Here is a 72,089-nt window from a genome sequence, read left to right on the forward strand (position 1 = left end):
GAACAAACCTATGTAAAGGGTTGTTTGGATTAGGGCTCTTTTGGGTGCAAGGAACAGAAACCTAGTAGAGCTAGACAAAAGTCAGAAATGCGCCCTAGCTGGCTTTGCTCAGTGGATAGAGCCTTGGCCTGTGGACTGAAGGGTCCCAGGTTCGATTCTGGTCAAGGGCAGATGCCCGGGTTGCGGGTTTGATCCCCAGTGAGGGGCGTGCAGGAGGTAACCAATCAATGATTCTCTCTCATCATTGATGTTTCTATCTCTCTGTCCCTCTCCCTTCCTCTCTGAAATCAATAAAAATATATTTAAAAAACAACAACAACAAAAAAAAAGTCAGAAATGCAAGGGCAGGAAGTCAAGTATGTAAGAGCTCATAAGCCTGGAGCTGCAAGAAAATTCTGGATGAGGCATGGACCTCTGCTCTAGAGCTTTGCCATTAACATGGCTCATCTACACTACATGTCTGCTTCTCTCTGCACATTTCCCCCATGCTCCTCACTCAACTCAGAATGTCAGCTTGCACTTCACCTGGTCCATAATGCCCACTTCTCATCAGCACCATGGTCTACTAGACCTGTTGGCTCAACTCTCCACAACTAACTGGCAACTTCCCTCTGGAGCTCTTATTTCACAATCCCAAAAGAGCGATCTGATTGGCCCACCTCATCTTTTCAAGTGGGTCATAAAACTCACCGGTTGTGGGGCTGGCCTTGGATCAGGTGCAATTGGCTGTACCCATAGTTAGGCCTCACTTGACCATTCGGCAGAAGCCGTAAGTAGAACAGATTACCCCAGAGCGGGTGTAAGGATGGCAGGCAAGAAGTGACATTTCTGATGCGTGCATGTGGCAGAAGGATTGGCACATAGTAGGTGTTCAACAAATGGTCATAATTATTAACAGTAACATTATTCCACCTCTTATAGGAAGTCTTCTCAGAGCTCTCAAGCTTCCCAAACTTTCCCCTCAGAACAGAACACATACTGCAGGAATCATCATCCAATTAAGAAATCAATGAAATTCCTTCATTCAAGACAGACTTTTAAGGCCTCATAATTATGAAGTACTATGCTGGGCACTGGCAAGAGAGATACACAAATGAATCAGGCCCTTATCCTGGCCTCAAGGATCTTCCAGGACAGTGCAAGAGAAAAGGGAACCTAAGGCATGAGATATTCAAAGATAGGGAGATCTGGGAGTTCAGAGAAGGGCAGGCTATTGTTTATCCATATGTATGCCTGTCTCCTGGATACCTCCCCTTAGATGTCCCAAAGGCACCTCCAACTAAACATATTTAAAACTGATCTCATCTGTCCCCTCCCAAACATGTTCCTCTTCTCTGATTCCTTGTCTCAGTGAGGCAAGTTCATCCACTCCAGTTGCCCAAGCTTGAAACCTGAGCTGCACCCGCTTACAATGTCAGCTGTTGCAGTTGCTAAAGTTGTCCCTGAACCTTTGGTGCGTGTTTGTCTTGCCCCAAAGGTCAGAACTAATAATAAACTTGAGCATTGCTGCAGGATGGAGACAGACAAGACCCGGAGTTCGCTAGGGTTGATTTCGGATTTGGCCTCTGGTGTCAATGGGTACCATACCTTTCAGGAAAGCGGGTGGACAAGAGCCTAAAATGTGTTTGTGCCATTCTCCCAGTAATTCTGCTCCTAAGTCAATAGCCACCCGCCTTCACTCAGAAACAAGAAAAACCTCTAAGCACAAAAGTATTCTTTGCAGGACTATTTTCTGATGGTCAAGCACAAGGAAGTCGTCTTAATATCCAAAAAGAGGGAAGGGTTAAGTGAATCGTGGCACAGCTGTCTGATGGAACATTCTACAACCATTACTGAGGGATGACGGCTGTGGAGATTCTATAGCAACAGGGAAAAATTATTATGCTGTAACTAAGGATACAGGGTTATGTGTACATTCCAATTGCAACAACGTAAAAACTGTGTGGGCTCAGGATCTGCTGGTGGACATTTATGTCTTATCTATGAAAAAAAAAAAAACCCTAAACTTTCTTTATGTAAACTGTGAACATCTCTGAGGTTTTTTTTTTGCTTTCTTTTTTTCATCTTTTCCGTCAATCAGTCAACCGTCTTAATAATGTGTCTTTTTTTGTACCAGGCCCTACGTTAGTTGCTGGGGATTCAAAGGTGAAATCGCCCACGGTCCTTTTTCACTTGTAGGTTAGGACAAAAGAGGAAAGAGGTACAAAAATAAACGGTTTCAAAATTTACGGGCCAGACTGTGGGTCCACTTGAGGACGTGTACAGGCACGGTCACCCCCTGGCGGCCACCTGACTACCTGCCCTGGGGTGGCGCTAACTTCTTTCTAGGCAGCGACCTCCATTCTAGGGGTCCCAAGCCCAGGCTAAGTTCCCAGCGCGTCCTAGACTCCTCGCTCTCCCCTCTTCTGGGACTCTCCATCTCTTAGTAGGCGCTTCAGTCCGGAATGGGCCCAGATCTATCCCACATTCTACACTCACCCAACCTCCTCCCTCCCCCCAAAGCCTCCTTCCCGCTCTGATCTGCAAGATTATGTCATTCTCACTGGTTCGCATGCGCCCCCACCACTGGCCAATTGGAGCGCCTCTGCAACAAGTGGGGCGGGGCTCCGGGCTCCGGAGTTCTCTCTTTTCCCTTTTCCAATGTTGTAAAAAGTGGCAACACACGACTCGTCAGAGACAAATGGAGGCAAACTCGTGGTTCTGAGATAGCAAAACCCAAGGAAAGCTTCGAACCCCAAAGCTCCGCTTTTGTCCCACCTACTCCCGAGCTAGACACCGCCCCTTTCTGACTCCGCCTCCCGCCTTCGAGCGTGGGAATTGAAGCCCCGCCCCGTATGCGTCTTATTCGTCCACGGATACACAGCGTGCACATACACCGGGGCGGGGCCAGCGGAAGGCTGATGCAATCTAGCCCAGCAGGAGGGTGTGTGTTGGATGAGACGGGGTCTGCGATGGGAGAGGGATATTTCAGCCTGCTTAATAATGCTAGTCACAGTGGAACCCTAATATATTAGTAAAAGTTTGTGCCCTTTTTTGGACAGGTGATTGACGGTGTCTAGTAAAATTGTTAAATGCATATATCCTATTGGCTCAGCCATCCCATTTCTATATATACACCCAGGACTCCTAGATCAGTGCATTAGAATCACCCAGGGGCTTAATCACAAGGAACAACAGCCTGTAATTATTGGAATGGAGAGTCTAGGGGGCTTGTTAAAAATTTGGTTGTTACAACCCACACACAGAGTTTCTCATTCAGTAGGTTTGGAATGGGGCCTGAGAGTTTGCGTTTCTAACAAGTTTGGGGTAATGCTGATGCTAATTGGTTGGGGGAATGCACACTTCCAGAACCTTTGATCTAGAGAGGGTAAAAAAAATTGCAAGGAAGCATGTATGAACAAGTATAAGCCTTGCTAGTTTGTTTGCAGTAATGAAAAATTTAAAACAACACTAGGAGGGTGATTTTATTAGTTAAAAAATGGGCTATAACTCATCCTAGTGGGTTTGGCTCAGTGGTTAGAGCATTGGCCCTAGGACTGAAGGGTTGTGGGTTCGATTCCTAGTCAAGGGTTGTGGGTTCGATTCCTGCTAACCTCTGTTAGCAGGTTCCATGCCCAGGGTTGTAGGTTTGATCCTGGCCCTGGTCAGGGAGGCAACGAATCCATGTGTCTCTCACCTCTTGTTTCTCTCTCTCCCCCACCTCCTCCCTCCCTTCTACTCTCTTTGAAAATCAATGGAGAAAATAACCTTGGGTGAGGACTTTTTTTTAATGCACTATATCTTTATAAACTGATATGGAAAGATATTGATGATGGTAGTGATGATAATGATTATAGCTAATATTTATTAAGCACTTACACTGCTCCAGGCACTGTGCAAAGGATTTTATACTCATATACTTCTGCAGCAACACTGGCTGGTATGTACCATGCCTAATTAACCCTATAGGTTCTGGCACCAAAGATCTTGTCAGTAAATGTGTGTGGCCTCATATAATCAGCCCCACCCCCAGTTTGATGGATGAGACAACAATACAGGCAAAAGAAGGCTCTAGACAGCTGTGGGCAAACTACGGCCCGCGGGCCGGATCCGGCCCGTTCGGCTGTTCTATCCGGCCCGCAGAGCCGAAAGAGCGGAGGGTTCTCTTGCTCTCCCCTCTGCTCCTTTACTTTGAATTTATATTAGTTCACACAAACACTCCATCCATGCTTTTGTTCCGGCCCTCCGGTCCAGTTTAAGAACCCATTGTGGCCCTCGAGTCAAAAAGTTTGCCCACCCCTGCTCTAGGACAAGCATGTCAAACTCAAAGGCTAACATGGGCCAAATAAACGAGGCATGCGGCCCGCAGGCCACGAGTTTGACATGCTTGCTCTAGGAGCTCAGAGGAATGTATCAGGCAGGATTTCAGGAGGAGATAGAACCTGAAAGGTATGTAAGAGTTTGCCAAATGAGAGGAAAAGGTCATCTCAGACTAAATGAGTTAGTGGCGAAACATCCCATTCCAGACTTTAGGACTTCAAAGGCCAAACAACATTTTAAAACATTGTGAGGTGACCTCAACTGCTGGTGAGAATGTGGAGTAACAGGAACTCTCAGTCATTACGTGTAGGAAGGCAAATGGTACAGCCACTTTGAAAGATAGTTTAGCTATTTCTTACAAAACTGGAGATGAGTGGAGGGGGGCAAAAAGGGAGGAATGTGAGACATCTGTAATACTCTCAACAATAAAATAAATTTTAAAAAACTACACAACCTTGGCCAGTAGCTCAGTGGTTGGAGCATTGGCCCATGGACCGAAGGGTCACGGGTTCAATTCCAGGTCAAGGGCACCTACCTCGGTTGCAGGTTCCCCAGCCCCAGTAGGGGCGAGTGCAGGAGGCAACCAATTGATCTCTCTCTTACCCTCCCTTCCACTCTCTCTAGAAACCAATGGAAAAAATAGCCTCAGGTCAGGATCAAAAACAACAACAACAAAAACTCAACATACTCTTACCATATGAGCCAGCAATCACATTCCTTGGTATTTACCCGAAGGAGCTGAAAACTCATGTTCACTGACAAAGATTCTTTGCTCAACGAAACTTCAGTCAGGCTCCCTGAACTCCCTCTCCAACAAGGCCCATCCATGTAATTCCTTGTAGAATCCAGTTTTAACAAGAATCCTGATGGGTCACTTTAGTGTTAATTCCCCACCCTTAATATCTGACCAACTCCTTATCCCCACTATCCCACAAGTGATAACTGAACACACTGGCCTGCCTTCAGTAAGAATCCTGTTGGGGCCGAAACCGGTTTGGCTCAGTGGATAGAGCGTCGGCCTGCTGACTGAAGGGTCCCGAGTTCGATTCCGGTCAAGGGCACGTACCTTGGTTGCGGGCACATCCCCAGTGGGAGGTGTGCAGGAGGCAGCTGATCGATGTTTCTCTCTCATCGATGTTTCTAGCTCTCTATCCCTCTCCCTTCCTCTCTGTGAAATATCAATAAAATATAAAAAAAAAAAAGAATCCTGTTGGGTCAGTTCACCCAGAATCCTCCCAGATTTGATGTTTCCTCTTAGTAATTTTCTATCCACCAATGCATCCCCCCCCCAACATGCTACTTAGCTATATATAAATCCCCACTTGTTCTGGTTGTATTCAGAATTGAGCCCAGTTCTCTACTGGAGTCTCTCTCTTCCCATATTGCAATAACTTATTGAATAAAATCTATCTTCACTGCTTTAACTTCTGTCTGGCTCTGGTTCTCATTAAGTTTTTGTTGCCACAACTCAGATCTGGATCACAACCACCGTCAGACCCTCAGGTGAGGCAACCACGCCTCCCATCTCCCACCACATTTTGTCTCCAGTCTGCTTGCTCATTTGGGTAGCCAGTGGTGAGTCTGACACCAACCAAAATCCAGTGTTCCAGATAAATGTCCACTGAAGCACAATGAGGATTTATTTTTACTCTTGAGATTCTGCATATACTAGTACTCTAGAAACCAGGTTTACAAAGTCAGTCAAGCAGAGGCCAGTTAGAGTCCTAAGTCTCTCTGTTTGTAACAAGCTGGGTTAGAATGCTAAGAAAGTAGCTGTTTCTAAGTAGCTGGGTTAGAGTCTATTTGTAAGAGGCTAGTCTCTGTAAGGAACAGAGCCTCAGTTAGAATCTCTGGATTCTCTGTAAGTATAAAGCTGCCATTACTCAATAACATGGGAGCTTTTCTATCGTTGACTATATGCGTCCCCATCAAGGCCCTAATACTGTCCATTCTTGCTCTCACTGGCAAAACTTCACTAAAAACTCTATTTTTATTGATTTTTAGAGAGAGAGGATAGAAGAGAAACATCAACTTGTTCTATTTATTTATGCATTCATTGAGTGGGGATTGAACCCACAACTCTCTAACCAACTGAGCTACTCAGCCAGAACTACTAAAAACTCTCTTGAGCTACATTGGCCCAAATTAGTCCACCTACAGGGAGTGCTAGAGCAAAAAGGAACAAAAATCTCAGATGCACAATGGTCTGCTCTATTCTTTTGGTATGAAAAAACCAAAAAGCTGCTAATAATTCAAACCTCATTCAAGCTATTGAGGTTCTTAAACAATGCCTTCAGAAAAATTCTTATGATCCAGTGAACCCCCTAACATCCTCCATAGCATCCTCATATTCTCCTCCAAGCTCTCTTTTGTTTTTTTATTTCAGAGAGGAAGGGAGAGGGACAGAGGGACAGAGGAAAGGAGGGAGGGAGGGAGGGAGGAAGGGAGGGAGGGAGGGAGGGAGGAAAGAGAGAGATAGGAACATCAATGATGAGAGAGAATCATTAATCGGCTGCCTCCTGCACGCCCCGCACTGGGGATTGAGCCTGCAATCCGGGCATGTGCCCTTGACCAGGACTCAAACCCTGATCTCCTAGTTCACAGGTCGATGCTGAACCATTGGCAACACATTCTATTCTTAACACCTCCTTGTTTCCTGCTATACTTCCTTGGAGTCACCAAACTTTGCCAGTGGTGGGTTTTGGTAATATACTTCATGATTTGCCTCTATCACAGCGCCTTAAAATTTCTACAGGACCTGCCAAAACCGGTTTGGCTCAGTGGATAGAGCGTCGGCCTGCGGACTGAAAGGTCCCAGGTTCGATTCCGGTCAAGGGCATGTAACTTGGTTGCGGGCACATCCCCAGTGGGAGGTGTGCAGGAGGCAGCTGATCGATGTTTCTCTCTCATCGATGTTTCTAGCTCTCTATCCCTCTCCCTTCCTTTCTGTGAAATATCAATAAAATATATTAAAAAAAAATTTCTACAGGACCTCTTAAAATGCAACACAGATTCCTTCTCAGTTTTACCACTTTCATAAACCTGTTAGGAAGGGATCTCCTCATAAATTGGGGCATTAAAATTCACTGTACCCCTGACGGACTCCTTCTACAAGCCTCTGACTCCTCCTTTTCACATCTATGTAATGTTGTCTGACTTCTCTGAGTTCCTGTACTCCCTTCAACCTAATTTCTATTTCACTGAAGATTTAAATCAACTATTAAATAGAATTCACTCTTGTTTATGGACAAAAAACTCCACAGATATTAGATGCATATGGGAGGCAGAACCCTTTAAGATAAAAGTAGATCCTTCCATGATTCTCCCCAGGATTCCTCAATATCATTAAAGCCAGAATGACTTGAAGGGCTCTGCTAAATAATTCGTTTCATAAAACAAAACCTTCTGGTCCCCACCACTAGTCCATGCAATAATCCCATCTTGACCATCTAAAAAGCAAAGTGGAAAGGAAATCAGGCCAAGACCCAGCAACAAAATTGTCAAATCCAGATTTCCCTTGGTGCCTAATCCTAATGCTATCCTGTCTGCTATCCCTTCCAACATCCAATATTTCACAGTCATCTCTTTGTATTTGACTTTTTTAATATTCCCCTTTTGTAGGTAATCTCAATACTTATTTGCCTACACCTGGGATAGCCAGCAACATACCTGGACTGTTATGCCCCAAGGATTTACCAAGGCATTTAGCTACTTCTTGTGCACCCCAAATGCCAATTTGAGGCAACTTAAAATTACCAGGAGAGCCCTGGCCAGTGTGGCTGAGTTGGTTGGGCATCGTCCCATGCACTGAAAGGTTGCCAGTTGGATTCCTGGGTTTCGGGCTCAATCCCCATTAAGGGGCATGCAGAAGGCAGCCAATCAATGTTTTGCTCCCACATGAAGTTTCTCTCTCTCTCTCTCTCTCTCTCTCTCCCCCCCTCCATCTCCCTTCCTCTTTCTAAAAAAAATTAATAAAAAATAATTTCCAAGAGACTCCACTTTAATCCAATATGTAGATGACTTCCTTCTATGTTGCGACAGTTAAGGCAATTTGAACACTGCATACCTTCTTAATGCACTAGCACGAAAGGGCCACAAGGTGGCTAGAGAGAAAATTCAATTATGTTCTCTGAGTCATGATATTTCAGCCACAAATAAAACTGTCTCCACAGACTGAGACTTTACTCTCAACATTTTCCTCTCCCTGACACAAAACAAGTGGGAGGTTTCAGGGTCTTGTGGGACATTGTAGGATACACTAGTAGATACCTAATTTCTCGGTGATTGCTTCACCTCTCTATGCCCTGACTAAGGAGACATCCCCAGACCAGTAGTCTGGAGCCCCCATCCAAAGAGGCTTTTGATTACCTAAGGGTTCTCTACTTTCATTTCCCACCCTTGAACATGCCAAATCCTCCCTCCCTTGTTCCTTATTTCTACATGAATGAAAAGATAATGTCCTTAAAGTGTTATCTCAGAAGCATAATGGACATCAAAGACCTCCAGGATGTTACAATTGGGTTTTAGACACTGTAGCTGAGGCATGTCCCCCTTGCCTGTGATCTGTTGCTGTAAATGCTAAACTTGTCCAGGCTACATCTGATTTAGTAGTAGGTCATCTGCTTAACATACATGTTTCTTGTGCTGTGCAGACCCTATTGCTTAATGAAAACACAGCACTTTTCTGTGTCTTGACTTACTTCATGAATACCACTCTCTCTCTTTTGCATCATCATATATCATTGTTAAAACCTTAACCTTGCCCCCTTTACCCATTGATGGGACTTCCCACAATTGTGTCATTAGTGCTAGATAATTCTCCTCTTAGGCTAGATTTGTAGAACAACCTCTCCCCCAAGTTAACCTCACTCTTTGTGTTGATGGCTCCTACCTCTGAAAGGAAGATAGGAGATTGCAGGATGGATATGCTGTCACTAATCAATATAAAGCTCTAGAATAGCAAGCCCTGTCAAAAGTTATACCACCCCAGGTAACCAAGTGCATTGCTATTGCTGGGACTTGCTTGCATAAGAGCAGAGGAAATGAAAGTTAACATTCATTGTGCCTTTCGGGTAGTACATGATTGTGGTATGTATGGAAACAGAGAAGATTCATGGCAGCAGCTGGTACCCCAGTCAAAAATGGACCCCAAATAGCAGAACTGCTAGAGGCATTGTTATTACTCCAGCATATCGTTATAGTTAAAACTGGAGGACAAATTACATAAAAATTTAGATGAGGACCAGGGAACTAAATTTGTTGATAAATATGCTAAATTAGCAGCCTGTTTCCCAGCCACCCAAGTAGTTTCCGAGCCTTGGACTATACCCCTTGATCAGAGGTCTACAGTTTTTATTGTCTCCATAGTTTTGCATTTCCTAGAATGTTATATAGTTGGAATCATACAGTATGTAGCCTTTTCAGATTGGCTTTTTTCACTTAGCAATATATATTTAAGGTTTTTCTGTCTTTTTATAGCTTGATAGCTCATTTTTTTTTATCATTGAATAATTTTCCATTTTTTGGATATAGTACAGGTTGTTTATCCATTCACCTACTAAAGGACATCTTGGTTGCTTCCAAGTTTTGGTAACTATTAATAAAGCTGCTATAAACATCCACTTACAAGTTTTTGTGTGATCATAGATTTTCAACTCCTTTGAGTAAATACCAAGGAGTGTGATTGCTGGATCATATGGTCAGAGTATGTTCAGTTTTGTAAGAAACCACCAAACTTTCTTCCAAAGTGGCTGTACCATTTTGCATTTCCACTAGCAATGAACAAGTATTTCTGCTCCACATCCTCACAAGTATTCAGTGTTTTCATTGTTCAAGGTTTTGGTCATCCTAATAGGTGTGAAGTGGTATCTCATCATTGTTTTAATTTGCATTTCCCTGATAACATATGATATGGAGCATCATTTCATGTTCTTATTTCAAAGATTTATTTACCTTCTTTGGTGAGGTGTCTGTCAAGGTCTTTGGACCATTTTTTAGTCAGGTAGTATATTTTCTTATTGGTGAGTTTTAAGAATTCATTGTATATGTTGGATAACAGTCCTTTATTAGATGTCTTTTGCAAATGTTTTCTCTCAGTCTATGGCTTGTCTTCTAATTCTCTTGACATTGTCTTTCACAGACCAGAAGATTTTAATTTTAATGAGGTCCATCTTATTATTTCTTTTATAGATCATTCCTTTAATGTTATATCTAAAAAGTTATTAGCATACCCAAGATCATCAAGGTTTTCTGTTATGTTATCTTCAAAATTTTTATTTTTATATTATACATTTAGGTCTATAATCAATATTGAGTTTATTTTTATGAAGGGTGTAAGGTCTGTATCTAGATTCATTTTTCTGTATGTGGATGTCCAGTTGTTCCATCATCATTAGTTGAAGAGAATATCTTTTGTTCCATTGTGTCAAATATCAATTAACTATATTTATGGAGGTCTATTTTGGGCTCTCCATTCTGTTCCATTGATCTACTTGTCTATTCTTTCTCACTGTCTTGAGTACTGTAGCTGTATAGTAGGTCTTGAAGTCAGATAATACCAATCCTCCAGTTTTTTTCTTCTCCTTCAGTGTCTTGGCTCCTTATATCAACTTCTGAATTACTTTGTTGATATCCACAAAGTAACTTACTTGGATTTTGACTGGGATTCCGTTGAATCTATAGATCAATATGGAACATCTTGAAACTATGGAGTCTTTCTATCCATGAATATGAACTATCTCTCCATTTATTTTGCTCTTCTTTGATTTCATTCATCAGAGTTTGTTTTCATCATAGAGATCTTGTACACATTTTGTTAGAATTATGCCTAAATATTTACTTTGGGGGGTAACAATGTAAATAATATTGTATTGAATTTTTGTATTAGGATTATATCCTGCAACCTTGCAATAATCACTTACTAGTTTCAGTTTTTTGTTAATTCTTTCAAATTTTCTGCATAGGTAATCATGTCATCTGTGAACAAAGACAGTTTTATTTCATCCTTCCCAATCTGTATACATTTCTTCCTTTTCTTTTCTTATTGTATTAGTAAGGACTTTCAGTATTATGTTTAAAAGGAGTGGTAAAAGAGAACATCCTTGCCTTGTAGCTGATCTTAATGGGAAAGCTTCAAGATTCTTAGCATTAACTAGCTGTAAATTTTTCATAGGTAGTCTTTATCAAGTTGAGAAAGACCCCCTATATTCCTGGTTTACTAAGTTTTTGTCATAAATCAGTGTTGAATTTTGTCAAATGCTTTTTCTGCACCTTTTGATACGATCATATGATATTTCTTTTTTAGGTAGTTGAAGTAATGGGTTTCATTTATTGATTTTCAAATGTTGAAACAGCTTTCATGATTGAGATAATTCCCACTTAGTCATGGTATATAATTCATTTTATACATTGTTGGATTTGATTTGCTAATATTTCATTGGGGATTTCTATATCTGATAACCTAATTTTAAAAATAAAATTTAGGTGACTTTAGCACCATGGTAGATTAAGAAGACTTCTCTTTGTATCGTCCTTTAAATTTACAAGTTGAACAAAGATAATCCAACAAAGGTTTGCTGTTCAACACATAAACATGAATGAGAGATACATGCATTGGTACATTTGAAGATAGGGATATCTGAATGAGTAGAAGAAGCAGGATGGGGGAAGGAAAGGGATGATGTCCAGATGCATTTCGGCATCTGGAGCAGCCCAAGCTAACAAGGTAGCAATTGGAGGCGTTAGCCTGTTGCCTTAACACTCTAGCTTGGTGGAAGGTAAGAAGGGCAAAATCAGCCTCTATGCCTAAGAAGCTGGCTCCCTTTCCTCGCCTACATTGCAGCAGAAACCTGTAGAAGCAGCATAGCTGCATCAAAAAGCATAACAGTACCAGCAAGCCATTATTAACAAGAAGGCAGTGTTACAGGCTCACAAACCTGACTTCCCCACACACCATATCCCCCTATCATGGTGGTGGTGACCCAAGATCAAGGCAACCCAGACACAGCAAGGACACCCACCCCAGGGTATGCAGCAATTTCAAAAACATCCCCACCACCATGACCCTAGGGCAGTGGTCGGCAAACTCATTAGTCAACAGAGCCAAATATCAACAGTACAACGACTGAAATTTCTTTTGAGCGCCCAATTTTTTAAACTTAAACTTCTTCTAATGCCACCTCTTCAAAATAGACTCGCCCAGGCCGTGGTATTTTGTGGAAGAGCCACACTCAAGAGCCGCATGTGGCTCGCGAGCTGCAGTTTGCTGACCACAGCCCTAGGGGGTGTAACCAGCATAAGACAAAATCTTGCATGATAGCACCATCTGCTGGAAAACAAGAGAAGGCCACCTCTTATCAACCCACTGATATAAGAGCAAAACTGTAAACAAGAAAAGAGTTCAGTACCTCAAATACACAAAGAAACAATCCATCAATGACCATGTATAACCAAGGTAACATGATAACCCAGAAAGGAAAAGTCTCCAGAAACCAAACTCAGAGTCATGAAAGACTGTGATTTAAATAACAGTGAATTCAAAATTTGAGTTATGAAGAAATGCAATGAGATATAAGAAAACTCTGAAAGACAGTTCAATGAGCTCAGGAATAAAATTAATGAACAAAAGGAATACTTTACAAAACATATTGAAACTATTTAAAAAAGAACCAAACATAAATTCTGGAGCTGAAGAACTCAACAAATAAGATAAAGAATACACTGTAGAGCATTGAAAATAGAGCAGACTGGATGGAAGAGAGAATTAGCAAGCTCAAAGATAGAAAACTAGAAATTATTCAAATAGAAGAAGAGAGAGCGCTAAGAACTTTTTTAAATGAAAGAATGCTATGGGAACTATCAACTCTATTACAAAGAGCAATACAAGAATAATGGGTATCCCAGAAGGAGAAAAGAGGGAGAAAGGTACAGAGAGTCTATTCATGGAAATAATTGATGAGAACTTCCCAAACCTAGGAAAGGAGCTGGACGTTCAAATATAAGAAGCTAACAGAACACCTAATTATCTCAAGGCAAAAAGACCTTCTCCAAGACACATCATATTAAAATTGTCAGATTTTATGATAAACAAGAATTCTCAAGTCATCAGGGCCAGGGGTTGGGGGGAGTAAGACAGCGAACTATAAAGAAAATATTATGATTATCATCAGATGTCTCAGTAAAAACCCTACAAGCCAGGAGAGAGTGGAATGACATGATTATCTATGTAGAAAGTTCAATTAAAACTACAAAAAAGCTAATAGAAATAAATTTATCAAGGTTTCAGGATATAATATTCATAAACAGAAATCAATTGTATTTTTATACACTAGCAGTGAATGATCAGAAATTGAAATTTTTAATGTTTTTATCTATTTTAGAGAGAGTGGAACAGAGAGGAAGAAAGAGAAACATCAATCAGTTGCCTCCCATATGCACCCCGACCACAGAGACCAAACCTGTAATCTGGGCATGTGCCCTAACCAGGAATCGAACCAGCGACCTTTTAGTGCATGGGACAACACTCAACCAACTGAGCCATACTGGCCAGGGCTAGACATTGAAAGTTTTAAAATACCATTTATAATAGCATTCACAATATAAAATATTTAAAGATAAATATGAAAAATGTGAAAGACCTTTATAAAATATTGCTGAGAAAATTAAAGAAGGCCTAAATAAGTGGAGAAATATATCTTGTTCATGAGTCAAATACTCAATATTGTTGATGTCAATTCTCCCCATGCACTGCTCTATAAATTCAATGCAATCTTAGTCAAAATCCCAACAAGCTCCTTCAGAGAAATAGACAAGCTGATTCTGAAATTCACTTGGAAATGCAAAAGACCCCCAAATAGGTGAAACAACTCTGAAAAAGAAGAAAATTGAAGGACTAAGACTATCTGGTTTCAAAAATTCTGATGTTACAATAATCAAAACATTGTGGTATACAGTCATGGGGATGTAAAGTATAGCATAGGCAATATAGTTAACAATATTATAATCCTATCTAATAAAAGAGTAATATGCAAATTAACCATCACTCTGCTACACCCACAAGCCACGCCCACAAGCCAATCAGGAGCGAATATGCAAATAAACCCAACCAAGATGGCTACAGCTACAGAGAGCAGGAGGGAGGCTAGGGTTGCCCACGGCAATGGAGGAAGCCAAGCTTTCTGCACACCTTGGCCGGCCCAGGCTTCTGCTTAAGGCTACAAAGTTTCAATTATAGAAGATACATAAACCCAAACAGAAATGGCTGCTGCCACAGAGCAAGCAGAAGGCCTGGCTCCGCTCCAGGCTACAAAGTTTCAATTATAAAAGATAAATAAACCCCAGATACCAGGGCCTCCGCTTGGGTCGCCAGGGGGCGTGGCCAGCCTGCAAACCACCACAGGCCCCTCGCCCAGGCCACCCCACACCCCAAGGGAACCTCCACCCTGATCTGGGACACCCTTCAGGGCAAACCAGCTGGCCCCCACCCATGCACCAGGCCTCTATCCTATCTAATAAAAGAGTAATATGCAGATTGACCATCACTCCAACACACAGATGGCTGACCCCATGTGGTCAAAGATCCTGCCCCCATGTGGACACAAGATGGCCACCACAAGATGGCCAGCAAGGGAGGGCAGTTGGGAGGGACCAGGCCTGTAAGGGAGGGCAGTTGGGGGCGATCAAGCCTGCAGGGGAGGGCAGTTAGGGGTGACCAAGCCGGCAGAGGAGGGAAGTTGGGGGCAACCAGGCCTGCAGGGAAAGGCAGTTGGGAGGGACCCAGGCCTGCAGGGGAGAGCAGTTGGGGGGAACCAGGCCTGCAGGGGAGGGCAGTTGGGGGGGACCCAGGCCTGCAGGGGAGAGCTGTTGGGGGGGACCAGGCCTGCAGGGGAGGGCAGTTAGGGGTGACCAGGCCTGCAGGGGAGGGCAGTTAGGGGTGACCAGGCCTGCAGGGGAGGGCAATTAGGGGCAATCAGGCTGGCAGGGGAGCAGTTAGGCATCAATCAGGCTGGCAGGGGAGTGGTTAGCGGGTGATCAGGCTGGCAGGCAGAAGCAGTTAGGGGCAATCAGGAAGGCAGGCAGGCGAGCAGTTGGGAGCCAGCAGTCCTGGATTGTGAGAGGGATGTCCAACTGCCCGTTTAAGCCCAATCCTGGTGGGTCCCAGATTGGAGAGGGTGCAGGCTGGGCTGAGGGACACACCCCCCGTGCACGAATTTTGTGCACAGGGCCTCTAGTAACTATATGTTGTGCCAGGCCAGTACTGGAAATATTAGGGGGAACACTTTGTAAAGTATGATTGTCTATTATACTGTATACCTGAAAGTAATACAAAATAGTATTGAATGTAAACTGTAATCAAAATAAAATAAAACATTGTGGTATTGGCATAAAGATAGACAAATACATCAATGGGACAGAACAAAGATTCCAGAAATAAACTCACACATATATTGACAACTGGTTTTTTACAAAAGCACAAAGGCAATGTACTAGAGCAGTGGTCGGCAAACATGTGGCTTGCAAGCCGCGGTTTGCCGCTCTGTTGACTAATGAGTTTGCCGACCACTGACCTAGACTCTTGATTCCAATAATTACAGGCTGTTGTTGTTCCTTGTTATTAAGCCCCTATCCCAGTGGTCGGCAAACTCATTAATCAACAGAGCACAGAGCAGCAAACCGCAGCTCGCAAGCCGCATGTGGCTCGCGAGCCGTAATTTGCCGACCACTGTACTAGAGAAAGGACAGCCTTCTCAACTCATACTACTAGAACAACTGGGTAACTAAATGCTAAAAAAAAAAATTGATCCATACCTTGTGCAATATACAAAAATTAACCCAAAGACCTAAATGTAAAGCCTAAAACTATAAAAACTCATAAAAGGAAACATAGAAAACCTTTGTACTCTTATGATAGGTAAAGATTCAATAGATAGGACACCAAAAGCATGATTCATAAAAGAATAAGATGATAAGTTAAACTTTATTAAAATTTTAAATATTTTTTCTCTTCAGAAGACACTATTAGATCAACAAATAGTGTTGTGAAAGCTGGATATCCATATGCAAAAGAATGAAGCTGAACCCTTACCTTACACCATATATAAAAATTAACCCCAAATAGATCACAGACCTAAATGTAAGAGCTAAAACTATGTATAAAACTCTTAGAAAAAAAAAACAGGGCAAAGCTTCATGACATTGAATTTGGCAATGATTTCTTGGATATGACAGAAAAAGTACAGATTACAAAAGAAAAAACTGGACTACATCAAAATCAAAAATTGTTCATTAAAGGACAAAATCAACTAAATGAAAAAAGCAACCCACAAATGGGAGAAAATGTTTACAAATCATGTATCTGATAAAGACTTACTAGTAATATGCAGAATATATGAAGAACTTCAACTAAACAACAAAAATCAAACAACCCAACTTAAAAATAGGCAAAAATACATTACTCGAGATTTGAAGATGGTGGCATAGGTAAAAGCCTGTACTCACTGCCTCCCACAACCACATAAAAATTACAACTAAAATACAGAACAACTATCATCCAGAACTGCTGAAAAGCTGGCTGAATGGAGGCCCTACAACTAGAGAAATAAAGAAGAAAGCACACTGAGACTGGTAGGAGGTGCAGAGGCACTGAACAGGCTGATCTGGCACCCATGTGGGCCACTTTTTTAAAAATATATATTTTTTTATTGATTTCAGAGAGGAAGGGAGAGGGAGAGAGAGATAGAAACATCCATGATGAGAGCAAATCATGGATCGGCTGCCTCCTGCATGCCCCCCACTGGGGATCGAGGAGGGAGATCATCTCTGTGGAGGCCGTCTGGAGGAGCGAGGGGTCCCAGCCCCACACCAGAAGCCCATCCCATGATCCCAGAGCTGGGAAGTCTCTACAGGAAGTAAGAACTACAGGCTGTAAAAACCAGTGCAGATTGGGGCTCAGTGACACAGAGGCTGCTGGAGACCCAGCTGTTCTTCTTAAAAGGCCAGCACACAAACTGAACTTACAAGGTTCCACTTCCTCTGAGCTCCAGCATTAGGGTGAGGCTCTGTGGAACACAGACATCAAGGCGAGGAGGAACTGGTTTATCTGGCATCAGGGCAGGAATAAGGGTGGGGCAGCTTTCTTCCAGACGGAGGTGCTTGCAGGGATCTCCCCAGTCACAGGGCTGACTGGCAGCCATTTCTGTTTGCTCCACCCTGGTGATTCCCTAAGACCCCACCTCATCCAATTTACAACCCCACCCAAGCTATGTGCAGCAGCTTTTGCATATGAATGGCCTGACCTTGCTCAAGCTAAAATCTCTCAAACAAGCTGCAGCTGGGTTAGGGAGCCCCAAACCTATCAATAAAAGGCCCAACACCTGGCACCTGCACCAACCGGCCTTGCTTCATAGCTGGGCTTCATATGGGCACTTCCAAACGTGATACAAAGAGGAGGAATCTGCAGATCTCTCTGTAGCTCCTGCTGGGTGGCCCCAGGCAGTGGCTGACTTTGCACCTCCCTGGAGACCCAAGAGCCAGTGTACCCAGTTGTCAATGTGAAACCATACCAGATTACAGCTCTTCACACCCATAAGTGACACACTCAAGGGGCAGACTCAGTGAGCAAAGCCCCACTGAAGCAAGTCCTGCTCCACAGGGGTGTCTCCTGCACAGCAGCTCTCCCACTGTAGTCACAGCTGGTCCTCACAGCCAATTGGCCTGGGCGTCAATTCCTCCCAGTGACACCAACATTAATCAAGGCTCAACTACAACAAGACTATGCACACAGCCCACAAAGGGGGGCACCTAGAGTATCCACCTCAGGTGACTGGGGAGGCTGAGCCACTGGGACCTATAAGACACCTACTACACAAGGCCACTCTACCAACTCAAGGAGACTTAGCAGCTCTACCCAACACATAGAAACAAACACAGGGAAGCAGCCAAAATGCAGAGACAAAGAAATATGTCACAAATGAAAGAAAAGGAAGAAAGCAAACTACTGGATATAGAGTTCAAAACCAGAGTTATAAGGTTACTCAAGAATCTTATAGAAACCTCCAAAAAGATGGAAAAGGACCAGTCAGAAATTAAGCACACACTGACTGAAATAAAGAATAATATACAGGGATTCAAAGTAGAGGATTCTGAGAAATCAACAATTTGAAATATGAGGAAGCAAAAAAACACCCAACCAGAAGAGCAAAAAGAAAAAAACAATAAAAAATATTAAGATAATGTAAGGAGCCTCTGGAACAACTTCAAGTGTACCAACATCACATTATGGGGGTGCTAGAAGAGAGAGAGCAAGATATTGAAAACCTATTTGAAGAAATAATGACAGAAAACTTCCCCCACCTGGGGAAAGAAATAGACTTACAAGTCCAGAAAGCACAGAGAACCCCAAACAAAAGGAATCCAAAGAGGACCACACTAAGACACATCATAATTAAAATGCCAAGAGCTAGAGATAAGAGAGAATCTTAAAAGCAGCAAGAGAAAAACAGTTAGTTACCTACAAGGGAGCACCCATACGATTGTCAGCTGATTTCTCAACAGAAACTATGCAGGCCAGACAGGAGTGGCAAGAAATATTCAAAGTGATGAATAGCAAGAACCTACAACCAAGATTACTCTACCCAGAAAAGCTATCATTCAGAATTGAAGGGCAGATAAAGAGCTTCATAGACAAGAAAAAGCTAAAGGAGTTCATCATCACCAAACCAGTATTATATGAAATGTTGAAGGATATTTGTTAAGAGGAAGAAGAAAAAGATAAAAAATATGAACAACAAAAGGGCAACAAATACATACCTATCAACAATTGAATCTAAAACTCAAAATAAATGAATAAGAAATCTAATGAACAGAATAAACTGGTGAATAAAATAGAATCAGAGGCATGGAAATGGAACAGACTGACAATTCTCAGAGGGAAGGGGGGGTGGGGGGCCAGGAAGAGATTAAACAAAGATCTTATATGTATTACCAATGGACAAAGACACTAGGGTGGCAAAGGCCTGGGGTGGGGCAGGAACTGGGTGAAGGGGGACAATGGAGGAGAAAAAGAAGGACATCTGTAATAATCTCAACAATAAAGGTTTTTTTAAAAAGACATTACTCAAAGATATACAGGTGACAAATAAGCACATGAAAATATGCTCAATCTCTAGTGAGAAGGGAAATGCAAATCAAAACCACAATGAGCCCCGGCCCGTTGCTCAGTGTTTAGAGCATTGGCCCGTGGACCAAAGGGTCTCAGGTTCAATTCTCAGTCAAGGCCATGAACCTCGGTTGCAGATTCCATCTCCAGCCCTGGTCTGGACGTGAGCAGGAGGCAACCAATTGATGTGTCTCTCTCACATTGATGTTTCTCTCTCTCTCTCTCTCTCTCTCTCTCTCTCTCCCTCCCTCCCTCCTCCATCCCTTCCACTCTGTTTAAAAATCAATGGAAAAAATATCCTTGGGTGCCCGGTCAGCATGGCTCTGTTGTTGAGCATTAACCTATGAACCAGGAAGTCATGGTTTGATTTCCGGTCAGGGTACATGACAGGGTTTCAGGCTCCATCCCCAGTGTAGGGTGAGCAGGAGAAAGCCTAACAGTGATTCTTTTTCATCATTGATGTTCCTATCTCTCTCTCCCTTTCTCTCTGAAATCAATAAAAAAAAATTTTTAATATCCTTGGGTGAGAATTTTAAAACACACAATGACATAACACTGCATCCTACTAGAATAGCTCATGTCAAAAATCTGACAATGCCAAGAGCTGCAAAAGATGTGGAGCAAGTGGAATGTTCACATACAGATGGGAATGCCAAATGGTAGAGCTCCTTTAAGAAACAGTTTAGCAGTTTCTGAGAATGTTAAACATATACTTACCGCCCTAGCTGGTTTGGCTCAGTGGATAGAGCGTCAGCCTGTGGACTGAAGGGTCCCAGGTTCGATTCCAGCCAGGGGCACATGCCTGGGTTGCGGGCTCGGTCCCCAGTGGGGGGCGTGCAGGAGGCAGCTGATCAATGATTCTCTCTCATCATTGATGTTTCTATCTCTCTCTCCCTCTCCCTTCCTCTCTGAAAATCAATAAAATATATTTTAAAAAAACAACAACAAACATATACTTACCATATAGCCCAGCAATCCAACTGCACGTATTTACTCTAGAGCAGAGGTGGGCAAACTTTTTGACTTGAGGGCCACAATGGGTTCTTAAACTGGACCGGAGGGCCGGAACAAAAGCATGGATGGAGTGTTTGTGTGAACTAATATAAATTCAAAGTAAAGGAGCGGAGGGGAGAGCAAGAGAACCCTCTGCTCTTTCGGCTCCGCGGGCCGGATAGAACAGCCGAACGGGCCGGATCCGGCCCGCGGGCCATAGTTTGCCCACGGCTGCTCTAGAGAGATGAAAACACAAAAGATTCGCATGCAGATGTTTGTAGCAGCTTTATTTGTAATCATTCAAAACTGGAAGCAATCCAATGTGACTTCCACTGAAGAATGGATATACAAACAGTGGTACATCCATACAATAAAGTACAACTCAGAAACGTGGATGAACCTCAAATGTATTATGCTTAGTGAAAAAAAAGCCAGTATCAGAAGGCTATAGCCAGCCGTGGGCAAACTACGGCCCGCGGGCCGGATCCGGCCCGTTCAGCTGTTCTATCCGGCAAACTACGGCCCGCGGGCCGGATCCGGCCCGTTCAGCTGTTCTATCCGGCCCGCGGAGCCGAAAGAGCAGAGGGTTCTCTTGCTCTCCCCTCCGCTCCTTTACTTTGAATTTATATTAGTTCACACAAACACTCCATCCATGCTTTTGTTCCGGCCCTCCGGTCCAGTTTAAGAACCCACTGTGGCCCTCGAGTCAAAAAGTTTGCCCACCCCTGCTCTAGACTGTATAATTCCACTTACATGATATTCTCCACAAGACAAAACTGTAAGGGCAAAGAACAAATCAGGGCTGCCAGGAGTTAGGGGCAGGGAGGCTTTTACTATAAAGCAGCAGGAATGAATGTGGCGGTGGTCAGAGGGTAGTGGAACTGTTCTATACCTTGTGTTGTCAAAACTTATAGACCTGTACACCAGAGCGAATTTTATTCTATGTAAAATTTTTAAAATAAAAATGTAAAACCTATAGATAAAATCAGCCTACATGCTGTATGATTCTTTTTACATGACACTCATGCTAAAGCAAAAGTATAGGGACAGAAAACAGATAAGTGGTTCCCAGGATCTGAGGGTGAGAGTGGGGGTTGACTACAAAGGGGCCTGAAAGTGTTGGGGGTGATGTAACTATTGCATATCTCAATTGTGATGCTAGTTCACTACTGTGTACATTGTTCAAACTCACAGAACTTATAAAGAGTCAACTTCTCAATATTTTTAAATTTTATTTTTCTATTACAATTGACATACAATACTAGATTAGTTTCAGGTATATAACATCATGATTAGACATTTATACAACTTATGAAGTGATCACCCTTATAAGCCTCGTGCCCATCTGACACCATACATAAGTTATCACATTATTATTGACTATATCCCGTGCTGTACTTTACATCCCCGTGACTATTTTTATACTGGCAATTCATTTATTGAATGTAAATTATATATATATATATATTCTAAAGGTAAAGGGGGGGGGGAGTCAAGAAATGGCTTTTTTTTTAAAAACTTGATATGCTGTAGAGAATCAGGAGTCCCGTATTCTTACCTCGACAATGATTATAGTTCTGATTTGGGACAATTTCTGTTCCCATGCTGTTTCTTAGTCAAGCTACCGCCTATTTCTAGTACTTAGTAACCAGCATCTCCTAGGAGTACTAGAAAATATTTTAAATGCTAAATTATGAAATGCCATATGGTTGTAAAATGGCCTTAGCTGTCCTGACACCCCAATTTTTCATTGTAACATACATCTACCAGGAGAGTTTGATAACAGTGTGAAATAAGCTGTACCTCATCCAAGACAGTGTGAAATAAGCTGTACCTCATCCAAGACTCAGGGAAATGATAGAAGGACCCTATTTTTTTAAAACCAAAAAAGAATATATTTAAAGGGTTGAGATCAGAGGCTGGCACACAGCAGGTGCTTAATGGATGCTGAGGCAGAACAATGCAGAGAACATGGCCTGCTGCAGGTTATCACACCTGGGTTCCAATGGGCACTACCACTTAATGTCTTGTGTGTCCTGACAACTACATGAACCTGTTTATTTTTCCTACATGGGGAGACTAATCCCTTCCTGGCAGAGTAGTATTGAGGGTTGATGGAGGTGAACAGGTTTCCAGGGTTTGGGGGTTTGTGCTCAAGCAGTACATAATTCTCTGCCCTGGCTGCTCCAGGACTCAGGAGCGGCCCGCGCTTCCCTGTTAATCAGCCTGCTCGCCAATCCTTCCTATGGTCCCTAGGATTTGAATAGGTAAATTTTGGGGTGACAGCATGAGAGGCAAGGCTAAGATATGGCTCTGGGTCCAGAGATGGTGTGGAAGTTTGAGGGGGGGGCGGGGCGGGGCAAAGACTGAAGCAATGTAACGCCCATTCCCTTCAAGTGTCCAGTCTCGGGTAGATGGCTGGGAACTGAAGTCATGTGCTTAACCCAACACACGGAGTAAAGATGGTGTTTCTGCTGCCATCATCCACCAAGTCCCTGTATGAGGGCCCCTGATACTGCTGGGGCTTCTCTGTCCTTGTCTGTCCCCAAAGGAGGTGGCTTATTATATTTCAATGGGGTATAATGACTTTGGACACCAGAAAAGGAGTTGGATGGTGCACCCCCGATTGACACCTGTCTTAAGGATGCAGCCTGTGAATAAATGGTACTAGAACCCTTTTGAATCACAGAATTCAAATGCTGGTGCTGGATGAGCCATGGTCATACAAGGGCGGAGCTCACCCAGAATGCTTCAGTCCAAGGGATTCCTCCAACTCAGTCTGCCCAGAAATGCCCTAAGGTGAGGTTTGCCCCTAACACACCTGCCTTCCCAACAGGTGCCTTGTTTTCCCTTTGTGTGAACAAGGTGGCACTTACGCTTCAGCACCAGCCAGGCTTGTGTGTTGTCTCCTTCCTCTGTCCGATCCCCAGAGCCTTCCAGACACAGAAGGCTCATTGCTGTTCACTCTACTCCCACTGCAACCCAGGTGAGGATCTGTGGATTTGGGTGAAAGATGCGTGGCCTGCAGCCCATTGCAGGAAATGTCTTGCAGCCAAGTTCTGTTGTGGACTGGTAAAGAAATCATCACCATCCAGGGACCACCAGGTCTACCAGCAGCCTAGCCTCTAGTTGCATGATTAGCTGTCCAAGAGAATTTGGTGAGGGGTTGGTCCCCCTCCATCCTCAAGCAGCCCAACTATAGGGTGGGGGATAAACTGTTAGCATCAGATGTCATGATTATTTACTTCTCTTGTCAACTATGATGGGGGTTAAATAAAGGGCATTGGGCTGGCCAGTTCCAGCCACTTGGGATCCTTTATCTTCCCTGGAGAATGGAGGGAACAATGTGGGGGAGGTATGGTGGAGGGATTCTTTTCATGTGCGTGTGCTTCAGGGAGAAGCAAACCATTTTTTTTCATCTGTATCCCCCATCGCACTGGAACTGGTACTTGGAGAGTGGAGAGGATGAGATCAGCTGGTCAGTCACCAGCACTGTCATCAGTGTTGCCAGAGAGGTCGAGGGCAGACATCATGGAATCGGACAGCTTACTGGCGAGTTTATCTGCAGATGGAGAAATACAGGCAGTCATTTGGTGGCTGGCTTGCCAACAGGAGGCCTGCAGGAGCTAGCCTACATTGACATTGGTCTGCACCAAACTCCAAAACTGGCTCACTTACCCCCTAACACTACACAAAACACCTGGAGAGCCGCTAGCAGCCATTGCTCAACCTCTGAGGCAGACCCATTTGTCTACGTGTGAAATGATCACTCCAACACATCTTCCATCTTAGAATGCCAGACTCACTGGGCTCTAAGCATTTTTATTCCTTCCCAGTATCAAAATATCAATTTCCTTTTACTGTGTTGAACTTAATAGCACTCTGTCATCACCCTCAAAGTTCTCACAGCAAAGGGACACTAGGTACACTGAGCATGAATTCTCACCTCCCGTCCTCGTCACACCCTATTGTTCCTCTGGGAAGCCTTCTCTAACCACCCCTACCCCAGTACCACCTCCAGACTGGGTGTCTTCATAGTGATCACTCTGTGTTGCCAATGTCTGTTTTCTTGTTTCCTCCTCACTCCCCAATAAGACCAGGATTTCCAGGGCAATCCATCTCTGGATTCCCAGGACTCAGTGTGGAACCAGGCCAAGAGTGAATGGGTAGGAACACAGTCTAGTTCAAAGAACGGAGCTTATGGGGTCAATCAAGCCTAGGTTTTCATTTTGGCGCCATTAAATACTAGTTGTCTTGCCTTGAGTGTGTCACTTAATGTCTCTGGAGCTCAGTTTCCTCACTTACCAAATGTGGGTAAGACTTTTACAATGGGGTTAGTGAAGGTTGGCATAGCATGAAGACAAAAATGGGCCAGCCACACAACAGTCCAGCACTAAAATGAAGAAGTTCTTTTGTGAGTTGACATGGAAATATCTCTAATATGTATTAAATGGAAAATGAAGTATTTGTATAGAAAAAGAGAATAAAGAATATATAGACGTTTGCCTGTGTACCAATCTCAGGAACGAGATACAAGGAATTAACTGGGCCTGGCTGGTGTAGCTCAGGAGTTGAGCGTGGACCTGTGTAACAAGAGGTCACCAGCTCAATTACAATCAGAGCACAGGCCTGGGTTATGGGCTTGATCCCCAATAGGGGGCATGCAGGAGGCAACCAATCAATGTCTCTCTCTTTGATGTTTCTGTATCATTGATGTTTCTATCTCTCTTTCTCCCTGTCCTTTCCTCTCTCTCTAAAATCAATAAAACATTTTTTTTAAATTAACTGGTGGCTGCTAGGAGGAGGCCTGGCTGACTAGGGGATTGGTAAGAGAGAGACATTTTATCATATATCCTTTTATGCCTTTTGGATTTTGAGTACAATGCCTATTGATAAAGTAACCGTTATATATAGCCTATAAGCTTCCTAATACATAGATAGCACCTGATAAATGGTGGTTATTTGATACACAAACTAGGCCAGTGTTCTCCAAGTGTGGTCCCCAGACAAGTACTAAAAGCATCTTGGAAGCACTAAGAATCACAATTCTCAGTCGCCATGGCCGACCTATTCAATTAGTAACTCTAGAGACGGGTCCCCAGAAATCTGTGTTTTAACAAGCCCCCCTGGCAGTTCTAATATGAGCTAGAGTTTGAGAACCACTGTGCCTATAGGTGAGCCTCCTAACCCATCTCTGCCCCTAACCCTTGCGTAGGGCTGGATACTTGGGGGTGCTCACTTAGGAGCCCCTAATCAAGGCTCCAGGTGAGCCCTTTTTGGTCACAGGGGGATGGTCAGGTGTCCCCACCTGTACGCTTCTGCATCTTCTTCTTATTCTTCAGAGCGCATGCCAGAGCCTGGCCCTGCTGCAGGGGGTCTGTCTCCATGATCTTCTGTACCATTGGGCGACGGTCCACTGGGCAGATGTTCCTGGGGTAGGAGTCCGCATTGCGCTTAGCCCACGCCTTCTGATGACCATTCGAATTCATGCAGTATCCAGTGAACTCTCCATTCTGGTGAGACAGAGGACAGCAGTGAGTTCTGGACCCCCAAAGTGCCTGCAAAGACTTCTGCAGAAGAGGCAGGGTAAGAACAAGGAGCCCAGAGCCACGCAGAACTAAGCTCCAAGTCTGGCTCTACCACTGACTAGCAGGTGCTTAGTTAACCTCTCAGCCACAGCCTGATCACCTGTCAAATGGGGGTGGATAATGAGTAGCTTGCATGGCTTTCATAAGGAGAAAATGAAAAGGTAGAGGTACTTGATCAGTGACAATTGTATTACAATGATTCTTTGCTCAAGTGACCCTTCAAGGTCTTAGTCAATGTAACAAATATTTCCTGATACCTATTTTGTGCCCAGCTGTGTAGGGACATGCTGGAGAAATGAGCCATACAGTCCCTTCTTTAGGAAACAATCAGACTAAAAAGGTTACAACCAACCATACAAGACAGAGTGTGGTAAGTGCCCACCAGAGACACAGTGTAAATGACAGAGGTTGAGGGAATGGTGGTGGTCAACACACTTCTGATAGGAGTCATTCCAGACTGAACACTGGAAAAGCACAGAGTATAACTGGGCACCCAAAAGGGTGTCTGTTGGCTTGAATTGAAGATACATGTGGCGGGGGTGGCTGGAGGGGGGTTAGTGGGTGAAAAAGGGAACATATGTAATAGTTTCAACAATAAAGAATTATTTCATAATAAACTAAAGCAAAAGAAGATACATGTGGGTAGTAAAAGCTAATGACAGAAAGCTCACTGTGTGTCAGACAGGTACCATTCTAAGCATACATATTATGTGTATGTGTACAACAGATATATGTACATGTATACATGTACACACACCTATTAACCCATTTAATCCTTACAACAATGCTAGGAAAAACAAGGGCATGTATGACTACCTGCTACACTACAATGGGGAAAAGGCCAGGCTACCAAGCACACTGTGTAACTCTGGGGTTGTGGGAGTGGGGGACACCATTCACAGTACAGCACACCTAAATGGCATCTCCCAGAGTCAGGCAATAGAGTGGCCCTGCTCAGGGTCCTGAGCCTGAGTCTGGAGGTTATAGTAAAGAATGGGGACCTACTATAGGTCCCTGAGGGAAAATGGTATGCTATGGGGCTTATGGGCTCAGTGGGAAACATTATCAGGGGATGGCCTTAAACACACAACTTCATACTAATTTTCCTGTAAGCACCAGGGGAACCTTTGAAACTAAGTGAGGATGGGAATGGTGTGAAATCCTGCCACTGCCCTAGTGCAGGCCTCATCATCTCTTAAGAGTCCAGGTGACAGCTTCCTTCCTGGACTCCCTGCCTCCACCCTAGGCCCTTGCTTTCTAATCTGATTTTTACCCCACCTGCCAGAGTAATGTTCTAATATACAAACCTGACCATGGTGCTTAAGAAACCCTTCCAGATATTATGTAGCTATAAAAAATAAAGGGCAGCTCTTGGCCCTGGCTGGTATGGTTCAGTTGGTTGGAGTATAGTCCCGTACAACTAAAGGTGGCGGGTTCCATTCCGGTCAGGGCACATACCTGAGGGTTCAATCCCCGGTTGGTCATGGTGCATATGGGAGGCAAATGATTGATGTTTCTCTGTCACATCGATGTCTCTCTCTCACTCTCTCTTCCTCCCTCCCTCTCCCTCTTCATATACCCCTCCTTCTCTTCCTCTCTCCTCCCCTTCCTCCCTCTAAAAAAGTCAATAAAAACATATCCTCAGGTGAGGATTAAAAATAAATAAATGATAGCTCTATGAAGTAATCATGTGGGACAATCTACAAGATGAATTTGTAAGTGAAATAAGCAAAGTGGAAAGCAGTATGAATAACATACTACTATATGAATTAAAACAGATCTCTGTACCTGTTTGTATGTATATACGTGTGTGTATGAAGCTGAAATAGCTCTGAAAGGACACTCAAATCTGCTAATGGCGACTGCCTCCAAGGAGGGGACAGAGTGGCTGGGAGATAGAAGCAGGAGAGAGATTTACTTGTCCCTGTAGACCCTTTAGTTCCTTTTAAATTTTATACCATGTACATGCATTACCTAGTCAAAAAAAGTAAATAAGAAAAAAGATTTTTAAAAAATATATTTTATTTATTAATTTCAGAGAGGAAGGGAGAGGGAGAGAGAGAAACAAACATCAATGATGTGCCCTAGCTGGTTTGGCTCAGTGGATAGAGCGTCAGCCTATGGACTGAAGGGTCCCGAGTTCGATTCTGGTCAGGGCACATGCGTGGGTTGCGGGCTCAATCCCCAGTGGGGGGCGTGCAGGAGGCAGCCAATCGATGATTCTCTCTCACCGATGTTTCTATCTCTCCCTCTCACTTCCTCTCTGCAATCAATCTACACTAATAAAAGAGAAATATGCAAATTGACTGTACCTCCGCGGCAACCACCATCCAATCAGGAGTATGCAAATTAACCCAACAAAGATGGAGGGTTAACTTGCATATGCAGGCACCGAGCGCCAAGTGGCCTGGGTCTCAGGGACAGACACCAAGCAGCCTCCTGGGACCATTGCTGGCCCAGGGAGGCAAGGTGGCCCTGCCCGCAGCTGCCTGCAGCCGCCTGGGGCCATCGCTGGGCCTGGGAGGTGAGGGCAGCCACGCCAAGCCAAGCCCGCAGCCTCCCGGGACCATCACCGGGCCCGGGAGGCGAGGGCAGCCAAGCCAAGCCGAGGGCGGCCGTGCCAAGCCAAGCCCGCAGCCTCCCGGGACCATCGTCGGGCCCGGGAGGCAAGGGCGGCCGAGCCAAGCCAAGCCCGCAGCCTCCAGGGACCATCGCCAGGCCCAGGAGGCAAGCACAGGCCGTGGCCCAGCACAGGCCCGGAGTAAAACGTTGACAGCAAGTCCTTTCAGTATAATTGGGGCATTAGAGGCCCACAGAATGATCATTTCCTTTTCTATGAAACACATAACTCTGACACACTATTTACAATTAAGTAAGTTCCACGTATTTTGACATTTTACAGCCCTGGAAAGTTACACATAATGATCAGCAAAGTGAGAAGATGAAAAGAATTTTTAGGCTTTTAAAGATGTAACTAATTTCTGTCTAGAAGACACACCAATTCAAAAAGTGATGGTTTTATTGTCCTATAGGACATTAGCCAGATTGTATCTAATTTAGCAGTTTTACTTCAGGCTTTCATCTTTGGAAATCACATTTGGAACTGCATTATCATCCTGCCAGTCCCTTCACTGAGTTAAACAGAACTTTTGCATCTGCTATTATGTATTTGAATAAGAATTTTGTATTTAACACATGCAAAATTTTGTTTTGACACAATAAAATAAAAGATCATTTGATTCTTCCCTGGAACACAGAAAAGCACAAACTTGAATCATTGGTATGGCTTAGGCTAATTTTCCAAATATTGTTAATAAAATTCATGTAGGGATCTTCACAGAGCCAAGAATTCTCTCTTTCAGGCCTACATATTCAGTATCTCCAAGGAGGAGGCCTGTTATTCTGTGTTTTGTTTTGTTTTGTTTTTTAATACTCACCAGAGGATATTTTTTCACTGCTTTTTAGAGAGAGGACTGGATAGAGAGGGGAGGGAGCGGGAGCGGGAGTGGGAGCGGGAGAGGGAGGGGGAGAGGGAGAGGGAGATGGACAGGGAGAGGGAGAGGGTGAGGGAGAGGGAGAGCCTCGGGCTGCCGACCGCAGGGTCCAGGTTTGATTCTGGTCAAGGGCATGTACCTAGGTTACAGGCTCCTCCCTGGCCGGGGCCCAGGTCAGGGCTCATGCAGGAGGCAACCAATCGAAGTGTCCCTCTCACATTGATGTTTCTGTCTTTCCCTCTCTCTTCCACATTCTTTAAAAATCAATGGAAAAAATATCCTCAGGTGAGGATAAAAAAAAAAAGAAATAAAGAAATGTCATATCCTATGAAAGAGACATCTTGAAAATGCCTAAAGAAAGTTGTCTTTTTTTTGTGGTGAAGGGACTGGAGTCCATGTTGATGAAAACACCTTGGCAGCTGTGATGGCCGGCAGTGGCAGTAGCAGGGTGATGGGGGCGGCACCTTCCCCTGATCAGCCAGATTGCCTCCTGCAGAGGGAGGCCTACTGACGGCTTAGGCCCGCAGGGAGCGGGCCTAAGCCATCAGTAGGACATCCCTTGAGGGCTCCCAGACTGTGAGAGGGGGCAGGGTGGGCTGAGGGACCAACCCCCCAGTGCACGAATTTCGTGCACCAGGCCTCTAGTAAAAATATATTTTTTTAAAAAAGAAACATCAATGATGAGAGAGAATCATTGATAGGTTGCGTCCTGCACACCCCACAAAGGGGATCGAGCCCGCAACCCAGGCATGTGCCCTTGACCACAATCGAACCTGGGACCCTTTAGTCCACAGGCCAACACTCTACCCACTGAGCCAAATCAGCCAGGGCAGAAAAAAGATTTTAAATAAACAAAATGGAGGAAAACAAAACTCCTTGACCATAAAAAAATAACCAACTTTTAAGAACAACCCACATCTCCCCACCATTATAGGCAGACGTCATGGGGGCCAGGCAAAAGGGACTGACCACTTACCAGAGTCATGGGTAGAGGAGAGGGCTGCCATAAAGAAAAGGGACAGGTACCTTATACACGGTGGTTTTATTTTCCAAGGCATCTACTATTTTCATCATCGGAGAATGGAGCCATTTGATCTCCGTTTGAAGCGGGTCCATGTCACCCAAGAGCTGATCAGATTCTCCATTGGCCAAGCCTTTAACACAAGCAACAGCACTGTCAGGGCCCTGGCTCCTCCCTGCTGCTAGCCTCCTGGTCAGGCCTCAGTGGATAAGATATGTGGACACCGCCCAGGGGAGTTGGGAGGGAAGGCTCTTTCATTCCTACTGGGAGGCCCCAGGACAAAAGATTAAAGGCATGGGTTTTGCAGTAGGGCACTCGCCTGCCTGAAGCTGGCCTCCCCTGCAAAGCACAAATGTGCCCATTGCCTGGGCCCACATCACCCTCACACCTGCTTCTAAACTTCCCTTCCATCCCCTTCCCTGAGCCTATAATCCCTATTCACTCTTCAAGATCCAACACGAGGGCCAACTCCTGTAGTAGAAAACTCTCACTGGGAACCTCCCCCGCTTCTCAATTTCCCAGACCTCCATCTTTGTCCAGTGCATTCTCAGTGACGGAGCCCCTGTTGCCCTCACATGCAGCTAGGGCCAAGCATCATCCTAAGAATGAAAGCGGGAATTTCTCCCAACTGCCCATGTGATACAAGAGGAAAGTAACCTTCAGAAAGGGGGCTGACTTGCCCGAAGCCACCTGGGAAATAAACTCTAAAGCAGGCAAGTTCTCTTATCCTCATTTGGAATCCAAGGACACCAAAAGGTCCAGAGGACTACTGGTCCTCAAGAAAAACAGAGAACTAGAAGGCAGGCCAGCCGGGGCTTTCTCCACTACCCAGAGTGTCCATAGACTGATCCAGAGAGCACTGGGTACCTTTCTAGGGTAGGGTAGAGAAGGGAGGAGGAGCCATAAGCCAGGGCTGCAGATGGTAGTATCTGAAAAAAGCAAACTTCCTTCCAGAGTTTTGGGAAACCACGTGGCTCCATAACAGCTCACAGTTACCAAAAAAGTACTATAGCCCAGCTGGTGTGGCTCAGTGGTTGAGCATCGACCTATGGACCAGGAGGTCACGGTTTGATGCCCAGGTTGCGGGCTCCATCCCCAGTAGGGGGTGTGCAGGAGGCAGCCAATCGATGATTCTCTCTCATCAATCACTGATGTTTCTCTCTCTCCCTCTCCCATCCTAAAATCAAAAAAACATATACAAAAAAGAGAAAGCACTATATACATGCCAGTCACGGTTCTCAGTGTTTTTATGTATTAAATAACAGGTGGATGCTATAGTCCGTCTTATGAATGATGTCAATGAGACATGGAGAAGTTAAGGAACATGTGCAACATCACACAGCTAACAAGAAACAAAATTTGGATTTGAATCCAGGTGGTCCCTTCTTTTAACCACTCTGAGGTAGGAGAGTCTTCGACCACAGCAGAGGCGAGCTGCTTTGAATGCCACCTCTGCCTCCCACTGACTATGCATCATTCAGCAAATATCACCCTTCTGTGACTCAGATGCCTCACCCACCAATGGAGGTGAGAATGAAAATCTAGGAATGGACATGCAGTGGTTGAGGCGAAGCCTAGGGCGTGAGAGGAGGGGTTTTTGAGAGAAGCGTCTCCATCCACGCCAGGTCCCAAGAGACGGAGAAAGGAAGCTTACGTTTCCTGAACACCTCACGGTGTACAGTACTTTGCTGATTTTCTTCCTGTCTACCAAGAGTCACAACCAGCCCCATGGCCCAGATGAGAACTCTCCACCTTGTGGGTGAAAAGCATTAAACTTCAGCTGGTTAACTAATTTTCTCAGAGCCAGAGCAGGGCCAGGGAAGGGGGAGGTCAAACATGGAATTTGTTGTCAGGTCCCTGTGGCTCCACTAGGGCAAGACCAAGTGGGGGCAGGCCGGTCCCCTTGCCCTCACTTACATTCCATGGTGTCTTCGTTGGCCTGCTCCGTGTCCTCAATGTCGAAGACTTCGGTCATCTCCTTAACAATCTCAGCACTAAGATGGGTGGGCAGAGTGTGTGTGGCGGGTGGAAGTGTGTAGAAGCTGATCTTCCCACTACATTGGGAGGTTGGAGGAAATTGGTGGTGATGTCACCGACAGAACAATTGACTAATCACAGAAAGAACGAGTTCCTGAGTCAGAAACACTGAGGGACAATGAGCAAACCCAGCCGGTGGCTTCTGAACAAGACGTGGAGTTGCTAGACAATCACTGACCCAGGGTCCTACAGCCCAGTCCCCTTTGTGGAGCCTCACCCTGACCCCTACGCGCTCCTCACCTCACCCAGTCAGACAGGACTGCTTTGGCTGCCTCCTCCTGATTATAGATGCCTCCCTTCTTCTTTTTACCCAAGCGCTGGGCCACCGCCATCAGAAAGTGCTCAGTGGTCTGGAAACCAGAGACGCCGTAATAGTTGGAAATCTGGTGACGAGAGGAAGAGGAGAAATCAGAAAAGAGAATGAAGGGTCCTTGGAATAGGGTAGGGCATGATCAAGAGCCCTGCGCACCTCCTCCAGGTTGCAGCGTTGCAGGATGGTCTCCACCGGGGTCACGGGGTCCGCCAGCTTCTGCACGTGGATGCAGTTGCGCAGGATGGTGCCCACCTCCGAGTTGGGTCCTGGGACAATGCCTGGGGCATCCAGCAGCCTGATGAACTTGTCCAGGTGGACCTCCTGCATGAACCTAGGCAGGAGAGGAGAGGAGAAGATGCAGGACACTGATGAGGCCAGATGTGTAAGGCATCCTGTAGGCTCCAGGCACACAGCTGAGAGAAGGGGTGAGGGGCAGATGGCGCACAGATGAAGCTGGAGAGATGTAGGGCCAGGGATTTGGGGTCCTACAGAGCTGGGACTGATCTAGTCTAGCCTCTGCCATTGGGGACTGAGCTGCAGGACCGTGGTCAGCTTTTGACTCCCTGAGCCTCAGATGCTTCATCTAGGAAGCTAAGCTGCTTCTTCATAGCCCAATCCTGCAGGGCTGGTAGGAGGCTTCAAGGAGCTAACAGGGGTGAGAGGAGACACCCAGCTGGGAGCCTAGACCACACCTAGGGTGTACCAGGTAAATGCAGGCTGTTCACGAGACTCCCATGCCCAGGGAAGAATCAGAGGCTGCTCTGAGATAAGTAAAGAGGCAGGGGCTGAAGGAGTGAGAGTAGAGGGAATGGTGAGTCAGTGGAAGTGGGAGAGCAGGCAGCTGCTTACTTGGTGATCCCAGGAACGGCTCCCACACTGCAAGCACGGCTGCGTTTCAGACTGTTGATCAGGCTGCTCTTCCCAACATTTGGAAGGCCTACAAAAGAGCAGCAGGTGGCTCAGGGCAGGAGGGGCCCTTAGAAACATTTGGGCCACACTGTATGGGGGAGGCCCAGGTACGGACAGTGACCAGGCCACGAGGAAGCCAAAATCAAGAGCCTGGCCTTTTGCTTTCCCACCCCCAGGCCCTGACCAATTCCCTGCATGGCCTTTTCACCCCTGCCCTCCATTTGTAAGCACACTGGGTACATATGCCCCTCTCTCTAGATGTGACAGTCACCTCCCACCTACAACCAGCCTGGGAAAGGTGCTCAATGCAAGGCCTCTGCGACATGATCCAACAGAGAGGGACATCGGGAAGCGTCCATAAAACAGACAACCGTCTGTCCTGGTGTGTAACTAACCGGGATGGGGGACTCATCTCCAGGTGTCCCTCTCTCTGAGCAGCTGTCTGCTTGTGTTTTTCTGGTTGGGCTTCTATGAGCACCTCTGGGTTTGTGGATATCTTTGTATTTCTCCCTCCCTGCGTCTCTCATTATTACCATTTTCCTTCTGTGTCCTGGATGTTACGTATCTACTGCTCTTTTTTCAAAAACTATATTTTTATTGATTTCAGAGAGGAAGGGAGAGGGAGATAGAAACTTCAATGATGAGAGATAATCATTGATTGACTGCCTCCTGCACGCCCCCCACTGGGGATGGAGCCTGCAATCAGGCATATGCCCTGAGCAGGAATCAAACCGTGACCTCCTGGTTCATAGGTTATCGCTCAACCACTGAGCCACACTGAACCGACTATGTCTACTGCTCTTTCACAGATGCGCCTGTGTGTGTGTGTGCACACTCACATGCATGTATATGTATGTTGATTGTTCTCATTCTAAATATTACTGCTTTTGCCATGTTTTTACTTTCCTCAGTCTTTCTATCACATCTGTATCTAAGCATCTTTCTTTGCCAGTTTGTCTCACTGTCTCTCATTCTAACCATTGTTCTTTCTTTTTTTCACCCCCGCCCCAATTCTGCCTCTTTGTAATTCCATCTATGTCAACTCAGCTCACGTTCCTTCCCCCAGTGGGCCACTCTGTACATGTTTCACTGTGTCCCCTTTTCTCTCTCCCAGTCTGTGTCTCCCAAACTACCTCTCTCCTTCCCCGTCTCTACCCCTCTATGCATATACACTGAGTGGCCAGATTATTATGATCTCTAAACGCATATCTGGCCACTCAGAGAGAGAGAGAGAGAGAGAGAGAGAGAGAGAGAGAGAGAGAGAGAGAGTGTGTGTGTGTATGTTCCTCTGTGTCTCCATATTTTGTTCCTGCTTGTTTCTATGTGTCTCTCTAAATGTGTCTCTCTAGCCCTGTGTTAGTTTCTCTCATTCTTTCTTTGGGTATGTATATGGGTCTGCCTTTCCATATACATGAGTGCCTCTAGTCCTCCTGTTTCTCTCTGCAGGACTCCGTGCATGTCTGTCTCTATGCCCATTTGGTATTTCTTTCTGATCACATATCAGTCTCTCCGCATGCCTCTATCATTTAAATGTCGCCCCTCTCCACTGACCACCAACCCCACCCCTTGGCTTTCCAGTTCCTTTTCTGTCTATTCAGGTATGTGTATCTCTACCCTTTTCTCAGTGTCCAGCTCTCTCTGACAATGTCTTTCTCTGCTGGCTTCACTTCCTCTCCCTGCTGCTCCACCTCTGCCTCTCTCAATTCCCCTATTCCATACCCACCATCCTCCCCTCGGTGCTCTGGGATCCAGACAGGCCCAGGTTTGAGCCTGAGCTCTGCCTTGTCTCATACAGAGCTGAGACCCTCAAGTCTCCTTCCCATCTCTGGGCCTCAGTGTTCTTATCTGTGAAAGGGAGATGTTCACCACTCGTTCCCACAGCTCTGGTAGGGTAAGATGGTACCAACTCCAAGCCTAGCCCTATGCATTTGGTCCATGGTTCTAAAATGCAGCACATGGCCTGGCTGCGTGGCTCAGTGACTGAGCATCGCAACCCATGGACCAAGAGGTCCTGGATTCGATTCCCAATCAGAGCACATACCTGCACTGCCGCTTGATTCCCAGTAGGGGGCGTGCAGGAAGCAGCCAACCTATGTTTCTCGTGGATGTTTCTATCTCTGTATCCCTCTCCATTCCTCTCTCTCTAAAATCAATAAAAACATATTTAAAAAATAAAATGCTGCCGAAACCGGTTTGGCTCAGTGGATAGAGCGTCGGCCTGCGGACTGAAGGGTCCCGGGTTCGATTCCGGTCAAGGGCATGTACCTTGGTTGCGGGCACATCCTCAGTGGGAGGTGTGCAGGAGGCAGCTGATCGATGTTTCTCTCTCATCGATGTTTCTAGCTCTCTATCCCTCTCCCTTCCTCTCTGTGAAATATCAATAAAATATATTTAAAAATAATAATAAAAAAAAATAAAATGCTGCCCTGACCAGTTTGGCTCAGTGGATAGAGCGTCAGCCTGCGGACTGAAGGGTCCCAGGTTCGATTCCGGTCAAGGGCATGTACCTTGGTTGCGGGCACATCCCCAGTGGGGGGTGTGCAGGAGGCAGCTGATCGATGTTTCTCTCTCTCATCGATGTTTCTAACTCTCTGTCCCTCTCCCTTCCTCTCTGTAAAAAAAGCAATAAAATATATTTTAAAAAATAAAATAAAATAAAATGCAGCGCATGGTGATGATTCTGAGTATGTGTTCCCACCAATCCAAATTACAAAGCACAAAACCCTTCCCCCAAAAAAGGTGACACAAAGTTCCCAGGATCCTTTCCCGGCAATGAAGCCCCCAAGAGCCTGAGCCCTGTGACCGCTCCCCAGGCGCCTTACCCACAACGCCCACACGGATATGGGTGCGCACTTCACCGAGGCGGCAATAGTTCCCCAGAACCCTCATGAGGTTTTCAGCTCCAAAGCAGGCTTTGCTCTTCAGCAGTGACTCAGAGGCCTGCTCCACAGGCACACTGCAGCGGTTCTAGAAAATGAGGGATCGTACAGCAGAGGCATCAGGAGGGAGATGTGATTTGAGCCCCGAGTTTCAAATTTCAGGGCCTGCCTGTGATCAAGGAGATCCTCAGGCCAAAGTGGGAGACTTCTCACACAGGCTCCAAACCTGCCGTTTCTCTGCCCCCCTTGGAGACCCGCGGTTCTGGTTTTCCACTGTCTTTGAATCTCCGGTCTTCTTTGTCCCTGTCTCTGCCTACACACATCTCCTGCGTCCCTCAGCAGGGACAGTATGGCATTCTAGCCTCGAGACAGGCCAGACTGGACTTTCAACTCTTCCTCTCACAGGTGTGTGCCTAGCAAATCCTGCTTCCCTTCTCGGGACCTTGGTGCCCTCGTGTGCACAACAGGGATGCCTGCCATCCCTGCCTGCAAAGGGGAAAGGTAATGACTGGCCCACACACAACCCACCTTCCCTTGATTCCTCACACAGAACAAGGCCATTCCAGCCTCTCTTTTTTTAAAATATGCTTTTATTGATTTTTAGAAAGAGAGGAAGGGAAAAGGATGGAGAGATGGAAATAAAGACGAGAGAGAAACACCATTGATCGGCTGCCTCCTACACACCACTCACTGGGGACTGAGCCTGCAACCCAGGCATGTACCCTGACTGGGAATCGACTCTCAACCTCTTGGCTCATGGGTCAATGCTGAACCAACTGAGCCACACCGGCCGGGCCAGCCTCTATCTCTTTACTCCTGATGCCACCTACTCTACCCAGAATACCCTTCCATCTCTTCCTCTTTCCTTACTTACCCACCACACTATTGCAAAATAGAAATTAACCTAACTATCCATCAACAAGAAGCAGATTAATGAGATGTATCTTTAAAGTGAAAAACAAACGAAAGAAAGCTGATAGCAAAGGATTCTTACCACATTTCTGCCATCAAAAAGGTCAAAAAATTTTTAATGAAATTATCGTGTCTTCCAGATTAGCAAAGATGAAAACGTTTAATGATATCAAACGTTGGCAAAGGTGGAGGGAAATAGGCCCTGTCACACATTCATTACCCCAATGGCAGGAAGATAAATGGTACAGCCACTTGGTGGGGGGGGGGGGGAGGTGTGCAATTTGTCTGTGTCTAGGAAAAGAAAAAATGCATAAAGCCTATGACACAGCTACTCTACCTCTCAATACCTAACCTACACAAGCATGTGCAAGGGGGTGTGTTGAAGTACTGCTTAACCTCTCAATACCTAAGCTATACAAACATGTGCAAGGGTGTGTGTTGAAGTACTGGTTAGAACAATAAAAAATTGGAAACTAATTTTACTTAGCATCAGAAGATAGATCTCAGTAAAAAGATATCCAAGAGGGGAAAAAAAGCAAGCCACAGAATAAGACATGATACCCACAAACACCATTTTCTCTTTATATATACACTTCTCTGTGTATATATAAAGTACAGAAAAACATCTGGATCCTTCCATACTTACAATGATGGTTATTTGTGGTTATAAGTGGATAAAGGAGACTGGAATTAAGGTATTGGTGAAAGGGTAATTAAGCTTTATAAGCAATTGTTTTTAATTTTTTCTACTTTATTTTTTAATAAATAAGTTTTATGCTGGTGCAAAATTGAAAAGAATGTCCCCTGCACCAGTTTCTCTCCCTAGAAGCAACCAATGTTTCTGTATACTTTAATATTTTACGGTGAAAATGTATTTCTGTGTTAATGATCTAATTAGAACAGTGGTTCTCAACCTTTCTAATGCCGCGACCCTTTAATACAGTTCCTCATGTTGTGGTGACCCCCAACCATAAAATTATTTTCGTTGCTACTTCATAACTGTAATTTTGCTACTGTTGTGAATCGTAATGTAAATATCTGTGTTTTCCGATGGTCTTAGGCGACCCTGCTAGCGGTTCTCAACCTGTGGGTAAATTACAGTTATGAAGTAGCAAAATTACAGTTATGAAGTAGCAACGAAAATAATTTTATGGTTGGGGGTCACCACAACATGAGGAACTGTATTAAAGGGTTGCAGCATCAGAAAGGTTGAGAACCACTGAATTAGAAAGTAGTGTGATGTTTTAAAGAGAAAAACAAACAAAGGCATGTATTTTAGAATGGAACAATTCTCTAACTATATTTTCCAATATATATTACCCCTTACATCTGGGAAAAATGCTTCCTAAAGAGCAATAATATAGGAAGAAATGAAATGAATATTAAGTCATCCAGTAAAGCAAAAAGCTCAAAGCTGAAAGCCTAGTTCAATTACCAGAGAGTTGGAGACCCAGTCCAAGTCATCCCTGGCCCAGGCTATCCTGAAAGAGTCTAGAAGCCCCTTGCCCCCGCTTACCAGGTTTTTGACCTGATGCTGGGTGCTGGCCTTGAAAGCCACAGTTGGCAGCTCATTCCGAAGGTAATCCAGCCACTTTTCTATAATCTCCTTGGGGACCAGGTCTGGGGGAAACAGGAACAGATAGAACAAGTAAGGAGAACATAACTTCGACAGCTCACTCCGAAGATGCATCTACCCATACCCAGGGTTAGGCCCACCTCCTGACAGATAGTTCCCTGGCCCTGCCAGTCCCTATACTCCCTAAGTTAGAGTTAGAAAGGACACCGTATTCTAGGGGAGCAGTTGGCCCTCCCTGAGGGGACCTCTATTCCCTCAGGGAGAATGGGAAAGCTAGCTCTTTGGTCCCAGGTGCCCTTCTTCTAAGCCAAGGTGCCCAGGGTGCCAGAGGTCTCCCAAAGATTATATTTCCAATCCCCTCTCTGGATCATTCTAATTTGGACCAGATGTCAAGAATAACGTGGACAAAAAATGGCTACCATTTGTGAGGTACTGACCACACATATACCAAGCACTTTATTATTCATTCTCACAACAACCCTGTGAGTTGGGACAATCACAGCCCATTTTAAAGCTAGAGAAATGGAAGCTCTTAGGTGATATGACTTGTCCAAGATCCCAGACGAAACAGCACAACTGAGATGAGAGCCAGACCCGAGTGACTCCCGAGTCCATGTGCTATTGTGCCCTAGTCTCTGGGTTCCAGCTTGGAGAAGACACTCTTTAGGGATGGCCAGTCACAGATAAGGCTTCAAATAGCAAGAATGGAGGAATCAAAGTCAGCCAGGCTTGCACACCATTCCCAGCTTCTGCTGCACTGTGTCTGTCTTTAGACCAGGGGTGGGGAACCTTTTTTCTGCCAAGAGCCATTTGGATATTTGCAACATCATTCACGGGCCATACGAAATTATCAACTTAAAAATTAGCCTGCTGTATTTGGTCAAACATTTAATTAACTCACCCCTAATGCCTTGACTGGGTCAGACCAAATGATTTCTTGGGCCTTATACGGCCCGCAGGCCAGACGTTCCCCACCCCTGCTTTAGACAAAGGATTTCACCTCTCAGATTCCTGGCTAGAAAGATTGGAACAAGAATTCCTACATTGCACAACTGTTAGGAATACCACTGAGTTGCTGCATCTCAGGATCTGGTCAGAGCTGGTCTTTCAAGAAGGCCTGTCCCCTGCCATGCCTCACCCAATGCTTCTCAATACCCACCAATCTTGTTCAAGACCAGGACCAGCTTCTTGTTGCCCTCTGCCCGCAGGACAGTCTCCTCCATCTGGAAGCAGCGGCAGCCCAACGGGTCCCTGGCATCCAGAACTTCCAGAATCACGTCAGAGTATTCCACTACCTGCAGGGCAGAAGGCGAGGATGGAGGCAGGCAGAGGACTGGGTAGCAATCGCAGAGGGCCGTGAATGAAAAGGCCTCCATCTCAGTCAGGGAAAACAGAAATGGAGAGGAGATGGGACTGGATTGATACCCTCCCTGAAGGGCCTAAAAGAGTCCCCATACCTTACGGAACTCCTTGTAATAGGCCTTCCTTGTGGCTTCATCATCCAGCTGAGGAAACATATTTAACTCCTGCAAAGCTTCCTCCTAAAGGAAAAAAGAATAGAATGGTCCATGGGAGGAAACAGAGCGAGAGAGAGCCAGGGCATTGGAGACCATGGGAGCCACATGAGTCCCAGCCACCAAAGCTGGGAAGTGGAAGAACAGACGGGCCCACACGGTACCTATGTGTGCCTATGTGTATGTGTGTGTTCTAGCACCAGAGAGAGGCCTGAGTGGGCACCTGGGTGTGTAAAAATTAGCCTGCTATATTTAGTCAAACATTTAAGTAACTCACACCTTGGCAGGGCCAGACCAAATGATTTCGCGGGCCTTTTATGGCCTGCGGGCCAGAAGTTCCCACCCCTGCCTTAGTCCTCCCAACCGCCCCTCCCTGTCTTTGGATTCCAGCTTGGGAGAAAGGACCTATCCAGGGTTGTCCAGTCACACACAAGGCTCAAAATGGCTCTTTACCTCCCTCTCACCCTCCCTCCCTCTGTCCTCACTGTTTTCCCATCCTTTCTCCACAGACTACCTACTTCCCTTTCAACCATCTCACACCCTTTCTCTCCCTTTCACAGAGCAATGGCAAAAGATGCTCTTGAGCAAACCAGCCCCAGTACTACCCAGGGGCAAAACTGCTCTCTTACCTTGGACTCAAACTCCTCCTGGCGTCGCTGGACATCCTGACAGTAGCTCTCCATGGTCCTGCGTCTGTGTCTCTCTTGCTCCCGGGCAGCCTGCTGCTTCTCCCTCATCTCCTCAATCTAACAAGGGAACACACAACAGGACCTCAGCTGACTAGATCTGCAGCCTGAGGGAGGGACAGGAGACGGAGAGGAACAGGGAACGGGTGATAGCGGGAGGAAACAGTGTGGCATGGCAGAGGTGGAAGGAGCAAGGATACAGGGTGAAAGCAGATATTACAGCAGGATATAAGGGGTTTGAGAGAAAGAAAAAAAAACAGAGCACTGCAGGAAGGGAAAGCGGGGAAGAGAACAATAACAGAAGGACAAGGAGGCCCAGCCAGTGTGGCTCAGTAGTTGACCGTCAACCTGTGAACCAGGAGGTCACAGTTCATTCCCGGTCAGGGCACATGCCCAGTTTGTGGGCTCGATCCCCAGTGTGGGGCCTGCAGGAGGCAGCCGATCAATGATTCTCTCTCATCATTGATGTTTCTATCTCTCCCCCCCCCTCCCTCTCTCTCTCTCTCTCTCTCTTTCTCCCTTCCTCTCTGAAATCAATAAATATACACTGAGTGGCCAGATTATTATGATCTCTGAACGCATAATAATCTGGCCACTCAGTGTATATCCTATATAATAAAAGGCTAATATGCAAATTGTCCCCTCGACCAAGAGTTTGACCAGCAGGCAGGCCAGCCAACCGCTCATGTCCCCTCCCCCTGGCCAGGCTGGCCGGACCCCACCCATGCACGAATCCATGCACCGGGCCTCTAATATACATATATGTACACTGAGTGGCCAGATTATTATGCGTTCAGAGATCATAATAATCTGGCCACTCAGTGTATAAGGGCATGGGAAGCTGAGAGAGAATGTGTTCCTGGCAGAGGGAACCCCTTAAGAACAGAGGGAGAAGGGGACAAAGTTGTGGGATGCCCCACCATTTAGAGAGCAGGGAGAGACTGGCAGAGAGAAAGGAGGACATCTAGGAGAGTAAGATGACAAAAAAGTCAAAGTGAGAGTACTTCAAGAAAAGCAGGTCTCAAATGCAGAGAATTCAGATCAAATTAGATGAAAACTCTCCATCAGAGAATGCACTGGTGAGGCTGGTAAAGATTTCAGTGGAGCCGTGGGAACACAAGCCAGACAGCAATGGACTGGGAGGTGAGCAAATGGAGACACTAAGTCAAATATCAAAGCAACACCCTCCCTTCCACCTTCCATAACAGTCTCTACAACGCTAACCATTGTGGCCTTTGCCCTTCCATTCACCACTCTGAGGACCTGGCAGTCCAGGCAAGCCCCCTCTCCCCCATGGTACAGGGCTTACCCTCTTCTTCTTTAATTCAGCCTCCCGGTTGGTATGATCATTGGAGTGAACAAACTGGGGAGTGGAGACCAACTTGAAGGCTGCTTTCTTCCCATTCTGCTTTATAGGATGGTCACCACACGAGAGGAAAAAAAAAAAATCAAACAGAGCTAATGAACCTATGGAAATCACCCTCCAAGGAGGGGTTAGAGCTTCTTAAAAGTGTTGTTGCCAAGGGAAAGGGAGAAGAAAAAAAAAGGGCTTGCCCCAAAGGTATGCCCATCTTGCTAAAGAGAGACCCTCCCTCCACTAGCCAGGCAGGAACTGACTGAAGAACCCCAGGAAAGGGAGGTGCAACTCGGAAGGTTTCCCAAGTAAAGGCAAAGGGAAAAGCTAAGTAGTTCTCAAAGTGTGGTCCTTAGAGCAGCAGCATTAACACTTGGCAACTTGTTAGAAATACAAATTCTCAGAAGCCACGACAGACCCATGAATCAGAAACTCAGGGGTGGGGGCCCAGTAATCTGTGTTTTAACCAGCCCTCCAGAGTTACCTAAGCTGGTTAAACATGTCCAAAGTGTGAGAACTTTGCCTGGCTGGTTTGGCTCAGTGCCCAGACTGGCACCCCAACCCCGGCAAATTCCTAGGGTTTCCTTTGTCCCTCAAAAGTACACATAGCCCGGCCAGCGTGGCTCAGTGGTTGAGCATCGACCTAGGAACCAGGAGGTCAGTTTGGTTCCCAGTCAGGGCACATGCCGGGGTTGCAGGCTCCATCCTCAGTAGGAGGTGTGCTGGAAGCAACTGGTCAATGATTCTCTCTCATCACTGATGTTTCTATCTCTCTGTTTCCCTCTCCCTTCTTCTCTGATATCAATAAAAACATTTTTTAAAAATAGAGTGTGAGAACTTAAACCATCTGCTATAATCTGACAACCACTGCTTTGGCCCAAGTCTGACTTGTCCATATCTTTCCTAGCAGGGCCAGGAGATCCAGGAGCCATTATGTTTCGGCGTTTCTCCTACCCATGAGTGACAGGGACTGGGACTCAGACAGACTCAAGTCCCAGCTGCACTACCCCGAACCTAGGAACTTTCTCACTGAGCTCAGTTTCTTCATCTAAAAAATGGGACCATGGCAATCCCTACCAAGGTAAATCAAGCACTAAGCAGCGTGTGGCTTGTGGTGTAAACTTAATAAATGCTGCTGATTCTCTGCTGCAGCCACCCAGAGAGAGAAGGGAAGCCCTTAAGAACAGAGGGAGAAGAGGACAAAGTCATGGGAGTCCGATGTGTTACTCTATGCAGGGGTCCTCAAACTTTTTAAACAGGGGGCCAGTTCACTGTCCCTCAGACCGTTGGAGGGCTGGACTATAGTTTAAAAAAAAACTATGAACAAATTCCTATGCGCACTGCGGGCCCGGGACGAGTCGGCTGCTAAGAAGGACAGGTAGCGGCACCCAACGGGCTGGATAAATGTCCTCGGCGGGCCGCATGTGGCCCGCGGGCCGTAGTTTGAGGACGCCTGATCTAGAGTCACCCACCATCTCTACTGGGTTTTATGGGTCTCTTCTAGGGCAGGTAACCTGTTCCTAGCCTTACCCCAACAGTGGGCACATCTTACCTGAGGGTTGGGCCAACTTACCTTCTTGCAGCCTTTGGAACCTTTACCTGGCTTCTTATTTTCTACAAAAAAAAAAAAAAAAAAAAAAAAAAAAAAAAAAAAGAGGCATCACTCACCGATACAACATTTTTTGAAACCTTAATTAAGATCCGGCCGCAATGAGACCTAAGGACGCCTCTGACACCATGTTTGTCTAGGGGGGGTGGGCAAACTTTTTGACTTGAGGGCCACAATGGCTTCTTAAACTGGACTGGAGGGCCGGAACAAAAGCATGGATGGAATGTTTGTGTGAACTAATATAAATTCAAAGTAAAGGAGCGGAGGGGATAGCAAGAGAACCGATAGAACAGCCGGATCCGGCTGGCTAGGCCCAGAACAAGACAGACAGGGAGATGACATCAACATTGTTAGAAAAACTATCGAATATAATGCTCAGGGCATCATTTCAATGCAAACTGAAACAATTGTTAAAGAATCCTGTGAAGAGAGTGAGCTGAATATCTCCTTGTAACTCCTCTCTCTCCCCCAACTTCTGGCAGGAGGAAACTCAAAAAAAAATTTTTTTAGTTAATCCTCACCTGAGGATACTTTTCCATTGATTTTTAGAGAGAGTGGAAGAGAGAGAGATAGACGGAGAGAGGAAAAAACATTGATGTGAGAGAGACACATCGATTAGTTGCCTCCCACACATACCTCGACCAGGGCCGGGGATCCAGCCTGCAATGGTGGTACATGCCCTTGACCGGAATTGAACCCTTCAGTCTGCCTGCCAATGCTCTAACTCAGTGGTTCTCAACCTTTCTAATGCTGCGACCCTTTAATACAGTTCATGTTGTGGTGACCCCCAACCATAAAATTATTTTCGTTGCTACTTCGTAACTGTAATTTTGCTACTATAAATGAATAGTAATGTAAATATCTGTGTTTTCTGATGGTCTTAGGTGACCCTGCTAGCGGTTCTCAACCTGTGGGTCGCTGTAGAGCCTAAGACCATCGGAAAACACAGATACTTACATTACGATTCATTAACAGTAGCAAAATAATTTTATGATTGGGGGTCACCACAACATGAGGAACTGGATTAAAGGGTCGAGGCATTAGAAAGGTTGAGAACTGCCCTAACCGGTTTGGCTCAGTGGATAGAGTGTCAGCCTGTGGACTGAAGGGTCCCAGGTTCGATTCCGGTCAAGGGCATGTACCTTGGTTTCGGGCACATCCCCAGTAGGAGGTGTGCAGGAGGCAGCTGGTTGATGTTTCTCTCTCATCGATGTTTCTAGCTCTCTGTCCCTCTCCCTTCCTCTCTGTAAAAAATCAATAAAATATATATTAAAAAAAGAAAGGTTGAGAACCACTGCTAACTGCTGAGCAAAACTGGCTAGGGCTCAACAATATCAGCACCAGGCTGAGGTGGGGGGGCTGGCAGCATGGGAAGGTGATCTGAGAAGTCCCAGCTGGTTAAGCTAGGATAGATGCCCTCGGCACATGAAGAGAGAACTGCCCCTTCCTGCCAACCCTGCTCAGGCCATTGCCTCCAAAGGGACTTTCCCTATTCAGCTAAAGTGCAGCCCCCCCTTGGATACAAGGAGAAGAGAGCTCACCTGCCTCAATCCCACCTTAACAAAGCCCAGGGATTTTTTTTTTATATTTTATTGATTTATTTTATAGAGAGGAAGGGATAGGGATAGAGAGTTAGAAACATCGATGAGAGAGAAACATCGATCAGCTGCCTCCTGCACACCTCCCACTGGGGATGTGCCCGCAACCAAGGTACATGCCCTTGACCGGAATCGAACCCGGGACCCTTCAGTCCGCAGGCTGACGCTCTATCCACTGAGCCAAACCGATCAGGGCAAAGCCCAGGGATTTAAGAGGCCTCTCCACAGTCAATGAGAAGTCCCACCTGCCATCCCATTAACAGCTGAGCTCTTAGGGAAGAATGACTTTCCTTAATTCTCACCACCTGCAAGAGGGCTAAAGGAATTCCTAGAGGGGGTGATTCTGGAAGTTCAGGGCACAAATATAGGAGCAGCTTGAGATTACCACCACAGGCACCCCCATCCCAAGTGGTTTGCACTGAAGCAGTTAATGTAGAAAACAAGAGAATTTTTTAAAAATGTATTTTTATGGATTTCAGAGAGGAAGGGAGAGAGAGATAAAAACATCAATGATGAGAAAGAACCATTGATTGGCTGCCTCCTGCACGCCCCCCACCAGGGATCGTGGCCGAAAATCCAAGCATGTGTCCTTGACCGGAATCGAACCTAGGACCCTTCAGTCCGCAGGCCAATGCTCTATCCACTGAGCCAAACCAGCTAGGGTGGAAACAAGAGAATTTAAACACTACAGTAGCCCTCCCCTTATCTGCAAGGTATTCGTTCCAAGACCCCCAGTGGATGCCTGTAACCACTAATAGAATCAAGCCCTATTTATAATATGTTTTGTCCTTTACATACATACCTTTCCACTTAAAGGAAACATTTTTGGGGGTATTATTAAGTAAAATAATGGTTACTAAACACAAGCACTGTGATACCAGGACAGTGGATTCAATTCCTTGTCAAGGCACAAGGTTCAATCCCCAGTAGGGGGCGTGCAGGAGGCATCTGATCTTATGTTTCTCATTGATGTTTCTATGTATCCCTCTCCTTTTCTCTCTAAAAACAATAAAACATTTTAAAATGTGGTATTTCCTAATGGAAAAAATCCACACGTTTTATAAAAATAATAGATAAAAAGCTCCTTTAATTGAAAACAGGTTTGAGGTTTCAGATCAGAAAGGCTCAAGTAGCGCCAAGATTAACACAAAAGATATCCTAGACTCAGGCAGACCCTGGTGAAATTTCTGAACTCCAAGGGTAAAGAGAAAATCTTATAAACTTCCAAACAGAACACGTTTCCAACAAAGACCAGAGCAGTGGACAGCCTTCTCAAATCTACAACTCTGGACACTGAAGACAGAAGAATAACCATTACAAGTTATGAGACAAGGGACTGTGTTCCAAGCTAAATGCCTATACCTGATCAATAGATTACTCTGAAGTTTAAAAGAAAAATAGATGTGTGGAGATTACCACTTCTATTCCCTTTCGTTTTAAAAATTGTTTTATTTATTTATTTATTTTAGAGAGAGAAAGTAGGGATGGGGTGAGGGGGGGAGAGGAGAGGGGGAGGGAGAGGAGAGGGGGAGGGAAGGGGAGGGGGGAGGAGAAGGGGAGGGGAGGGAAGGGGGAGGATGAAAGATTGATTTGTTGTTCCACTTACTTCTGCATTCATCGCTTGATTCTTGTAAGGTTCCCTGACTGGGGATCAAATCCACAACCTTGGCATATTAGGACAGTGCTCCTAATTAAACTATGTGGATAGGGCACCACCTCTATTCCCTTTCTGGTAAAACTACTTGAGGAAGTACACCAGCTAAAAATTTAATCAGAATAGAGATATCAAGCTGCCCTTGCTGGTGCTCAGTGGTTAGAGCATCAGCCCGAGGACTGAAGAGTCTTGGTTTTGACTCTAGGTCAGGCGTCCTCAAACTACGGCCCGCGGGCCACATGCGGCCCACCGAGGACATTTATCCGGCCCGCCGGGTGCCACTGCCTGTCCTGCTTAGCAGCTGACTCGTCCCGGGCCCGCAGTGCGCATAGGAATTTGTTCATAGTTTTTTTTTTAAACTATAGTCCGGCCCTCCAACGGTCTGAGGGACAGTGAACTGGCCCCCTGTTTAAAAAGTTTGAGGACCCCTGCCTAGGTCAGGGGCACATCCCTCGGTCACAGGTTCAATCCCAGGCCCCAGTCAGAGTGCAATCGGGAGGCAACCAATTGATGTGTCTCTCACACAGATGTTTCTCTCTCTCCCCCTTCTCTCCCCTCCCTCCCACTCTCTAAAAATCAATGGAAAAAATACCCTCACTCCTCAGGTGAGGATTAAAAACACACACACACATACAAAGACCTCAAGCTAATGGAAACAAATAATGGTGGGCAGGAAATCTAGTCCCCCCTTATATGCAAGATATTCGTTAAATCATTAAATCTCTTTTAAAATGCTAGTAATGTAGCTAAGAACTATGATACATATTACGAAAGGATTTTTAAAATCCAGGAAGCATATCTTAAGAAAATAGCTTAGAACTAAAATACCAAATTATTTCAACAAAATCCAGTAATCAAGCAACAAGCGTTGGAAAAGCAAAAGCACAAAAGCATGCTAAAAGTCTCCCTTTGAAAGAGTAAGATAAACAGAGTCGTTATTTAACTTTGGTAAAGTGATAGAGAAATTTGAGTTTAATTATGTTTGCTATCAATAAATGCAACTACCAACATAACTTTAATTACTGGTGGAGAATTTTTTTTAGACTTGATCAATTTTTTCAAAGTAAATAAGGGAATAAGAAGAAATAAACAGAAAACATATAAGATGGTAGAAATTAGACCAAGCATATTAGTTACCATAATGAATGTGAATGGGTCGAATTTCCCAGTAACAAAACAAAACAAAAAACAAATAAACAAAAAACAGACCCCTGCGTCTCCTTTCCTTCCAAAGTACTCATGTCGCAATGAAAAGAATGTGAGGTCTGGAATGAACCAGGTCTGGCCATTTTACTCAACAATTTCCATCTGCCTAACTTCCCTGGAAACAGAGCTTGCACTGGATACAGGCACACATTGAAAGAAAATACATCACGTAGAGAGGGGAAAAACATCTGCTTCACGGAGAAGGAGGAGAGAATGGGGAAGGAGAGACGTGGGGAAGGGTGCAGCCATCACTTGCAGCACTGCAACACCCAGGAGTCACTGTTAATCTGTGTGGGTTTTTTTTTTTTAACGGCCTGAGAGAGAAAACAGCTTCCATTTTGTTGCCAGCCACACGTAGTTTCCTATTCTGGCTCCATAATTGCCTAGCTATACTGTATGACCTTGAAGAATTCTCTCAAATCTCTCTGAGCCTCAATGTCTCCACTCACCAGCTGTGACATCAATCAATATTCAAAGGCAGAGCTCTCCATTCACCCATCATCTCCCACACTCTCACCCTGCTATATATCCCTGGACACCCAGCCTGGCACTGACTCCACCACCATCCGCCCTCTGCCTCTGCTTAAAATTTCCCACAATGCCCTCTGAAGCTCCCATTGGGGAGCTCAGCACCCCTAATTCTTCCATCTCTCCACGGGAACAATTCCCAAACCTCTTGCCTTAGTGGAGACACCTGTGAGGACACTGCTTCACCTGCAGGCCTCTGGAAAGGCGGCTATCGTTTTCTCTGGCACTTGAATGAACACCTTGGGGCCCCTTAGGTAGAGATGTTCTCTGGACATCATCATTGCCAAACCAAAACTATTTCTCCCTCTTGTTGAAAAAGAAAAATAGCCCAGCTGGCGTGGCTCAGTGGTGGAGCATAGAGCTATGAACCAGATCAATATTTTTATTGATTTCAGGGAGAGGGAGAGAGAGATTAGAAACATCAATGATGGCCCCTAACCGGTTTGGCTCAGTGGATGGAGCATCGGCCTGCGGACTCAAGGGTCCCAGGTTCAATTCCGATCAAGGGCATGTACCTTGGTTGCAGGCACATACCCAGTGGGGAGTGTGCAAGAGGCAGCTGATCGATGTTTCTCTCTCATCGATGTTTTTAACTATCCCTCACCCTTCCTCTCTGTAAAAAATCAATAAAATATATATTTTTTTTAAAGAAACATCAATGATGAAAATCACTGATCGGCTGCCTTGGGCACGCCCCCCACTTGGGATTGAGTCTACAACCCAGGCATGTGCCCCGGACCGGAATGGAACCCAGGACCCTTCAGTCCACAGGCTAATGCTCTATTCACTGAGCCAAACTGGCTAGGGCAGTGGTCGGCAAACTGCGGCTCGCGAGCCACATGCAGCTCTTTGGCCCCTTGAGTGTGGCTCTTCCACAAAATACCACGTGCAGGTGCACACATACAGTGCGATTGAAACTTCGTGGCCCATGTGCAGAAGTCCGTTTTCGGCTCTCAAAAGAAATTTCAATCGTCATACTGTTGATATTTGGCTCTGTTGACTAATGAGTTTGCTGACCACGGGGCTAGGGCAACAAAAATATTTTTTAACAAGAAAAATAAAGAGGGAGGAAAATCCTGCTCTTTAAACTGTTGCTATGCCTGTCACTTTTCCTCATTTATGGAAGCACAGGGCTCAGAGCATTACTTTCAACCCAACTCCTGCCACCATCAACCTGGGTAACTCTGGCAATTTCTGGGCCCCTTCCAACACTCCGGTTTCCCACTTCAACATTCTCACCTCCTGGAACCTGCAGTCCATGCAGCTACCTGCTCACCCACGATGGTGACATCTATGGTGACCATCTCTAACTACTTGTACTTCAGAAAGCAGTCTCACACACCCCTCAACTATCCTCAAGCTCATTTGTTCAGCCTCCATTCTGTTCCTTATTCATCAGCCACCCGCTTCCTTCCTTCCCTGTGCAGCTTACATTCACAGTCTGTCATTACAATGGATTATATAGAGTGGCCAGATTATTATGATCTCTGAACGCATAATAATCTGGCCACTCAGTGTATATCCTATATAATAAAAGGCTAATATGCAAATTGTCCCCTCGACCAGGAGTTCGACCAGCAGGCAGGCTGGCCAATTGCCCATGTCCCCTTCCTCTGGCCAGGCTGGCCGGACCCCACCCATGCACAAATTCATGCACCGGGCCTCTAATATATATATATATATATATATATATACACACACACACACACACACACACACACACACACACACACACTGAGTGGCCAGATTATTATGCATTCAGAGATCATAATAATCTGGCCACTCAGTGTATATCTGTGCTACCATTCACTGATCGGTGTAAATCTTTTCAGTGATAAAACACACCTTCCTTTTTCTTTTTTAAATATATTTTTATTGATATCAGAAAGGAAAGGGGGGGGAGGAAACATCAATGATGAGAGAGAATCATTGATCAGCTGTCTCCTGCACGCCCCCCACTGGGATTGGAGCCTGCAACCCGGCATATGCCTTGACCAGGAATCGAACTGTGACCTCCTGGTTCATAGGTCGATGCTCAACCACTGAGCCAGCCAGGCTGGGTGCACCTTCCTTTTTCTTAACCATTCAAAAACGTACAACAAAAACAAAACATAAACACAAAAAATGTACAACAATTGAAACTGTATTTGAACACTCTTTGTAAGGCTCCTCAATAACGTTCCCAGATTTAATCACTATGATTACCATTTGGATCCATGGTATCTCTAGCTACACCACCCAGCATTGCCCCATCTACCACTGTAATCGTCCCAGTTACTCATTACATACTTTAGTTGCAATTCACCACTGAAAGCCTTTGTGTTGTGTGCACATGTGAAGTTTTTCTATTCAATATAATGTTCAGTTTCCCCCACTAATATAAATGTGTATGATTGCTCTTAAACAGGTCATAACGTTCCAAAATAAGAAGGTGCACTTTGAGAGGTCTTCCTCCCATACTTAGCCCTAGCCACTGTAGTCCCCTCAATGTAAAAAGAAACCACTGTATGCCCTAGCCCAGTGGTCGGCAAACTGCGGCTCGCGAGCCACATGCGGCTCCTGAGCCGCGGTTTGCCGCTCTGTTGACTAATGAGTTTGCCGACCACTGCCCTAACCGGTTTTGCTCAGTGGTTAGAATGTTGGCCTATGAACTGAAGGGTTGAGGATTCGATTCCAGTCAAGGGCACATACCTCAGATGCAGGCTCGGATCCCTGGCCCATCATGGAGTGTGCAGAAGGCAACCAATTGATGTGTCTCTCTCACACTGATGTTTCTCTCTCTGTCTCTCCCCCACTTCCACTCTCTCTAAAAATCAATGGAAAAAAATATCCTTCAGTGAGGATTAACAACAAAAAGAAACCACTGCCTGGCCGGTGTGGCTCAGTGGTTGAGGGTCGACCCATGAACCAAGAGGTTACCAGTTCAATTCCCGGTCAAGGCACATGCCTGGGTTGCAACCTCGATCCCCAGTAGAGGACATGCAGGAGGCAGCCAACCTTTTCTGTTTCTCTCATCTTTGTTTCTATCTCTCTATCCCTCTCCCTTCCTCTCTCTCTCTCTAAAAAAAAAAAAGAAATCAATAACAAATATTTTTTAAAAAGAAACCACTGCATGAGTTTATCATGCATCATTCAGTTTCTTTATGCAAATGCAAATATACACTGAGTGGCCAGATTATTATGATCTCTGAACACATAATAATCTGGCCACTCAGTGTATATCCTATATAATAAAAGGCTAATATGCAAATTGTCCCATCAACCAGGAGTTCAACCAGCAGGCAGGCCAGCCAACTGCCCATGTCCCCTCTCCCTGGCTAGGCTGTCCAGACCCCACCCATGCATGAATTCATGCACTGGGCCTCTAATATACACACACACACACACACACACACACACACGTGTGTGTGTGTGTGTGTGTGTGTGTGTATCCTATCTAATAAAGAGGGAATATGATAATTGACCATCACTCTGTCACAAAGATGGCTGCACCCACAGCTGAGGCCAAGTTCCCATAAGGAGCCTTAAGAAGCAATCAGCAGGGACCTGAGGCTACGCCCTCCCTGCCCCTGTGGGGCTTGACAGGGGATCTCAGGCCGCGCCCCCTACCGGGCAGGGCTTGACAGGGGACCTCAAGGTGCACTTCCCATCCTGGTGCGGAGTTAGGGGACCTGACGCTGCTCCCCCCGCCCCAGCACCAGGCTGGGGGACCTCAGGCCGCACCCCCCACCTGGCAGGGCTTGACAGGGGACCTCAGGCCATGTCCCCCACCTGGCAGGGCTTGATGGGAAACCTCAAGGTGCTCTTCCCGTCCTGGTGCTGGGTTAGGGGAACTCAGGCTGCTCCCCCCGCCCCAGCGCCAGGCCGGGGACCTCAGGCCACGCCCCACACCAGGTGGGGCTTGACAGGGGACTTCAGGCCACACCCCCCACCCCGGCACCAGGCCGGGGGACCTCAGGCTGCACCCCCTGCCCCAGCACCAGGCCAGGGGGCCTGAGGCTGCGCCCCCCTTCCTGGCGGGACTTGACAGGGGACCTCAGGCCATGCTCCCCACCCAGCAGGGCTTGATGGGGGCCTCAAGGTGCACCCCCCAGTGCTGGGTTGGGGGAACTCAGGCCACACCCCCCGCCCAGCGGGGCTTGACGGGGTACCTGAGGCTGCACACCCCCCCTCCTGGCGGGGCTTGACGGGAGACCTCAGGCCATGCCCCCCACCCAGCAGGGCTTGACAGGGGATCTCAGGCTGTGTCCCCTACCTGGCGGGGCTTGACGGGGGACCTCAAGGCACGCCCCCCGCCCTGGTCTGGGCTGGGGGACCTCAGGCCACGCCCCCCGTCCTAGCGCCGGGCCAGGGGACCTGAGGCTACGTCCCCTGCCCGGCGGGGCTTGACAAGGGTGGGACTGGCTGGGTCTGGATCTTGCCCAATGGCGGGGGGGCCCGGCCGGGTCTGGGTCTCACGCAATTTTGAGGCGCATGTGGGTGGGCGGGGACTTAATTCTGAGTCCCGTGGTGCACTCCAGACTCTGACAGGAGGAAGGTATTCACATACATTTTACTAATTTTCTTTCATCTCTGACACTTCTATTATAGAGAAAGGGCAAATAGCAATATTAAATTATTTCCTCTAATTAATCCCCTTATAATGTGCACGAATTTCGTGCACCGGGCCACTAGTGTGTGTGTGTACACACACACACACACACACACACACACACACACACACACACACTGAGTGGCCAGATTATTATGCATTCAGATATCATAATAACCTGGCCACTCAGTATATATTCTTATTTCCCCCTATTTTCTCCCAAAAAGGTAACATACTCTTTTTCACTTAAATCCTGGAAATCTTTCCATCTAATAGTTTTTCCATACAGTACAGTCTTTCCACATAGTATTCCCATATACTACTTCATTATTTTAAACTGCCAGGGTTCTTTTGTATGCATATACTCTTTAACTATCTAATTATGATCTTCTTTATCACTACCAATAATTTTATTATAACCTGGTATTTGATATTCTTAAATATAGTTGATTTTGTTCATTTTTCTCGTGTTACTTGAAAAAAATTATTATTTGCTTTTGGTATTAACATACACTTTTTATGATTATATAAAGTAAATGTATTGACTCTTTTTTTCATCAAGCCCCACATAGGCAGGGCCACCATTCACAGAATATGGGGCTCCTGGGGTGGTACAGTTCTCATCCAGTCTATCCAGTGTGCTATCCACAGTGCCAGACACTGTTCTAAGTCTCTTACCTATTTTAAATCATTAAATCCTCATAAAAACACTATTAGGGAGATACTATTTTTTTAATCCTCACCTGAGGGTATGTTTTTATTGATTTGAAAGAGAAAGGGGCCAGAGAAAGAGAGAGAAAAACATCGATCACTTGCCTCCCGTATGCACCCTGATGGGGGATTGAACATGCAATCTGGGTATGTGCCCTAAGCAGAAATCAAATCCGCCACCTTTTAGTGTAGGGGATAACAGTCCAACCAATTGAGCCATACCGGCCAGGGCTAGGTAGATACTATTATGCTATTAGGTAAATACTATTATTATCCCATTGTGTAAATAAAGAGACTGAAGTTAAGTATCTTGCCTAAGACCACACAACTAGTAAGTGGAAGAGCTAAGATTCAAACTCAGTCTGGCTCCAGAGTCCATTCTCTTAGCCACAGGTACAATATATGGTACCAACTTAAAAGTACAACTTAAAAAGGAAAATGTTAGGGTTCCAGACAGTGTGATATAGTATTTACTGCTATTCAACTCAGATCAAGTCACTTAACTTTGCTGAGACTGTTTCTCATCTGTAAAATGGGAATGGGAGATAAGGGGAGCCTTACCTCACAAGGAAGTTGAGAGACAACAATGATCCTAATATATAAAAACCCTGGGTCTGTCACATCCACAACAACTGGAGGCTCGACCAACCGGAAGTCAGTCCTGCAGTCAGTGCTGGGTTGCCGTGGCGACTCAGCACTGACTGCAGGAGGGGACTGCTGAGGGGACTGCATATCAGGCCCAGAGAGAGGCCTGAAGAGAGAAGCAAGGTCTGATCCGTAGCCTCTGCGGCAGCTGTTGATCAGCACTTGCCTCTCTCTTTCTCTCCAGGCCTGGCCAGCACCCGCGCCTCCACTTCTCTCCAGGCCTCCACCAGGGCTGCTGATCAACCCTGCCTTTCTGATCAGGCCCCGTTGGTAGGCCCATAGATACTGACTGGCATAGAAACTGACCAATCAAAACCAAATCTGGGTGAAGTGTGACAAACCAATGGCTGCCTAGGAAGCGGAGCTTTTGATGCTGACTGGCATAGAAACCAACCAATCAGAACCAAATTGGTCAGCAGAGGCGGGCAGATGGGGGTGAGATCAGGCCTGCAAAGGAGGGCAGTTGGGGGTGAGATCAGGCCAGCAGGGGAGGGCAGTTGGGGGCGATCAGGCCGGCAGGGGAGAGCAGTTGGGGGCGAGATCAGGCCGGCAGGGGAGGGCAGTTGGGGGGACCAGGCCTGCAGGGGAGGGCAGTTGGGGGCCATCAGGCCGGCAGGGGAGGGCAGTTGGGGGCGACTGGGCCAGCAGGGGAGCAGTTAGGCATCAATCAGGCTGGCAGGGGAGCAGTTAGGGGGTGATCAGGCTGGCAGGCAGAAGCAGTTAGGAGCAATCAGGCAGGCAGGCAGGCAGGCAGGCAGGCAGGCAGGCAGACAAGCGGTTAGGAGCCAGTAGTCCGGAATGTGAGAGGGATGTCCAACTGCTGATTTAGGCCCAATCCCACAGAGCAGCTTAGGAGATAGGTTCAAATCTGCAGGCTTTCTTCCTGTCAGACATCCCCCGAGGGGGTCCCAGATTGGAGAGGGTGCAGGCTGGGCTGAGAGACACCCCCCCACCACCTGTGTATGAAATTTTTGCAAATCGACCAAACAACAGAACAACCGGTTGCTGTGAAATGCACTGACCATCAGGGGGCAGATGCTCAATGCAGGAGCTGTCCCCAAGTAGGAAGCCAGGCTCACAGCTGGTGAGCGCAGCTGCGGCAGCACTAAGGATGTCCAACCACCAGCTTAGGCCCGCTCCCCCCAGGGAGCGGGCCTAAGTGTCAGTGGGACATCCCCGGAGGGCTTCCAGACTGCAAGAGGGCACAGGCTGGGCTGAGGGAACCCCCCCCCCCCAGTGCACGAATCTTGTGCACTGGGCCTCTAGTACCATATATAAAAGACATTCAGAGTGATCTGGTACATTATGGACAATTTTTAAAGTTGCCATGAAACATTATGAATATTCACTATAATTTAGAATTGAGAGGGGTGATCAAAGAAACTCACTGTGTCTAAGTTTCATCATGATGAGCAGCTTAGGATATAGGTTCAAATCTGCAGGCTTTCTTCCTGTTAAAATGGAAGCAGAACCAATCTGAAGACAGGAGTGGGGAACCACAATGCCATAAGCCTCCTCTGAGCCCCCCAAAGGCAAAATAAAAGAACATAAGGAAGCCTTCACAATTTGAGGAACTAGAAGGGACTATACCAGGGGAGGGCAAACTTTTTGACTCAAGGGCCACAATGGGTTCTTAAACTGGACCGGAGGGCCGGAACAAAAGCATGGATGGAGTGTTTGTGTGAACTAATATAAATTCAAAGTAAAGGAGCAGAGGGGAGAGCAAGAGAACCGGATAGAACAGCCAGATCCAGCCCACGGGCCGTAGTTTGCCCACAGCTGGACTATACTGAAGCTGGGGCCTGGTATGGCTGAGTCCACACAGGGAAGGCAGGGTCACACTACCCAAAGGAGGCTCAGTCTAAACCTCTCTTTCTGGGTGGAGTCAATGCCACAATGCATCGGATGGGGTCCTTGGTCCTTACTTCTCCACCCTGTAGGTAAGGGAGCAGCACCAAGAATCTCTACACTGAGGGAAGGAGTTGCAAGAACAATCTAGTTCTACATTAGGTTTTTTTAGTATTTCTTTTCCCAAGTACGGGGTTCTGTGTCTCATCTACTCTAAACAGGTTGGTAAAGACAAATCCCAGGAAAAGGGGCCCCAGAATAGGGTTTTTTATGTATGTATGTGGACTGAGGTCAGTGCAAAACCTTGGGGGAGGGGAGAAAACATGTGCCTGCATGTGTGGTTGGGGTCTGTTTCTTGGTGACTGGGGTGGGGGGGACAGAATGCCTTCTGTCCCTCGACTCCTGGGTGCAGAGGAACAGGGGAAACTGGTACCGTGGCTGTGCGTATCTCTGCTGCCTGGGGGAGAAGGGTGGGTCTGATCATCTCTAAGTTGTACAAAGGGTGGTCCTGGGCCTCTTTGCCCTGGAGTGGTCTGTGGGATGGGACTGATATGCCTGTCTTTACTACAAGGTAACATTAGTGCCACACTAACAAAGGGGGGACTTATGCTGCTTTGCATGAGTGGGGTCTGCACTTTGCCTGCTGTGGGCTATTCCAGACCCTTCTATGGGAGGTGGAATGGGGAAGATCTATTTATCAGTGTACTAACATTGAAGGGGATAGGACATCTGTTTCCCAGCAGGGGGGTGGCAACCCAACTATAAATTCAATGGACTGGCCCTTACTCTTGGGGAGCAGGGGGTGTTCCTGTGTTTTAAACTTGGGTAGTCCTGTGTTTTCACCCTGGATGGAGATTATGCTCCTCTACCTTGGGTAAGTGGGGAGCCCATATGCACGAACTGTGGGTGATCAATCAGTGGTGTCATTGCCTCTCAACACTGCAGAGAAGGGGAGCTCTGTTCCCTTGGAGGCTCTTCTTGCTACATTTGATGATTCTAAATCCTTGGGGCGGGGGGGTGATCTCTGTCTACCTCAAAAGGAGAACAAATCTAAACCCCTCTACCCTGGGAGCCACACAAGAGACAGATCTGACAGTCACTTTGTGGGTTAAGGTCTATTGCAGTTTGCTGTGGGGCATTTTTGGGGTCCTCACAAATTCAGTAAATCGGCACCTCCTTCAAGAGTGGTCTGAATTTTCCACAATGGGTACTCACGCTAGCCTAGGAGGAGGAAATCTGCACAGTTCGGTTCCCCCTTAGGCTGAGACTTGTGCCTCCCATCAGTTGGGGAGGGGTGATCTACAATCTCTGCAGGAGTGGGGGCGGGGCTTCCATCAATTAGCTACACCGGAGCGAGGCTAGGGGGTCTCTAGGTCTTGACATGAAGGATTGTTCTCCCCCTCGGTATATTAAGTTCCACTTTACTAGTGACCGGGCGGGGGTAGGGGGGAATATATCAAAATCCCTGTCCTAAGAGAAGAGGTGTGTTGAGGCGAATCTGTGTGCCTTAGTGCCCACAGAGGTCAGCGCTGGTCAGCCCCGTGAGGTCTCTACAGGGGTGAGGTCGATGTCGCCACACCTTCAGGCAGGGAGGTAGACACCTGTCAACACCCGGAGAGTGCGGATGGAGCCTCACTATCATGAAGGGAGGAGGGCCCTCGACGCTTTTCCCCACAAATGGGGTCTAAGACTCTACACAGTGTGTACCGGGTCTCCAGCTGTCTAAACGGGGTGGGGCCGTGCTCCTCCACTAGGCATGAGTGCATTGGGCGCATGTCCACGTGCACAGCGATCCCTGACTTCATCCGGGCCCTTTACCCTGGAAGGGAGCCGGCTCTTTACCTCTCTATTCCCCGGTGGAGGGCACCTCTTGCTTCACCTCACATGGCAAACCCTTACCGCGCGGCCGGCTGGGCGCGTGCTCAGCACGAAAAAAGAGAGTCGTCCCTTACCTCCACTTCCGGCGGGGAGCTGAGAGGAGAGGGTGGAAAGACAACGCAGTTGGCCCAGAGGCTGCGCTCGCGCCGCTGGGTTCCGACTTCCGGTTCCCAGGCTCCCGCCTCCAACTCCGCCCGCCGTGCGCTGCGAGGGGCGGAGCTTCGGATTGACAGCTCGCGCCCGCCGGTCCCTTCCCCGCGGCCGCGATGGCCCCGCCCTCCGGCTGCCCTAAAGGAAAAGAAGCAGGCCAAGGGGAGGAGGGGACGAGGGGACGAGGGGATGCGGAAGGGGGTGGCGGGTGGCGGCTCGACTGGTGTGGTCACCTAACCAACTTGGAAGCTCAGATTTTCCCCGCGGTCCTCAGCCGAGGCGTAAAGATGCGTGTTCCCGAAACGTGAAGGCCAGGCGAGAACCAGGGCTGCATCAGACGAGGGTGGGGAGCCGTACCTTTGTCTACAGTGGAAGATGGCGACGGGCAGGGTGTGAGAAAATGGCCGCCTGAGTCACATGTCTTGCCGAGTATTCCCCACCTGGAGCGACTTGGTTAGCTGTTTGCAGCAACCTTCCAGGCTTGTAGGGCCCGGACAGACCCGTTGGCAGCCAATGCCAGCTCTCTCTGCAAAAGCTAGGATCCATGGCCAGGCCCAAGAGCCAAACAACTGGAAGCCTCTCCCACCCGTTTGCCCTCTTCCTCTCCTTCCCCCGCTTCCATCAGACCCAGGAGCCGTGTCTGCAGAATTCATTAATTTATATCTCGAGCGGGGGCAGGTTAGGGTTTCTCCAGAAACTAGAGGAGCTCCTGACCTGGCTGGAGAATGAGGTCTCCTCCTAAAAAACGTAAATATCAGTCTGAAAATGTCTTCTGACCATTTAATTGCAGCCCCTCCTCTTCCCCCTAGCCTAAACTTTGGGGTGGGGCCAAGCCCCTCTACCCTGAGGGTATGTCCCTTCACCTCCACCTACACCAAATCCAGTCAGAAAATGACACCCTCTGCCTAGTCCTAGTCCTTAAACACACAGGACTCACTGCCCCTAGCAGGGGTGGGGACCCTTTTTCCTACCAAGGGCCATTTGGGTATTTATAACATCATTCTTGGGCCATACGAAATTATCAACTTAAAAATTAGCCTGCTATATTTGGTCAAACAATTAACTCACCCCTAATGCCTTGGCAGGGCCAGACCAAAGGATTTCGAGGGCCTTATAGGGCCTAGATCCTTCAGGCTGGACGTTCCCCACCCCTGCCCTACATCGGGATTCTAATCTCTCACCCTAGACACATACAAAACTCCTCTGGACCCCCAAACCAGCCCTGGTCACCTTCACCTTTACCCCAGAATTAGCAAATCCTTGCTGTTTCTTTAATACCTAACCCTTGTCACTTCTAAGAACTTCCCCAGCTGAGTTAGAAACCCAGGACACTCTCTCACATATCACTTAATACTGTTATTGTTTACTTGGATATACCTCCACAGACTATGGGCCATATATCTTCGAACCTTGAACAAGACCCAGCACAAGACTGGTACAAGCAGGCTTGGGCAAATGTTTGTTAAATGGGTGAAATTTTAGGCCTGTACCGCAAATCAATGGAGAATGGACATTTTGGTAGATAGCATTGGGAAATTTGGCTCACCATAAGGAGAAAAATAAAACTGGATACCTACTTACTTCCCCACAAGAGGGTGGGAAATATTTTTGTAACCTAAGACAGGTATAGGCTTTTTTTAAAATTGATTTTAGAGGGAGGGAGGGAGGGAGGGAGGGAGAGAGAAACATCGATTTGTTGTTCCACTTATTTATGCATTCATTGGTTGATTCTTGTATGTGCCCTGACCTGGGATGGAACCTACAACCTTGGTGTATCTGGACAACACTCTAACCAAATGAGCTACCCAGCCAGAGCCCAGGTATGGACTTTTTAAACAAAGTTTCAAATGAACAAACTATAAGAAAAAAAATTCCACTATCATCGATGTACATGTGTGTGTGTATATAAATGTATATCCATCCCCTAGACTTTTACATCCTAGAGAATTTCTTATGCATAAGGAGGCATGTGCAAGGATATTCATTGCAGAGCTGTTTGCAATAGAGAAAAAATATGTATCTAAAAGTTCAACAGGAGAATGAAAAAATAAATAGTGGTACAGCCTATAATGGAATACTATACAGCAGTGAAAAAATGAACCAGAGTTGCATGTTTCAACCCAGATAAGTTTCAAAAACACAATGCTGAAATAAAACACAAGTTGTAAAAGGATACATGAAGTATGAGACCATTTATTCATGTAGATTTTTAAAATCTAGAAAACAATGCACTGTTGTTTATAGATTACATAAAACTATAAATGTTTTTAAGACAAGGGAAGTAAATACCAAATACAGAATGGTAATTACCTCTGGGGTAGAAAACAAAGGAACAGTTTGTCTAATAGTTTATCTGGGTAAACTATGGTAGGTACATGGGTGTGTCTTATTCTCTATACTTATTTGCATGCCTAAACGATTTCATAAATTTCATAATATTTTTAGGAAGACTACAAGGATCTACAACAAAATTAACAGTGGTTAAATCTAGATCACTGGTCCTCAAACTTTGGCCAGTAGCAGAATCGCTGGGCTTGTGAAAATACCAGTTGCTGGGCCCCAGGGCCAGAGTTGTGTTTGCATTTCAAAAAAAAAAAAAAAGAAATTTGCATTTCTAACAAGTTCCCAAGCAATGATGATAATGGTGATGAAGCTTCTGCTGCTAGTCCATGTGCTACATTTTAAGAACTACTGACAGAGAAAATGAGAATATCAGTGAATTTAGTTTTTTTCATTGTACCTTTCTGTGTTTTCACATATTCAATGAATATCTATTACTTTAAGGAGGTTTTTGCTATTTGTTGAATTCATTTTCATCTCTACTTTCCACTCTTATTTCCCTAATGTACACAAAAATTCTAAAATATATTATGCTTCTCTTTTGTATATGTGTTCTTCCAAAATATGCACTGTTTTATGTGCAAGTATTTCCCCCAAATCTTTATTTTTCAATTTTTCAAAATTCAGAACAGCTGAAAGAATAGTACAATGAAAGCCCATTTACCCTTAATATTTTGCAAAATTTGCTCTACTTCTATTGATATGTGTATGTATACATTTTCTTTTTAATGAACCAATTGAAAGTTACAGGCAGTATAACACTTCACCCCTAAATTCTTCAGCACACATCTATTAGAATAAGGACATTCTCCTACACAACCACAATAACATTACTACACCTAAGAAAATGCAATAATTCAGTAATTCAATAAAAAATGCCCTATATTCAAATTTTCCAGTTGTACCCAAAATGGTTTTAGACCTGCTCTTATTTTTAATCCAATGATCTAAATCAAGGTTTATGAATTATGTGTGGTGGTTGTATTGCTTTAACCTTTTCAGTCTAGAACAATACCCCTGTATTTTCTGTGTGTTTTATATTACACTGATTTTTTTTTCAAATAAAATTGATTTTTCCAGAGAGGAAGGGAGAGGGATAGAGAGTTGGAAACATCGATGAGAGAGAAACATCGGTCAGCTGCCTCCTGCACACACCCCCTACTGGAGATCAAGCCTGCAACCAAGATACATGCCCTTGATCAGAATCAAACCCAGGACCCTTCACTGCGAGGGCCAATGCTCTATCCACTGAGCAACACTGGCTAAGGCTACACTGATATTTTTGACAAGTTTCTTGTAAACTGTCCCCCATTCTGGATTTATCTGCTCTTTCCACATGATTAAATTCAGATTAAATGTTTTCAGCAATAACAGTACATAGGGGATATTATTTACTTCATACTGTATCACCTCAGGAGGCACATAACATCAGGTTGTCCCACGCTGAAGGATGCTTTGTGTGTGTGCAATTGTATTTTATATAAATGGTATCTCATTATGTTTCTCACTTTTTCATTCAGCCATGTGTTTTCAAAGTCTGTCCACATTGCTATGTATACATCTAATCTATTGCTCCTGACTGCCCATGCTAACCACAGTGTGCCTTCACCACATTTTCCCTGAATATTCCCATAATGACCAACAGCAGGATTACTTCTAGCTCCCAGATACTACAAATAATACTGTGATGCAAAGTCTTGTTCGTGTCCCCTTAGTGGCCTATATGAGAATTTCCTTTGGCACATATACCCAGGAAGAAAATGATTGCATCATAAAGTATGCACAGCCCTAGTCAGTTTGGCCTGTGGACTGAAGGGTCCCGGGTTCGATTCTGGTTAAGGGCCCCTTCCCTGGGTTGTGGGCTCGATCCCCAGTAGGGGTGTGCAGGAGGCAGCCGATCAATGATTCTCTCTCATCATTGATGTTTCTATCTCTCTCTCCCTCTACCTTCCTCTCTGAAATCAATAAAAATATATTTTTTAAAAGTGTGCACATACTTAGTCTAAGAACACTAATACTGCTAGATGGTTCTCTGAGATGACTACACCAGTCCAGTTTTACCATCAGTGTACGAGGATTCCTATATTTCTACATCCTCACTAACACTTGACATCTTCCAGATTTCTGGTTTTTGCCAGTCTAACAGGTATAAAGTGATATTTTGTCTCAGTTTGCATTTCTCTAATTACTAATGAATTTTTGAGCATCTCTTCATATGCATATGCATATAAACACCTCTGTATAAATTGCCTGATTGTATAGTTGGCCCATTTTTTTCTACTGGGGTCCCTCTTTCCTGTTGATTTGCTAGAGTTCCTTATGTAGTCCAGCTATTAGTCCCATCAGTTTCAGACATTGTGAATATTCTCTCCCTCTTTTAACTTTACCCATGATACACTTCTTTGAAAAGAAATTAAGAAAAAGAAAAAAAATGTTCATTTTATTATATTCAAATTCATAAAATGTTTGATCTATGGTTTCTGGTTTGGGCAATTTTATTTAAAAAGTAGTTCCCTATGCCCTAGCTCAGTGGTCATTAAACTGTGGCTCGCGAGCCATATGCGGCTCTTTGGCCCCTTGAGTGTGGCTCTTCCACAAAATACCACGGCCTGGGCGAGTCTATTTTGAAGAAGTGGCGTTAGAAGAAGTTTAAGTTTAAAAAATTTGGCTCTCAAAAGAAATTTCAGTCCTTGTTCTTTTGATATTTGGCTCTGTTGACTAATGAGTTTGCTGACCACTGATCTAGGGCATAGGGAACTACTCATTAGTCAACAGAGCCAAATATCAACAGTACAACGATTGAAATTTCTTTCGATTTCCAGTGAAGGGTGTACAGAAGGAAGCCGATCAATGATTCTCTCTCATCATTGATGTTTCTATCTCTCTCTCCCTCTCCCTTCCTCTCGGAAATCAATAAAAATATATATTTTTTTTAATAAATAAATAATAAGCCCTAGCTGGTTTGGCTCAGTGGATACAGCGTTGGCCTGCGGACTGAAGGGTCCCAGGTTCAATTCCAGCCAAGGGCATATGCCCGGGTTGCGGGCACTATCCCCAATAGGCAACTTGCAAGAGGCATCAAATCAATGATTCATCATTGATGTTTCTCTCTCTCTTCTTCTCCCTTCCTCTCTGAAATCAATAAAAATATATTTAAAAATAAATAATAAATAGTAGTTCCCTCTTTCTTGGTCACAAAGATATTCGCCTACTTTTATCTATTATCTTCAGAGTTTACCTTTCATCTTTTGATTTTAATCCATCTAGAATCCACTCTCATATGTGGTGATAGGTAAGGATACAATTTTATTGTTTCCACACACTGAGCCACATTTCCTACCAACAAATACTAAACAGTACTTCCTTTTTTTGTTGATTTGCCATACCACCTTATCATATACTAGAGGCCTGATGCACGGATTCATGCACTGGTGGGGTCCCTCGGCCTGGCCATGCGGGGATGGGGCTGAAACCGACTCTCTGACAACCCCCGAGGGGTCCTGGATTGCAAGAGGGCACAGGCCAGGCTGAGGAACCCCACCAGTGCACGATTGGGGTGAGGAGGGACTGCGGGAGGGCTCCAGGGCGTGTCCGGACCCTCCAGCCCAGTCCCAGTCGGCCTGACCCCAGCAGCAAGCTAACCTACTGGTTGGAGCATCTGCCCCCGGGTGGTCAGAGCGCATCATAGCGATTGGTCGAACGGTCAGACACTTAGCATATTAGGCTTTTATTATATAGGATTATGAAACACACACACATAGGTCTGCTTGTGTTCTTGCACTTACATCACCTTGTTTTTACTTTGTAATGTATCTTTGTGTGTGTGTGTGTGTGTGGTTCAAATGTCATACTTTTTTTTTAACACTTTGAAACAGAATCCAAAGATAAGGGCTATACAGAGAGATTAGTTGCTATGTCTTTTATGTCTCTTTTAATCTCTAAATCTCCCTCCCCCCGAACCTGATCAGTTTATTTGTGGAAAAAAACACATTGTCCTGCAGAGTTTTCCACTGTCTGGATTTTTCATCTTTCTGTTATAGTTTAAAAAGTTCCTTGATCCGCCGAAACCGGTTTGGCTCAGTGGATAGAGCGTCGGCCTGCAGACTGAAGGGTCCCGGGTTCGATTCCAGGCAAGGGCATGTACCTTGGTTGCGGGCACATCCCCAGTAGGGGGTGTGCAGGAGGCAGCTGATCGATGTTTCTCTCTCATTGATGTTTCTAACTCTCTATCCCTCTCCCTTCCTCTCTGTAAAAAATCAATAAAAAAAAATATTAAAAAAAAAAAAAAGTTCCTTGATCCTACATATATATATTAGTTGTAAGTTAGAATCTAGAGCAGGGGTGGGGAACCTTTTTTCTGCCAAGGGCCATTTGGATATTTATAACACCATTGTTGGGCCATACAAAATTATCCACTTAAAAATTAGCCTGCTAGGAGGCAGCCGATCAATGATTCTCTCTCATCATTGATGTTTCTATCTCTCTCTCCCTCTTCCTTCCTCTCTGAAATTAATAAAAATATATTTTAAGCCCTAACAGGTTTGGCTCAGTGGATAGAGCGTTGGCCTGCGGACTGAAAGGTCCCAGGTTCGATTCCGGTCAAGGGCATGTACCTTGGTTGCAGGCACATCCCCAGTAGGGAGTGTGCAGGAAGTAGCTGATCGATGTTTCTCTCATCGATGTTTCTAACTCTCTATCCCTCTCCCTTCCTCTCTGTAAAAAATCAATAAAATATATTAAAAATATATATATAAACACACACACACACACACACACACACACACACACACACACACACATATATATATATGTTAAAGTTAGCCTGCTATATTTGGTCAAACATTTAATTAACTCACCCCTAATGCCTTGTCAGGGCCAGACCAAATGATTTGGACAGCCCTCGGGCTGGGCGTTCCCCACCCCTAATCTAGAGGCTTGATCAGATTCAGGTTTTTGTTTTGTTTTCATGACCACTTCATAGGTTTTGGTGTGTTCTCTCGTCAAGAGGCTCATAGTGTATAGATGTCCCTCCTTTTGTAATGTTAGCAGCCATGGAATTCCCTTTTCATTCTCATCTTATTGGACCTCAGTATATCTGCCATTCTTGATTATGTTCTCTGTAACATCCTCTTTTGTCTTCTGTGATATCACTTTCCTTGTTTGCCTCATTCCTCAGTTTACTTTGTCGACTATTTCTACCTCGATTTTATTTTATTTAAATCTTTATTGCTGAGAGTATTACAAATGTGTCCCCCTTTCCCCCATTGGCCCCCTCCACCCATATCCCGCCCTGCCTGCACCCCCGCCAGGCCTTCACCACCAGATTGTCTGTATCTTAACATCTGATAGGGCAACTCCCTCCTCTTTAGTCTTCTTTTAGGCTTGTCTTAGTGACATCTCCACATAAATTTGAGAAAATTTTTCAATCTCTTCAAAAATCCAACTGGAACATTGGTTAGGATTGCACTGAATTTATAGATTAATTTGCGGGATTTAACATCATCAAAATATTAACTTATCCCATCCAAGGGCATGGAATAGCTCTTCATTTGTTCAGTTCACCTTCTATCTGTGTTTTCTTTTTAAATATATTTTTGTTGATTTCAGAGAGGAAGGAAAAGGGAGAGAGAGATAGAAACATCAATGATGAGAGAGAATCATTGATCAGCTGCCTCCTGCATGCCCCCTACTGGAGATCGAGCCCACAACCTGGGCATGTACCTTTGACCAGAATCAAACCCAGGACCCTTCAGTCCGCAGGCCGAGACTCTATCCACTGAATCAAACCAGCTAGAGCTGTTTTCTTTATTAAGAGTTTAAAATTTTGCCCTAACCGGTTTGGCTCAGTGGATAGAGCGTCGGCCTGCGGACTGAAGGGTCCCAGGTTCGATTCTTGTCAAGGGCATGTACCTTGGTTGCAGGCACATCCCCAGTGGGGGGGGGGGTGCAGGAGGCAGCTGATTGATGTTTCTAGCTCTCTATCCCTCTCCCTTCCTCTCTGTAAAAAATCAATAAGATATATATTTTTTAAAGCGTTTAAAGTTTTGCCCAGCCGAAATGACCCTAATTTTTCACGTGTCTCGGTATCCGTACCCTTTGGTAATTCCTTCCCATACTGACTCTGAGTTTGACCATATAACTTGCTTTAACCAACAAAATAGTATCAAACTATAAGCAGAGACTTGAAAAAGCTCTTGCATATTCTGCTTCCTCTCTTGGACCCCTGCCACTGCTATGGGAACATACCCAGGCTAGCCTGCTGGAAGGATGGGAGACACATGTAGAAGTGAGCCCCATCCTCCCAGCCAAGGCGTCCTATAGCAGCCAACCTCCAGCCAGGCCACCAACTCATGAGCTAGCCACTTGGATCAACAGAGCTTGATCCAGATTGTAGACCCTCCCAGGTGACCCATTGACTCGATAAGTTACATAAAAATTCGTTTTCCGTGTTTTGTTTTGTTTTGTTTTGTTTTGTTTTTATACATAGCATATTGTGGCAATAGTCCCCCATCATTGTTCTTCCTTTTCAGAAATATTCTGGCTGTGCTTACTTGTTATGTTTCCATTTGAACTTGAATTCAGCTTGTCTAGTTTCAGAAAAGAAGAAAGTGATATTTTTAATGAGCTTATATTAAATTTATAAATTATTTTGACATCTTCATAATCTTGAGTCTTCCTATTTAAGAATGTGAAGTGGCAGGCACTATTTTGAGCCTCAGCCCATTTGGTTTTCCAGATGACCTAATAAATGTATAATCCCTTAAAAAAAGAATGTGGAATGCCTTTCCATTTGTCCCTTCAGAGTTTTATAAATGTTTTCTCACAAAGATTTTGGACATTTCTTATTAAGTTTGTTTCTAGGTATTTGTTATAAACTGAATGTGTGTCCCCAAAATTCATATGTTGAAATCTAATCTCCAATGTGATAGTAATTGGTGTGCCTTTTGTGAGGGGATTAGGTATTGAGAGTGAAGCCTTCGTGAATGGGATTAGTGCCCTTATAGAAGAGTTCCAGAGAGCTCTCTAGCCCTTTCCACCATGTGAGAACACAGCTAGAAGAAGGCAGTCTATGAACCAGGAAGCAGGCTCTCAACAGACAGTGGATCTGCCGACATCTTGATCTTGGACTTCCTAGCCCCTAGAACTGTGAGAAACAAATTTCTGTTGTTTATGAGCCACCCATTCTATGGTATTCTGTTACAGCAGCCCCAGGAGACGAAGATAGCATTTTATCTTTTTTGTGGCTCTAATAAATGTAGCCTTCTCTTCCATGACTCTTATATATTAAATAGAGGCCCATTGCACAATATTTGTGCAATAGGCCTTCCTTCCCCTGACTTCACTCCCAGCCCGCCCGGGAGCTGGCAAATCCCTGCTCCCGGCCCACCAGGGAGCTGGCAAGTCCTCGCTTCTGTCTGGAGCACCACTCCTGTAGCTCCCTCTGCCACTCCCCCTCCCCCTCATAGCAGGTGTCCTGGCCACTCCGCACCTGCATATGCAAATTAACCCGCCATTTTTGTTGGGTTAATTTGCATACTCTGACTGTGGGCGTAGCGGAGGTACGGTCAATTTACATGTTTATCTATTATTAGGTAAGACTAGAAGCCTGGTGCACGAAATCGTTCACTTGGAGTGGGGGGAGGATCCCTCAGCCCGGCCTGCACCCTCTCACAGTCCAGGAGCCCTTAGGGATGTCAGATTGCTGGCTTAGCACTGCTGCAGAGGCGGGAGAGTCTCTCACCACCGCCGCTGTGCTTGCCAGCAGTGAGCCCGGCTTCTGGCTGAGCAGTGCTCCCCCTGTGGGAGCACACTGACCACCAGGGGGCAGCTCCTGCATTGAGCATCTGCCCCCTGGTGGTCAGTGTGCATCATAGTGACCAGTCATTCCACCATTCGGTCAATTTGCATATTAACCTTTTATTATATAGGATTTTATATCCTGCTACCTTACTGAATTGTTTATAGTAATTTTTCAATTGGTTTGCTTGGGTTTTCTGGCTATACAATCTTATCTACAAATAATGATAGCCCTAGCTGGTTTGGTTCAGTGGATAGAGCATCGGCCCAAGGACTGAAGGGTCCCAGGTTCAATTCTGGTCAAGGGCACATACCTTGGCAGGCTCGATCCTTGGGCCTGGTCAAGGGACGTGCAGGAGGCAATCAAATTGATGTGTTTCTCTCTCTCTGTGACTCTCTCCCTCCCTTCCATTCTCTCTAAAAAAATAAAATAAATAATGATAGCTTTACCTCCTCCATTACAGTTGTATACTTCTAATTTCTTTGTCCTTTCTAGTGACAATGCTTGCTACCTCCAATATGAATGTTAAATTGTAGTGGAGAGGGGATATATCCTTACCTGGTATCTATTTTAGCATGTAGTGTTTCCTGGTTAAGTTAAATGCTGCTAGTGTTTCCTGGTTAAGTTAAATGCTGGATAAATGGATTTGAAGACATGTTACATGCACATACATGCATAATTATATCAAGGGACAAACCATATACTTTTCTTTTGCACTTTAAAAGTAACAGGTGTTGAATTTTGTCAAATGATTCTTTTGCATCTCTGAAAATAAGATTTTTTAGACTTAATGATATGTTAGATGTTATTAATAGACTAGAGGCCCGGTGTACGAAATTGTGCACAGGTGGGGTTCCCCCGGCCTGGCCAGCGATCGGGGCCAATCAGGGCCGGCCGGCCAGGGGGAGGGATCGTGGGAGATTGGCTGTGGGAGCGCACTGACCACCAGGGGACAGCTCCTGCGTTGAGCATCTGCCCCCTGGTGTTCAGTGCACGTCATAGCAACTGGTCATTTGGTTGACCAGTTGTAACGGTTGCTTAGGCTTTTATATATATATAGACTAGAGGCCTGGTGCACAAATTTGTGCACTGGTGGAGGGCATGGCCTGTGGGGATTGGCCCACTGTGGGAGCACGCTCATCCCTGTCAGCCGAGCAGCTGTGGCCCTGCCCTCTGAGCGGTTGCTCCAGCTGTGGGAGAGCCACTCATCCTGGTCAGCCAAGCAGCGCTCCCACTGTGGGAGCACACTGACCACCAGGGGGCAGCTCCTGCATTGAGCGTCTGCCCCCTAGTGGTCATTGCGCATCATAGTGACTGGTCGTTATGGTTGTTCCACCGTTTGGACGCTGGGCTTTTATATATATAGATTCCTACTATTGAATGATTCTTTTCAGGGGATTTTATTTTTTTATTATTTTTTATTTTTTTATTACAGTTGACATTCAATATTATTTTATATTTGTTCCAATATTGAATGCTTCTTGCATTCTTGTAATAAACCCACACAGTCATGGATTCTGTTTGCTAATATTTTATGTGGGATTTTGCATTAATACAAGTAAAGATTGGTCTATATCACTTTCTTGTGGAATCTTTGTCAGATCTTGGTATCAATGTTCTACTCATTTCATAAAAAGAGTTTGAAAGTGTTCCTACTTTATTCAGGCTTAGGAAAATAGAAATAGCATCCAGATTATCTACTTTTTAGTTCTCTCCCCTGTGAAAGCATCATGGTATGGTGCATTAGGGAGGAAGTAGCTCTTTATAACTATTTCTGTTTCTCCCTTGGAAATTGGTCTATATGGACTTTTCTCCTTTTTTTCTTTAAACGTTTGTATTTTATTCATTTTTTAAATATGTTTTTATTGGTTTCAGGGAGAGGGAGAGAGAGATAGAAACATCAATGATGAGAGAGAATCATTGATCAGCTGCCTCCTGCATGCTTCCCACTGGGGATTGAGCCTCAACCCAGGCATGTGCCCTGACTGGGAATTGAACCATGACCTCCTGGTTCATAGGTCGACACTCAACCGCAGAGCCACACCAGCAGGGTGCAGACTGATATTTAAGTTGAGAATTTTGTATAGCCTGAGAATGTTATAAATATCCAAATGGCCCTTGGCAGAAAAAAGGTTCCCATGAAATTCGGCAATTTTGGTTTGAGTTTCCCCTTTGACCCAAGAGTTGTTTGATAGAGACTTTTTTTTTTAAACATATTTTATTGATATTTTACAGAGAGGAAGGGAGAGGGATAGAGAGCTAGAAACATCGATGAGAGAGAAACGTCGATCAGCTGCCTCCTGCACACCTCCCACTGGGGATGTGCCCGCAACCAAGGTACATGCCCTTGACCGGAATCGAACCTGGGACCCTTCAGTCCGCAGGCCGACGCTCTATCCACTGAGCCAAACCGGTTTCGGCATGATAGAGACTTTTTAACATACTTAGATGGAAGATTCATGTTACACTGATTTCTAGTTTTATTCAGTCATATCAAAGAACATTATATTAGTTCCACTTTAGGGAATTTTCTGAGATTTTCTTTTGGCCTAATATTGATTTTGTTGTTTAGGTTTTCTATATTCTTAGTAGTTTGTTGTTGTTGACTTGACCTGTCCTGGAATGAGAAAGGGGAGTTAAATTTCTCCTGCTTGTAGTGTGTTTCAATCTATTCTGTATTTCTCCTTGTACCTTTTTTATTTTTATTTTACTTTTTTCCATCACCATTTGTCCCCTCTATGCCCTCTTCTACCTCCACTCACTCCCCTCACCCCTTCAGTCACCACACTGTTGTCTGTGTCCAT

General features: G+C 45.5%; 1 protein-coding gene across 2 annotated transcripts; it reads right to left on the reverse strand.

The window, feature by feature from the left end:
• Positions 1-21,660: 21,660 nt before the first annotated feature.
• On the reverse strand, positions 21,661-59,215 carry GNL3L (G protein nucleolar 3 like). 2 transcript variants are annotated; one of them, XM_080653488.1, is made up of 16 exons: positions 59,072-59,215; positions 56,660-56,722; positions 44,303-44,343; positions 42,685-42,783; positions 41,319-41,435; positions 40,633-40,716; positions 40,335-40,470; positions 39,116-39,219; positions 36,631-36,775; positions 33,749-33,836; positions 33,056-33,230; positions 32,827-32,969; positions 32,467-32,603; positions 30,555-30,682; positions 25,755-25,959; positions 21,661-24,008 (listed from the first exon to the last, which is right to left on the reverse strand). In XM_080653488.1, the coding sequence occupies exons 2-16, from the start codon at positions 56,676-56,678 to the stop codon at positions 23,926-23,928; spliced, it is 1,704 nt and encodes a 567-aa protein (XP_080509614.1). In that variant the 5' UTR covers positions 56,679-56,722; positions 59,072-59,215; the 3' UTR covers positions 21,661-23,925. The 2 variants fall into 2 exon arrangements, with proteins under 2 accessions (XP_080509614.1, XP_080509613.1); XM_080653487.1 differs by having other exon boundaries at positions 42,685-42,780; positions 59,072-59,193.
• Between the last annotated feature and the right edge of the window lie 12,874 nt (positions 59,216-72,089).

Source organism: Plecotus auritus (genome assembly GCF_963455305.1).
Source record: "Plecotus auritus genome assembly, chromosome: X".
NCBI classification, from domain to species: domain Eukaryota; kingdom Metazoa; phylum Chordata; class Mammalia; order Chiroptera; family Vespertilionidae; genus Plecotus; species Plecotus auritus.

Excerpts from the sequence above, each read along its gene's own strand:
- GNL3L (XM_080653488.1), bottom strand. Across the intron at positions 40,471-40,632 it reads ATTACAAGGAGTTCCGTAAG|GTAGTGGAATACTCTGACGT; the intron begins GTATGGGGACTC and ends TCTGCCCTGCAG. Across the intron at positions 32,970-33,055 it reads AACGCTGCAACCTGGAGGAG|ATTTCCAACTATTACGGCGT; the intron begins GTGCGCAGGGCT and ends TCTCGTCACCAG.